Source organism: Fragaria vesca, linkage group LG6 (genome assembly GCF_000184155.1).
Source record: "Fragaria vesca subsp. vesca linkage group LG6, FraVesHawaii_1.0, whole genome shotgun sequence".
Lineage (NCBI taxonomy): Eukaryota > Viridiplantae > Streptophyta > Magnoliopsida > Rosales > Rosaceae > Fragaria > Fragaria vesca.
The window spans coordinates 26,797,079-26,865,949 of NC_020496.1; the positions used below are offsets into that span (position 1 = coordinate 26,797,079).

The following is a 68,871-nucleotide window of genomic DNA, read 5'->3' on the forward strand; positions in this document are numbered from 1 at the left end:
ACAAAAGATTCATTTTCTATCTTGCAATAGTGCAGCATATTATTAATTTAAAGTGTATCTGTGACTCCCTCTCTACTATAAAAGGACTCTGAAAAAAACCATCAAGCTACAAGAATTCAGATTTGAAAGTACATTGTGTTCAGCATTGTGATCAATTTTACTTAATCACATACCCATATGGAACAAGAGAGAAACTTGCTGGACATGTAAATCTTAACACTACAAGGAGACATGAATCTTTGATTCTCCCTTTTCAACATGTGTAAAATACTAAAATGGCAAAAGAGACAAAGGGAAATCATCAATTGGGACCTAACAATGAGACCCATCACTCAATCTGAGACCATGATTAGCAATGTTGAGAGATCAAGGTCCAGTAATTTTCAGCTGGGGATAGTAAATCGCAAACCCAGAAGTTATAACAGTAACAAATTCAAAACAAAGATGGAAAAGCAGACAAAACCCAAAGGAAATGAAGCGGTGAAAATAAAAAGAAAAAGGTTACCTGGAGATGGGGCTGCAAAAGGAGCCATGAGAAGGAGGAGATTGGGTTGGAGTTGCAGGAACCATTGAAAAGCCGTAATGTTGTTTTCCTCTTTCAGCTTTTTCCTGAGTTTAACTTTAAAGCTTAAACTCTTTTCTCACTTTCTCTGTTTCAGAGCTGTGTTTTTGGTTTTAAGAAGGGTTTTAGGATTTGCACGAAACACGAGAAGGCGTGTAAACTTTGGCTATTTCCTGTTCTGCCCTTCCCGCCAAATGTTCTATCCTTGTCGGCTTGCTTTCAGTCCAGTCCAGTCCGCAGTTATGAGCTCACTCCTACCTGTAACCAGTCTCCCAGTCCCAGCTCACATTGCCTTTTTGTTCCCTTATATTTTATGTTATTATTTCACATTTACAGAGACACCAACTAAGAAGTAAGAACTAAAACCACCAGAACAGGCTTGTAGGGATGGTCTCTGATCAGAACCGGCAACTTCAGGTCCTTGCTAGTCTGGTTAACCGGTTTTCGCAGTTCGGTTTGTGATTGAAACCGAAAGATAGCTTGATGCATATTCATAATTTCCTGAAAGAGAGACTTTTGAGTCCTGAGAATGTTGTTTGTTTCAAACAGACTTCCAAGACTAAAGGGTTTCATATCATAGCCATGTGAATATAGAGCAAAAGGGATTGCTGGACTTCCAAGACTAGATGATCTTCACCCCTAAGATTTGTTTCTTTTGTGCTCACGTTCCATGTAGGAAATATTCCATTACGTTGTGTTGAATTAAGTAATTGCAATTTTCACGGAAATTTTAAAGTTATGGGAATTACAATTCTATGAATTTAAATTCCACTTATTAAGAATTTTATTGTTTAAATTTTATACCGTAGAATTTTAAAATAACAAAAATTAGTATTCCTGATAATTCCCCTGCATCCACACACCATTACAGTTGTACTTTATTGCATTTCTTCTGTAAATCAAGTTATCGACAACCCGACAAGTCCTCTAGTTATATATCTATTGTGGACGAGAATCTCACCTAGATACTTGTACTGCTCGTATTGAAGATTTGAAGCTACAAACATGTTGGCATCAGGTTTATGGTAAGCTACAGTCATGCCAATCTAATCTGTTGATTACATTATAACTTAAGGTCCTGGTTTGCAAGTTGGACATATTAGCCAAGTCACAGAAAACCTTCGGGTTAATTGCATGAGTTGAGGTTGAGAATGGAGCTTCAGTTGTTTGGACATTTTTACTGGTAAGCTATGCAACTAATGCAAGGTTCTGATGATAAGTTGGCATTGGAGAAGTTAACTTGGATTGTTCCTTTCGTCTAACTTGATCGTGCTATCTTGTGTTATCCTTTCCGCTCATCTAACTTGTATCCTCAATTGTTTATACTTAATTCCTGCCATTGATTTCCTGGTTTAGTATATATGGCGTTTACCAGTTATTAGCAAAGAAAAAGAAGTGAGAATAATGATGTCTTTATATATCATCTAGGTCGCAGAACAAAACCATATGTTATGTAAAATTTTAAGATGTCGATTTTCTTTTCATTCAGGTCATGCTCAACTCTAGCACCAACATACATGTCATATTTCTTTCATCTTACTTCTCAAACTTTATCATACGGAAAGTAAAAAAGGATTGATTATTAACAATCCTTCCTCACATTATCATTATCCCCAGATCACAGCCTGAAACAGTAACAACCAATTCACATACAAACTAGAATTTCCAGAATTTTACAAGCGCATTCACAATCCTAACAGTCTCACTCTCATTCTCATAGAAGCAAAATTGCAGAGAGATTGAGAAGAGTGATACTCACAAGCGTGTGGTGGAGGAAATGGACACAGTGGCACCTAGAGCTTTTGGATTTCTTACCCCACCTGGTCTTGATGCATCAATAAAAGCATGGATGTCTCTAATTGTATGGTAAGTGTTGATGGGAGATACCATCCGAGTACCATCTGCCAACCTTAGCTGAATAGAGATCGATGGCAATGACTGATCAACGTACAGTTAAGCCCATTGATGGCAATGGAGCAGTTGTAACTCCGAGGTACTGCCACCTAAAGTACTTCCACACCCTGAGAAGCAGCCTGACCCCACTGCTTCACTGGTTCCTGCAAATAGGTTAAGCAACTAGACATCAGAAACAACGTATAGGATCAGATCAACAACAAACATACTACGAGAACATAGGATAGGACTAGCACACACAGGGTAGTCTCCATCGCGCTTCATAGGACTGACATGAAAAGTAGTCCTCCTACTAGCTGGTTCAAGCTCTTTTGGGCACTCAGTCTTCTTGAATATCTGCAATTTAATAACACAATCTCTATTAACAGAGAAAGAAAAACCAGAAAATAGAGATCAACAAAGTGCAACAAACAAGTGCAATAAAAGGCAAAAGAAGAGCAACTAATAATGGCATGTAAGCAAACCAACTTATATATACCGCTCTCACCTCTTATTACAACTTATTACAACGGCTCACCTTTTACCAAAATAATGAGGGCAAAACATGTTTAATTAGATTCTAGTCATTCCTAAGAGTTTCAGTCAAATCTGGGCCAATCATGTTTAACTAGAATACTCTCCTCTGCAAGGCCATATGGTACTTGACTTCCAATCTCTAGTAGTCAATATAAATTTAAGGATTCCAGAAAAATAAGTCACCATCTTCCTTCAGTCTTTTAGGTCCGTTTGTATAAAAAAAATTAAAAAAATAAAAACATTACGTGGTGTTTTAAAACTTGGGACATTCTCAATCTAGCATCTTCTATAACTTCCAAATCCTATGACATTTCAACAAAGAGACGACTCAAAGTAAAAAAATAAAAAATAAAACCAAGAAAAAAACAGAGAATTAGTTAGCTGACTGACAGAAGATCTGGATCCCAAGCCTTGAAACAGAAGCTGGTATACTCAAACAAAAAATGTATAGAGCTCTGAGAATAATTAAAAGGATCAGATGATTTAACGAGAACTTACTTCCGAGAAGGCTGCATTGCAGGATCATCCACCCTCTGCAGCGGACCATCTATGGTAAAGCCATCAACCACGACACAAGGCAAAACACTTACAAGCTTACAACATTATCAACTTAGCCAGGACCTAAAACTCATCATCAGCAAGTATTGAAGATGAGAATAGAGGCACCAGGAAATATGTGCAACAGATGCAAGTAACATATACAGAAATTCAACAGGATCAAACTGTCCGAAACAAGAATAAAACCAATCTGCAGAAGCAACAGCTAATAACTTAAACTACAATATACAAAATGCAATTGAAACTTTATTCAACAGAAACTTGGGCATCCTCAACCAAGGCATAAACAAATATACAATATTGCAGCACAGACGCTCCAAACTTTCTAACACCAAATCAGTTTTCATTCCAACATCACTAACATAAATTCATATGTGAATATGCAATGTTTAACTCCATTAACTCACTTATGGACTCTCAATCAACTTATCTGTTTCAAGTTGTTTGATAATATGATACTCAACCTTTTATACCCAATCCTTGACAATCAATTCGGAAACTAAACAACCAATGAACCAATATACAGTAGTAATACCACTAGAAATTGTGCATTTGATTGATCAGTGTTGCCTATTCATTTACATTTACATAATTCATAAGCTGGTGCTTTCATCCTGTCTGTATAGTAATATATGTTGAAATCCCAAGTAAAAACTGGTACCTTCAGAAAACTTGTCTATTCTACATTTTTCAAAAGATAGAACTTCAAATTGTTCATTTTTAACAAATACAGCTCTGCTTTCTAGGTCAACTCATCTGAGGTATTGCCGGTTGTTCCATCTACAGTTATTGTGACTGCTGTAAATTGAAATAGCAGAGGGTTAGGAGAGCCTAATCACAGTGAATAACTTCCAGAGATCTGACAAAAACACAAAAAACAAAAACAAAAAGCATTGCAAGTAGTAGTTTTTTCAGTTGTAATAGGAGGGAATATAAAAGTCAGAATACGGTAAATATGAGCAGAGTTTCCAGGTATAGACTCCAAGATACATAATAAGAGAATATTCCAAATTCCATATTCCAGACAAGACATAAATTGTGTAGCAAAATCAGTAACAGAAACCATGAAAATTTAATGAAATGTTGCTGAAAGAAAAACAGAATTATTTCTCTTTAAACTTGAACAAACATCACATGCAAATCCCCAGACTTGGAACAAACAGGAAATCATAATTTGGTACATGCTTAAGTGCATTTTGTTGCCCTATACTTGAATATGCAAATAATACTCAAACTTCACAAAAACTGGAAATTATATTTTGGCACATGCTTTAGTACATTTTGTCGAACTATACTTGGAGTCCAATAACCATACCGATCACAAATGTCATCAAAAGTAATTTAATTCCTGCCATAATGTAACAAATGGTTCCAAACTTCTACCGGCAAGATGCACAACTTAGGAAGTGTTCTATCTACTTATAAATTGCAACCAACCCAAAAAGTTCAATGCACGTAGTCACCAAATGTCAGTAAAAAAAGGGTAGAGAAACAGCAAGCATTTGAAAGCTAGACTAATACTTCATTGGACAGCTATTGTAATGTAAACTACAACGTATGAGAGACATGTAGTCCTTAAACATACAACAAAACAATGAGACATGGTACTCTGGAAGTTACAAAATCTCCACCAGAAGGAAGCATAGACCACTAAGGAGATGGTTAAGATGAATTTGAATACATATCTCCCTCTTACAAAAAAATAAAAAAATAAATCTAAGAACACAGATGAAAGATCTTGTTCTAGAAACTATGAGAAGACAATAATCCCTGAAAGAACTTGCTAAACAAAAAATGCATAACTTTTGTAATGCAAAGGAAGAGGTACATGCAGAGAACTGATATTCAATCCTAGGTTGTAATTCATAATCGGTGGTTGCAGGAAGCTGATTTGGAATCCCAGATAGGCTTATATGAATGAATTGAGTGAAAGATTAAATAAGTTCTATCTACATTGTCCGGGAGGTGTGAAAGTGAAAATATCCCTTACTCAACTACCTCTACTACTAACTCGACTACCTATACAACTGTCCAGAGTGTTTGCCTGAAATGATAAATAAAAAAATTAAAAGAAAACTTTAATCTTTGGATATGGAATCATTTTTAAAGTGAAGATGAGCAAAACAGAAAACTACAACATATCTGAAGCGTCAAGTTAAAGGTGGTGCCAATCCGTTGGTTTAGGCATATTTTACTTCCCTAACCTAAATAAATAAATAAACTTGAAACAAATTAACATAATTTGTAAAACTAACCTTAACAACAAAAGTCCTGTAAAGAACTTTTTCTTTCACTTCTCTGGAATTCGGTCCACGAAATGAACTATCAGATTGCAGGAGGAAACCGGAAAGAAAGAATGGATCCAATTTTCACCAAAATACACTAAATTAAAATCGATGAAGTTTGTTTTAGTAGAGGCGAAATTAGTTATTAGGCATGTTGATCAGTAAATGAAGAATCAAAAGCCACAACATTTTCAGCTAATGATTGGTAACTCAAAGGCTTATACTTTGTTGATCAAACTTTTTCAGCTAAAAACTTATATAAAACTTTTGATATCAGTTTTATACTACCATTAGGCAAGATACTGCTTCCATGTAAAGGCCATGATATAAACAAACAAACTAAAATATCAGTTTCAAATCAATTGTTTTCAAACCCGACTTACATCAAATAACTTGCAGGAAATTCACCATCTCCAACCACAAAAACATATGCACAGAGTTTGCTCTACTCCAAAGTTGCTCCAATTAGGTGCACACAGGTCCTGTGACATGGAAGAAATCACTCTGAGCAAATCAAATTTGTTCGCCGAAAGGTTAGTAGCTTGGAAGACTTGCCCGTGAGTGTGGCCTTCATCAAGGGGTAAAGCACAAAAGTTGTTCCTTCAAGTTCATTTCACTGCATTGTTAAATATTGCTAGTTAGAAGTAACCTTATCTAATACAGCTATTTGGAAGAGAGAGAGAGAGAGAGAGAGAGAGAGATGTACCTGTTCAGTATACAACAGTCTGGACAATCTAAGAATCTAACAGAATTGCAGAAAACCACAATGCCACCCAACCTTTTGTATCCATAGTGAAGATTCAACTAACAACACATACCATAACTTCAATAACATAATGAAAAACTGAATAGTCAAAGTTTATGCCAGACTGACTCAATGGACAGCCATACTTACTTTGATATATTGAATCTCATTGCAAAGAGCATCCACCACCTGTGGCCTGCCATGCAGAACTACTCGGCTCCTTTCTTAAAAGGATGACACGGTACAAAGGAAAAAACTATTGATGATCTGTTAATTTTGAACCATTGTACGTCATATTAACAGTTACAGATTAACCACCTGGCTAAACTTATAATATTGAGCTATGTCCAAAACAAAGTGGCTACTGTATATAGGACTGATTTGACATTCCAAACTATGAAACAAAAGCTTGTTACTGCTAATGATCTCTGATAAAGATATCACCTTTCCCTTAGTTGACAATTAAATTTCATATAGTCAGTTACACCATTTTGGCTCCAAAATGATTCATAAAGTATTCGAGATGAAAATCACCCAAAACACAAGTCGAATTGACACTTTGACAGAATGTAAATTCAAATTCAAAGTTATAGAAATGTAGAAAACCACAATGCTATCGAACCATTTGTATGATCTCCATAGTTAAGATATGAATAGGCAATGTCAATTCAACTAACACATACCATAACTTCAATAACAACACAATGAAAAACCGAACAATCAAAATTTATGCCAGACAGACTTCAAAGGACAGCCATATACTTGCTTTGATATATTGAATCTCACTGCAAAGAGCGTCCACTGCCTGTGGCCTGCTATGCATAACTACTCGGCTCCTTTCTTACTTCTCTTGGCTGTCTTGGGCTTTGCTTCTTCACTCTTCAACTTCACAGGCTCACTCTTCCTCTTCTCCTTCTTTCCAACAGCCTCTCCTCCTTTGCCAGACAGCTCGTCTCCTTTCTTCTTTGAAACATCTTTTTTCTTGTCTTTCGCAGACAACACATCATTCTTATGCTTCCCAACGACAACAGCATCATCCTTAACCTTAACTGACTTCTTCAATGGTTTCTCCACATTCGATGCAACGTCATCTTTCACCTTGACTGACTTCTTCAATGGTTTCTCCACATTCGATGCAATGTCATCTTTCGCCTTAACTGACTTCTTCAATGGTTTCTCCACATCCGATGCAACGTCATCTTTCGCCTTAACCGACTTTTTCAACTGTTTCTCAACATCTTCACCTTTCACCTTGCCCGACTTAGGATTAACCACCTTCCTCGTAGGCTTCTCAGAAATTTCCAAGTCTTCATGTACCAGCTTAGCTTTCTTGTCCTTCTGTTCCTTGGGCCTCTTAGACTCACCGACATCCTTCTCCTTGATCCTCTTTGACTTTCTCACCTCACCATCATTCTCACTAGCTTTACCATTAGACTCGTCCACAACCTTCTCCTTCTTCCTCTTCCCATTAACCTTGCCTTCCCCAACACCATCCTTCCCTGATTTCTCCTCAACAACCACCTCGCCAGCATTGCTATCCAAATACCTCACTTCATGAATCATCCCCTTCTTCTTCCCCACCTTCTCCTTCTTCAGTTCCTTACTCTCCGCCTTCCCAACCTCCTTCACTTCCCCCACAGCCTTCTCACTCCCCTCAACCTTCACCGCCTCATCCGGCACAGTCTGATACACCGGCAGCGCAATCGACTCCAACAGCTTCAAATGCAAAGACCTCACCCCGCCCCAATTCCCCGGCACAATCTCCACAACCCCTTGTATCGCCGCAACCGCATTCTCCACAATCTCCTCCTCACTCATCGAAGTCCTCGCCACCCTCACCACACAACAAGTCCCGGTACTCAAAAACAACATCGCCGAGCCGCAAATCCTCTCAATCTGCTCCTTCCAATTCTTCTTGAGCAAGTCCACCGGCACCGGAATCCTCTTCTTCTTGAAGAAATGCTTCCCCAGCAGGCGCGGCAGCAGCGGCACGATCTGCTTGTCCGCCAGAAACATATCATACGAGTTCATAAGCTTCCTTTTCGACTCGAAAGCCTTGTAATCCGATTTCAGCTTGGTATACTTCAATATCTTGACCACGGGGAGATTCTCGGCCTTGATCTTGGCCTGGATTTGGGGCTTGGTGAGCTTGGACTTGGGGCGGTCGTCGTAGATGAGGCAGAACTCGGTGAGGGGGGAGTGGAGGGGAGTCGGGAGTGGGACCTTGTAGGCGTTCACGCGGCCCTTGGGTGGGATTTTCTTGAGGGTCACGACCAGGTAGAGGAGCTCGTCGGACTCCAGGAGATCGGGTTTTTGGGACTCCGACTTGGTGGCTCGCCATTTCAGAAGGGCGTGCACGGCGTTTCGGGCGGTTTCGGTGGTTACCTTGGTGGTGGAGGAGGAAGGAGGTGGGGTGAGTGCGGCGGCCATGGAGGCGGAGGAAGAGGTAGAGAGAGAGAGATGGAGGGTAGGGTTTAAGCGCAGAGAGAGAAAGAGATGTTAGAAGAGAGGAGGGGTTTAGGGTTTTCTGGAGGGGATGATTAGGATTTGGGGCTTCTTTATTTGGGCCTGGATGGTTGGTTGTTTGGTTTGGGCCAGGAGCACCATTTTGCAAATCAAAAAACACCAAAGTAAACTCGTGTTAAACTCGATTCAGTGTGTGGAAAAACCTCCTTCTGGAAGGTTACTACTTTCGATAGATGGCTTATTAATGTCTACAATCAATGCCCAACAATTTGATTAGCACTATCGGCAGTTGTTAGACATCACAAGATCAATTCTGATGTTTTTTTTGTACCCACCCGGAAAATAGACGGGGTGTGTTAATAACATCAACTAAAAAAATGTGAAGTTGAAGGAACTGTTTATCTTCATAGAATACAGAATGACGTAAATATAAATTTTGTTTGACCAAATTCCTAGTTAAAGAAAACATATAAAATGAACTAAAGGTTCACAAGAAATGTCAATGGTCTTGTTCCAAAAACAAAAACCGTTTCCTTTTTATGCTTTACCAAAAGAACTCACTCACTCCCACATACACAATTTTACCGTTATGAAATGATGAGGCTCTTGGTTGTAGCATTAAGCTCTTTACACCACAATCCCGCCCCTTTTAACTTCCAAAGGGCCCGTCCCCCATAACCCTTCTCTGCAATGTCACGTTTAGCATTTCCCTCCCTTACCGTTTCAATTTCAAAAACGTAAACAAAGTGAATTCCACTAGTCACAACTCATGTAGCAGTGTGAGACAGACTTAAATTTCGAAACCGAAAACCACCTTCTTTACTCCACCCACCATTCTTGTTCTTCTTCTTCTTCTTCATTGTTATTAAAGCTCATAATTCATAACAACCAGTCAAGAGTAATGCCTTCACGTCCAAAGAAAAAACCATCAAAGAAGAAGCTCAAGCATTCCGCAGCACAACTCATCATCCACCACTCGCTACCTACCATTCAAATCCATGTCCCAGGTAATTGCGTATTTCATTTATCTAATTTTTCTTAGATTCTAATTCGTTGTCACCTCGCTTAGTTGGCAAATAGGGTTGCACTCGTTTGACTTATCTGCGATCCATCTGTCTAAAAGCTTCCTTTTCTTTTCTTAATCAGAAAGGTTTGTGGAAACTAATTCAGACGTGAAGTTTTGTTGTGAGGAAGAATTAAGTGGTTGTGAGACTGCTTCTGTGACTTGTCAAGACCATTCTTGCCATCCAAACTTAGTAGCTGAAGAGGGACAAGAGAGGAGTAAGTTTTCTGCAGATCATCATCACCAAATGGCGGATTCATCAAACGGAAACGGAAAGTTAGAGGAGAGTGAGAAAGTTCAAGAGGGTGAAGTGGTTGAATCTGTAAGGGATATAGCTATTGATGACTACTCGGTAGAGCATGCGAAAAAGACACATGAAGAGCCGGCTGAAGCTGCTGAGGAGAGTCCTGAAGTTGTGGAATCAGGAGATGTAGTGGAAGAGAAAGAAGACGAGGTTGTTCCAGTCTCGATTGTGGAGAAGGAAACTTCTGTTGTTGAACCAGAAGTGAAGGAAGAAAAGGAGGAGGAGCAATATGTGCCATCTGTGGCTGAGACAGATGGACCTTCTCCTGTTGTAGAAGATGATGTGTCAGAGGAGATTGAGGAGAAGACTAAAACAGATTTGGTCTCTAACGGGGTTGAGGAATCAACATTGCCGTCTTTGAGTGAGGTGACAACAAATGTGGTGTCGAAAGGAATTGAAGAAACTGAAGTGCCTTGTTCAGAGGAGAAGGAAGAGGAGGAAGTTGTTACAGCTGCAAAGGGAATTGAAGAAGTAAAATTGCCAGTTATTGAAGAGATTAGTACTGGGGAGTCATCAGGTGCTGATTACAAGGCAACTAGTGAAAGTGTTGATGATGAGACATTGAAACCGTCGCCTGAGGTTCCAGTTCCTCCTCCAGTTGAATCAACTGATGCTGGAGAAGGGTATGGCAAGCGTGAGATACCTGAAACTGCAGAAAAGCCGGTAATGTTATTCAAGAAAAAAACACTGTTCTTTGTATTGCAAGTATCATTTTTAATTTGTTGGCCTGCTAACATTCATATTTGTTCTGGTTTCAGTCTATTGTATCTGTGACAAGAGCCCCCCTTCAACCAACTTCATGGAGGAGTTGTTGCGGCCTTTTTGAAGTTCTGCACCGATCTGATAGATGATTCAAGGTAATCACCCGGAATTTAATACATGTTCCTTAGAAATTTACACTAATTTACAAATAAAAGTCCGGCAACTTCTGTTTGAATCTAATAACTAAGCACTTCATCGCCCTAACAGAATTCAGATTTATGATATATACCTTACCTGTTTGCTTGGTTTATGGTTAACATTACTTAGTTTGTTATTAAGTGAATCATTAGCTATTTAGGTTAGTGTCTGAAATCAATGGCTTATACTGGAAAATTTTAAATGCTAATTAAGGACTTGTAGATGAAAAGTCCCTTTACTGATATTAATAGGAAGAACAAGACACATTCAATGTGATTTTCATAGGTAGTTATGGATTCCCTTTAACACGAAAACGAAACTGAGGGAACTGTTAGAACTCAGAAGGGTAGCTCCTAACGAAAAGCTGCCTTCTAAATTGCCTTTACCAATCTATCAAGATCAACTTTAAGGATTGGGAGCAGAGATCATTTTCGCTTTTGGTCGATTAGTCGACATATAAACTTTTACTTAAGTTTGGGTGAACTGACCAAATCAAAGTCTGCAATGTGCTGTAACGTGCTGTCATAACACACTTTCTGGTTCTGTATTGGAATAATGCTCACCATGGCTTCAAAGTTGGCTTAGCAGTTACTCCAGCATCATATATATGAATGGGTCCATATAACTCACTGTCACACCATTCTCATACAGATCATCATGCACATAGTGATAACCAGCCTGTTTCTGTAAATCTGACCTGATTTTTTGCTTTTATTCTAATGGTGCAGCTGATGAGTGGAACTGAACTATGGATGATGAAGCTCGCAGAGCTAAGTTTATATAGGGAGTTGGGGATTCAGAGTTTCGCATATTTGGTTTTGCGTGTGGAGTGAAATTTTACTTATACCGGTGGTCTTTCTTTTCCATATCTTGCGTTTTGCTTGAGAAACATTCTTTCTTGGGTAGTTTTTCTCTCTTACTTTGATGATTGCATGTACGTAAGAGGGTTTTTTTCTTCTATATTTGTGCTGAATAGTTAAAACTCCCTTTGGTTTGTTGGTACATATTGTACCGGATAGTTTATTGGCAAATGTATACACTATTGGATAGTTTATTAACTTTTACTGGATTTCAATATCATTCTAGAATAACTTTGCTGGTGCATAAGAATAACATATACAAAAGAATAACTTTGCTGGTGCATAAGAATAACTTTACCAGTGCAGACTGTTTCATTGTTACTTTGTTAGTGGAGTAGAAGAAGAATACAAGACTGATTGATCGCAATAAGTCTTATCAAATTTGAAGAAAGTATGTGCATGAGATTCTAATACGCGATCAAAACTAATATACAGTAATACACACAAGACAGTCAATCAACTTGATGCAGAAAGAACAATGTGAGTAATAAAATGACAGCCAATCAACTTAATGCAGACAGAACAATGTGAGTAATAAAATGGATGCAACTGGATAAGGGATTTATATCATCTACCTTGGGGAGTATTGAGGTTTGCATCTAAAACATGATACCATTTACCCGAGTAAGTCCGCTATGACACAACTAAAGGATGTTCAACAGCAATGAACAAAGTGCAACCAGGTTCCCTTGTGCAAATCCACGGTATGCACTAAGATGGTGTAACTAATCCTTCAATCAAATTTTTACCTTATGAGGGATGAACCCCAATATAACCTTCAGACAAGTGGTCGAGTACAACACGAAATGGGAAGAAGGGCACTCCATTACAACCAAATGTAAGCAAAGCTTGTAACTGATGGAGTACTGAACCAGTGTTACTAAACCCCTACCAGATGGCCTTAACTGCCCAACAAGTCAATCTAACCAACTTCAACGGAAGAGGTACAAGATATCAAATCCAAAAATGTGATTCAACCAAGTTAAAGTAATATGTTATAGGTCAAGCAATTCAAAGTGGACTGTACCATACAGTCATAACAAATATCATAGAGATGACAGACACAATAATCCTTCAAAATATATATTTATGTAATTTGTCCACAACCATAGCATGTCAACTGAACAAGAAAGCTTCAAAAATTAGAGCTAACAAGACATTGATAGGCTAGTAAAAAAACAAAGCCAAAAAAAAGCCTCCAGTACTTCTGACAAAATTGTAACATGCTCTTAAGCAATAAGCCCTAACCTTGAGCTTTCTCCCCGCTCAGCATTTTTTCTCAATTGCTGCATAGTATAATCACCTCCGCCTTCCATACAGCACAAAGACAACAGCGGCCACAGCAAAAATGGCTCCAGCAGACCCTGCAACCACAGGCAAGCTCAATCCCTTCGATCCTGTCTCATTTCCACCTTCCAAAATCTCCTTCATTTCATTCACAGTCCCATTAATGACCCCAACAGTCTTCTCCTTCGCTTCACTAATAACCCTTCCAGCCTCCACCATATCCTTCTGCAGTTGTCCCATCTTCAATTCCATAGCCTTAGACTTATCCTCAGATTCCCTCAACGCTAACTCAACCTTGCTCTTTTCCTCCATCGACTTCTGCAACTCAACACCATGCTTCCCAATCACTGATTCCAACTCCTCAATTTTCCTTTTGAGCAGACTGACTTCACCATCTTTCGCTTCAAGCCTCTCTCTCATCTCCTCCTCCGCCCTAACCCTCTTACTCTTCTCCTCAGTTTCCTTCACTTCCAGAACCCCAACATTCCTCTCCAATTCCCTAACCCTCTTCTCACACTCAGATTTCCCTTTCTTCAGAGTCTCAATCTCCTTCTCCAAGCTATCAATTTTCTCCCCCTTCTCTACCAACACTCGCTTCACCTCCGCAAGCTCAGTATTCGCCTCCTTGCCTTCCGCCATAGCAGTGATCAAATCCTGTTGAAGCCTTGCCACCTCGGTCTCAAGCTCCATGGCTCGATTCGCAACAGTCTCCAGCACATTCTTCCCCTCATCATTCCGCTCCACCTCCAACTCCATCTCCCTGAGCTTCTGCTTCATCTCCTTCTCGCCGCTCTTCAAAACCTCAATCTCCTTACTCAGTTGGCCAATCTTCTCCTTAGTCTCCCTATTCTCTCGCTCCAGTTCCCCTTTCTCCCACTCCAACGAACTCACCTTCCGGCTCAGCGATGCCGTCTGAGTAGCGTCATAAAAATCATCGACGCCATCGGCACCGTCGCCGCCAACGTTGACGTCATCGACGATCTCCACCGGCTTATCCTCCGCCATTTCCTAACCCTAGCAACGCGCGCGCACACAAACACAAAACCTAATCAAAATCCGAAATCCGAAACCAAAACGAAAATCCTAGTTCAAATTCCAAGCAAACCTCAACTAAAAGCAAAATTTCCTTCAGAAATTCACAACCGCAAGTAAAAGAAAGCAGAGAAGAGTAAGCGAGAGAAAACCTGAGAGTAAATTCGCAACCGGAAACCGGCGATCGGCGATCGGAGCTTGCAGTGAAATACGGATTCTGCGAAATGAGAATGAAGGAAGTTCTAGGGTTTCTGATTCCGACGCAGTCCTATTATCCTTTTCTACGATTTTGGAGAAACCAGAAACGGACGGTTAAGACGTGAGGGGTTTTGGGAGTGCGGAGCACGTGCTAAAAGGCGTGAGGGGCCCGCAACTTCCTTTTCTGGGTTCTTTCTGATGTTTGTGGGTAGTAGCGTAATTTTGACTTGGTAATACTGTATTTTGCATTGTGCGCACCGTTTCGAACCGTTGTTCGGGTGATTGGAGCTTTTCACGAGTTTGAATGAAACGAGTATGGTGAAGAGTAGGAGCTCTAAAATTTTGATCTGATTATGTAATTCATACTCAATATATGTGTTAATCTGACATTAACTTCATATTAATTTTTCATTTTGTTTTGGTTTGATTTTGATATTTTTGATCGAAGGAATATAAAATCTTGTATAAAAGAAAACATTTGCCTAATAAGAAGAGATACGATATGAATTGTTGATTATAATTTCTATCTCAGTTCTATAACAATATCATACATCATAACTAAGCATAATGGTCATAAATAAGCTTACGATTTTACTAAATTAGGAGTTTCTAAACATGACAACATAAAATCCACATATTTGCAACTAAACATACTCACCTTCCTCAACCGAAAAACTAAGACAACGCTGCCCAACCACAACTTCATCATTCCTCCCGAAAGTGTGCCTCAGTTAGATACTCATTAGATGTGTGTCAATGTTCGGTGAAAAGGGTGCTCATAAACGCGCCTCATATAGAACCTCATTATCTTGAATAATGATAGGTCAATCACCACCTATTGAGGAATTACATGCATATATCCAATCTTATATGACAGCTTATTGGTTGTAGTTCTAACATATCATAGAATTTCATTAAATGACGTGTTTGTTCCACATTAGCTGTCACATAAGGTGGTATACCATACACGTACATATACATGGTATCTAAACCAAAACAGAACCTCTTTGGTTTTGGTCTTGAGCTTTTTGTACATATTTTGCTTTATAAACAATGCATATGTTATGTTTCACTGCTGGGAATCGTGGTCTTCGAATCCGGTACCTGTTATGCATTACATGGAAGTTTATTTTGCTTCAATAACGAGTGTCTTTTAAAATGAAATTGAGTACGTGTTCAGTGTTCACCGATCGAGAAGAAGATCGTATTCCTTCAAGACGAGAAATTAAGAAATCACAGTAAACAACATGGAGGTTAAGAAAGCATACTTGAGCTAACCTTCTTGGCATCCTGAGCTGTTCGTATTTGCATGCTATATGCGAGTCTATATGACAAAAGCATACTCGGAAGTGATAGTAGAGACTAGAGAATGGCAGGCATCTTGGCATGGATAATATATCAGATGTGAAAGCTTATTCTACAGTCCCTCATCCTCGTGTAGTCTAATTTTCCTCCGTTGATTATATGCTGATGTTGCTTATCCATCTTTCTTCTAAGTCAGTCATTTTCTCTTGCAGTACTAAGTGCATTTATGTCTTCTCCTCATGCTTTGTTTCTTTCTAATACATGGACTTGTTGTGTCGAGGTTTGATTAAGAAAAATCTGATTATTTATGATGCATAAAGATGTCTATTTCATCCTTTTCTGATTGTAATTTTCTACTTTCAGATAATGATTGGATGGCTGGAAGTGTAAACATACTGCTAGTTGATAAGAAATCTTCTGCTTAGAAAGTGTATAACATTATACCAGCTCCCAAAAGCCACATAACGACATCCAGCCCCAAGTCCATGTATGAAGACGAGCAAAGACTCCAGTAGAGCAATCTTCTAGCCTATTAGTCTATCATCGTGCAAAAATGATGGGAAAACTGCAAGCAAGTTTTGGAATGCGCTAGAAAAAACCTTCAGTTCCAGTACTTGAGCGTGAATGAAATCATCTTGGACATCCAATCTTAATGTACGGCCAGGATTATCCTTAGAACATCCTTCTCTTCTAATGCTAAAGCCTTAAAGGTACCTTTTCACCCCTCAACCCTACACCATCGGCCGAGTCTAGCAATGCAAGGTTGAGGTGGCCGATCGAAGGCAGTCCGGGAGCAAGGAAGAAGGGTTAGGGTTTTCATCATGTTCTTTTAGTTCTCTTTTGGTACAAGATTACAAGGACTGAAGGATACAACAACAATGTTGGACAAAAAACCAAGCTCGGGCCTAATTTCACTTCTCCCACATCCCATGTGTTGGTTGAAATATATGATGAAGTAAAGAGAGTATCTAATATTGGAAATAAGTTTGAAATTTACAGCCTCTTTGCCAGAGTTAAACAGGTATCCAAGGCCAACATTTGTCTGGGCTTCTTATCAGTTTTCGGTATATAGCCTTAATACCATGAATGTTCCATGAGGACCACCTGCCATGGCAGTGCTGTGCTTTTCTGTTAGACAACATCACTTTTCCTTTGTTTCTTCTACAACATCTATCTCTCTCACACCACTTTGAGTCCCCTCTCTGCTCACTCTCTCTCTCTCTCTCTCTCTCTCTCTCTCTCTCTCTCTCTCTCTCTCTCTCTCTCTCTCTCTCTCTCTCTCTCTCTCTCTTCTAGTGCCCAAAACCTTACACAGCTCTTTGCAATGTACCCCAGTACATGCACCCAACTCTCTCCTCAGTGCTACCCAACTAACCCATAAAGTTCGTTTCGACACTCGACACATATCAAGTGGTTTCCGAACCCTTTCTCATTTGGATCTTGTATTGGACACACTCACATTGTGTTTTTGAAATGGATGGGATTTTGGATTGCTGGACTAGATTGCATTAGTATTGTCCTTGTGTGTTTGGTATAATATGGTATTAGACTATTCTTCACTCTAATCGCAATAGACAAATCTATATAGGAACATTTTCAATTTCATGGTTTGGATTTTATCAAACGTTTGCCAACACCCAAATGACAAATCCCACTTTCTTAGCTTGACAAGATTGAAGGATCACAGAAGGGTGTTTAGGAGCTAATAAGAATTACCCAAGAATTTGATATGCATCACTGAATAAAACACATGCAGTCACACTTGGAGACACCCAAAATGCATGCAACCTAAGACTGGCAAAATACAATGGAAGATTATCATTGTCTAATCACAGCTCACAGGCCTTGAGATAATCAATCAGAATAATTCTGAGACAGGGTCCTTTTCATGACCTGAAAAATTGAATAGGCACATAATTATGTGATGAATATATGATGCAGCTCATTCATCCAACATCCCAACAGTCTTAAATCCCTACACCATAAAATCAAAAGGCAGTGATTACATTAATTTTCTTTAGTACTAGCTAGAGAACATTGATCTTTAATTTCCTATTCATTAGCTCATTACAAATATCAAAAGAGGAAAAACAAAAATTAACATCATGAGAAGAAGAAGAAGAAGGTACCCATTAACCCACTACTTACCCAACAAAGAAAAATTTAACATTGAAGAAGAAAAAAGATGGATTCTTTGGTCTCTCATAATGAAACCAGTTAAGAACCTCCCTAGCTCCCTCCTTACTCAAGCTCCAAACTTCTTCTTCTCCTTCTCCAACCCCTCAAAAAAGCTTGCAAGGGCTTTCATGGCTTTGAGCTGAACCTGCAAGGTCATAATGTACCCAGCAGTCTCTTCAAATAGCTTGTCCACACCAAGTGACTCACCTCCTGGCACAATCCTCTGCAATGCCTCTATCTTCCTCTCCACCTCCTCCCTATCATCAGCAGCAGCAGCCTCCTCCTCACCACCATGAGCCTTTACATCTTTTGCGCTTTCCTGAGAAGCAGCACTGTTCTTCATGCACTGACTCTCTCTTCTTGCTTTGATTCTTCTGCTGCTGCTTGAATTTGCTGTGTGGGATTCATGCACTGCATTACTGCCCATGTGGGTTTTTCTTTGCTTTCTCTTCAATGTGGGTTTGGGTATCTGGGTCTGGGATGTATTCTCGATCTCCATGGATGTGTAATCTGGAAAAGAGAATTGAAGGAGGAGAATAGAATTGAAGGGGGTTATGACTTTGGGAATGAAATGAAGGGTGTGAGAGTGAGGAAGTGAGTATGAGGTTGGCGTTAAATTATTGTTGAGCTCTAGAAATGTCAATGCCAACGAAGCATGGCCCGCTTAGTTTTGGCTTCCCAAGCCCTGGTTTGGGATTTGGACTCTAGCGCTGTGCATCACAAGTCTACTCAGGCGCGTCGTCACTCTTCCTTTGCTCTATCATGATTAACACTAACAACAAAAAGAAATTAACCTAAACTAAAAGAAAGAAAATTAACCTCTTTTTTTTCGACGAGGAAAAAATTAACCCAGGTACTCTTTCTACTCATAAATTCAATCTTTAAAATAATAACAGTGTATTTTCAAACGCATATGCGCACCTATATTGTTTTTATTACAACAATAGAATTACACGGATCATTCAACTAATTACTTAAAATACATTGAAACAATTATTATTGACCAATCAGACTAATTAAATATGTTATCCATAAAATCTATACCCACAAAACTATAACGAACACAATGAATGATTCTTAGAATCGTCATCACAATCATAAAAGTCAACGCACACAAATATCAATTATAACTGATGAGCGTAATCTTCACATGTGATGACAAAAACTTTAATACAAAAAAACAAAAGACTGAAAAATTGAAATAGGATGTATATGATTAAAGCAAATTAAAAATTATATCAAAGTTGTAATGCAAAAGCAATGGACTCGAATCACTCGATTACTCAAACATAACTAAGGAATTCAGGGATTCATAAAAAAAAATTAAAAATAAAAACCAAAGGAATTCAGGGTTAGTAATATTTACCCCAAAGTAAAAAAAGAAAAGAGAAAAAGGAAGGGGTGGGGAGCAGGGAGACGCGCAGGGGAGGGCGAGTGAGGGGGAGTCAGGTGTGGATAGGTTTTACATAGAGGAAACGGGGCTGGGACCCACGGTACAAAACAAAAGGCAAAGAGAGAGAGCACATGTGATCACATGATTTTCTTGAACCTAACACCCCCATGTGCTCCTCCTTCTTCCTGTGATCTACATCGCTTCCCTTCGCATGCTCGCCACGTGTCCCCCCCTGGGGACCCCACCCCTTGAGCCCCTCAAATACCCCCTAATCCCGTTTCGTTCTTCTCACTATTATCACCTTCTCTATTCATTAAGAAAATACAAAGCCAGCTCTCCCCCGCTGCGGTTAAGTACGGACCGCCCTGTTCTCAAGTCACCGAGCTCGTCCGCTGAACAGTTTGATTTTGACGTCATATCTTTTTACTTTGTTAGAGCGTTTTCTTTTACTTTGACTGAACGGTGCTGGATCATGTTTGAGCGCTTTCTTTTACTATGTTACTAAATAAATAGTATATGAAAATATGATCCTAATTAGCGTAAATTAGGGTATGAAATTTCACACTTGAAGATCTTTTAACAAATTCATTACGATTTCTCTTTAAAATGAATCAAGAATCAAAATGCTTCTACTGTAGACCAGCTTGCTTCTTTTGGATTTTCGTCTTCGTCCCCGTTAACATGGTTTTACTATCTTCTCCTCTCAATGTCTCTAGCGTTCTATTTGCGGAGCATATTCTACACAGCAAAGTGCATTTGCACCGTTAATGTACAAGTCCTCAAATCATTGTATGCGAATATCTAATGAAAATTAGAAATCTTAAATTCATTTTTTTCATTTTCATTTTTGATCAGATAAAATTTAGCGTTCATAATAATAATACCTCTTATTCGACTTTAAATCCTTATCTCATGTGTTGGAATAACTTAAAACTGTTTTTTTAGGTTTCAATTTTGTTAATGGTATTACATGCATGATAATGGTATTACATGTGTTCATAATGACCGAATTAAAATATTACATATTAATTAGTTACTCGGTTCACTTACATATACTACGTTAGTTGTTTCACACAAAAAAAATATATATATATATATTTATATATATAACTTATAGTTTAACACTGAAATGTAGCTATTCTATTGGAGGCAGCGATGTTAGTGATATTTAAGGACCGCAGAATAATTACTCGAAGTGAAGCGGCGGGTGAGGTGGTGTAAATGGAGGAGTGGTGGTGGTGTTTCCAAGGAGGAAACCAGCGGAGGTTGATTGTGATCTGATTTGGATCATCATCATCATCATCGGGATTGATAGTGTTAAGATTTGGTTTTGTTGGGCATATGGGGCTCCATGTGATCAGACCCCCTTGTTTCTTCTCTGCTGTCACATTCCCACACTACAGCCTGTGTTTCTTTCTTCTTTTTTATTGCTGGAAAATATTCTATTTCATAAAATCCTACCTCAAAACTCAAAGCAATTCTTGGATCACAATCAGTCACAATCGGATTCTGGAGCTTTAAGTTTTTTATTGTTTACTCCCTCCTTTTTTTGTCTTCTAAAATAAATTAGGGGGAGGAGGAGCCGTACTCCATCCAAGTACAATGTTTGCAGCTCAAGCTGTGACCTAATCTCAGATCCAAAAAGATTGTGTTCTAGTATGTGATGTACTTAATTAAAACAGTTTTGATAACAACAGCAAAGACATCCTAAACAGAAAGACATCATCTTCGACATAATTTGGTATGACACATGGACTTTATGTAACCATATGTGCATTGAACGTATAAAGTAAATGTGTCGTCACTTAAGTTAAGATGGGTAAGTTGTCGAATCAATTAAAGTCGCATGTGTCGATATGCATGAGACTGATGAGAGCAATCACCTTCATCTTGGAATAATTCAACCAAGTACGCAAAAATCCTATTACAAAAACCAAAATGCACCGCAATTGGTCGAACACTTTATCTCGATGTTTAGTTAACAAATTAACAAAGCTTATGCATGAGAAGGAAATCATGAAGAGATACTGGATATGGATTATGAAGAGTAAATGAGGATGAAATGAGTGTGCTGAGCAGAAGAAAGAGGGAAGCATGTGGTGTGAAGAAAGGGCCCCTTATGATGGGTGCTCATTGGGACAAGGCATACGTGCAAAGAGGGTCCATATGTACAGCAAAGTAGGGGGAGTATTGAATAATGACATGGCATGGAACATTGTGCACCCCATTCCTCCCCTTAATAATTATAATCACAAGAGGCAAGTGATCATCGATCTCGAACTGGATTGTGGCATTGAGGCATCATGGACATGCTTGCTTGCTTCTGCAGCAGCTGCTGCTGTGCTGTGCAAAGTGTTGTTAATTCCTAGTGTGTTCGAGTCAGAGAGAAAACTGTTGCTGGATGCCCATGGCTGCCAACTCATTTACTTCCCCCCACCTTTTCTCCATCACCAACTGTACATATGCATGTCCATCCCTGCTGTTCTTTCAACTTGGCTTAGTACTGAGGGCATCTCCCAACAGTTTACATGATGAGATGTTTTAGATACTTCTTGCTATTTGGTGCCCTAAAATCCGTTTTTTGGGACTTGGATTTGGTAGGGTTTTAGCAAATAGCTAAATAGATACCACAAAACTATTTAAACTTTCAACTATGAACGAGTCTTGTTATCATTGAGGATGTTCTCCATGAAGATAGTTGTCGTGCTTCTAATGTGGCCGGAGTATATGTGCTATGTTCCTCCACGGCCTGTTATTGATGTTTCTAATTGATTTCTTTGACAAAATTCAAATAAATTCATTCTTCGCGGTATATTTAGTTTTTTTTTTTAAATTCCACATGATCCAAGAAGCATGGGTCTCTGAGATGAGATCAATCTCTACTCTTGAGCATTCATTTCCATACTATGCATGCATCTCCCAACAAACAACCTAAGAGTCGAGCTTCCTGTTGGGGAACAAAGAGAAACACCAAACAAGATATACTGATATTATCTCCCCAAAACATTATTCAAAGCACAGCAGAGCCACCCATAATGCCTCGCCTGCACTCTGCTTTGAGTCTTATGACTTCTGCTATGTGTCTTGAGACTTCTGTTTTCATTATGTTTACAGTTCAAATCCAGTTATACATCAAATCACGTAAATTAGGTTGGTGTTCCATTGGCAGCCGAAGATTAGATCCGCTTGTATATGCAATCACTAGATTGAAGTAAGAAACAAGAGGCTAACCAACTTCTGTTCGAAGTCTGAAGTAAGAGGACAGAAATGATGAGTGCTGACAGAAACATATTAATTTCTGATTCCCCCAGTTTCCCACACTTTACTCCTCATAACTGATCCATTTACTTCCTTCACAGGACAACAGTGCAAATTTAAGCTCTTTTTCCTTCAACGCACCTCGTTCTACATGATTAGAAGCCTCGAGGATAGAGAGCCAACTGTTATGATATTGTTGCGGACAGAGGTACAGTTCACATAGTTGCATTTCATTTGAATTACGGGGGAAGAGTTTCATTTTTGAATTTGAATGTATAACTTCACTTGACATGGTCTCTTGTGGCAACATAAATGTACTTGTATCCAACACAACAAAAGAAAAGCTGCGGCTCTTTCAAAGTAAAGCACTCCATCACCTGCTTTGAACCTCCCTTAGAGTGCTTATCCGTCCTGTTTCCTACGCATGAACTGGCTCCATCTTCTTCCTCGTGATTTACTGCACCATTAGGGCAACATTTCTACAATTGATCTCCCAACTCTGTCTAAATGCTTCCCTAGTACATCCTTGACATGCCAAACTGAACAGTTCCAACCTTGCGGTGAGCAGCTGCTGTAGCAGCAGCAGAACCAATCCCACCATATGGAGCCTTTGACTGCAAGAAGTTTGTGTCAATAGCAATTCGGTCATCATGTTCCACCTTATTGACCCCCACCCTTGTCATAAAAAATGGGTTTGTGTCGATGTTGATTGCTACATCTGGTGCTACTTTTGATGCCATGCCACACTGTACCGCTTGCTTGGTTTGCGAGGAGAAGTCTCTATTCATTTCCACTGCAGACCTTTCTTGACTTCCACTACCGGGTTTCCGATAACAATAAGAAGGAGGAACAGCCTGAGGGGGCAGTACTGTATTTCTAACAAGCGTCCTTCGGTCATAAGCATCTTTGACGATGTTTCCATTATCATAAGGTACAACAGGCCCAACAACTCTACCTGGTTTAGCTGAAGAAGTAAAACCAAATCCAGTTAAAACTATATCGAAGCACAAGTAAATCAAAACGGCTACAGATTCTTCAAAGAAAGCTATTGAGTACCTAAAGGAATTCTTTGTGGTGCTTGCATGGTTCTTGACAGATTTACATGTATTCCCTCTGTATCCCTTGAATTCTTGTATACCTCGTCAGCTTGTTTCGGATCTTTCACGTATGCATAATTTTGTTGTTCCTTCGGGGGAACAGTATTTGAATGTACAATTGTAGACCTGTCAACATTTAATGGATTATGAACTTGTCATTACAGCCCTCAACAGTCTAATAATGTGGTACCATCCTAGAATTGCTAAAAGTGCTGGAGGGACAGACTTATTAGGCTAATTAGTCAACCCTCACACTACCTAATAAGGAGATGTCCCTGAAAATGGGGTACTGATTGATCAAAAAGCAGGGCAGTAAAAGACCATCATGTGATGGAACCCTCAAACTAAAACTTAAAAAGAAAAAACATAATAAAAAAAAATGTACTTTGGCTAATTATACTATTTCAGGCCAGCCTTGTACTATCACAGTGGTTACTATGTGTACTTGACATACATAACTTGGTTAGAAGCTTGTCAACAGGTGAAGATATGAACCAAAGAACAATATTTTACCTAGGAAGGGATGCATGCTTTCGTTCAAGTGGAATAACCGGGGCACTTTTACCACTATTTTCCTCAAGATGTGCAAACTGCTTCCGGAATTGATCAACAGCACTGCATACAAATACACACAAATTCAGAAATGAGGTAGGAAAAAGGACCTTAATTAATATGTACAACAATGTGTATCAAAGATACTATGGCTGCTTGAACCTTGGATAGAGAAAATTAGTCCGTTCGGTTCCATTTATGTAATCTTTAAGCAATTGAGGATGGTACTCCAATATTTCGCGGAAAATTAGCTCCCGTATATCCTCCTTTGTGACCCTTCGCCTCTCAAATTCAAATTCCATCTTCGTAATTGGCTGGCACGAGGGTTCCCTCTCAATTTTCGAGAGTCCCTTAAAATAAGGATCAGCCAGTGCCTGGTGAAAGAACCAAATACCATATTAACAAGATGATCAAATTATCTACATACATGTACTGACTAAAGTATCTACATTTAAGTACCGACTCAATTAATCACACATAATTTGCCAGAAAATAGCACGGAAATGCACATAGCAGAAAACACAAAAGGATGATGGATACTTTGATATGATATGACCAACCTCTTCAGCAGTCGGTCGGTCCTTTGGATCAAAGGCAAGCAATCTTTGCAAAAGTCGTAATGCTAAGGGATCAGCATTTGGAAATTTCTGTGCAAACGACACAGGTTGCTTTTTCCTCATACTTGTTAGGTATCTCCTTGCCTTGTCATTTCGAACCTGGACACCAAAGTAGATTGATGTTGTTATAACCATATCTAAAGGATAAACTTGAAAAGAAAGACATAAAGGAGCGATAGAAAGCATAGTATCAAGAAAGTGAAGTTTTCTATACCCTAGATATAGTATCCAATGAGGGCGTGCCAAGCAGATCAGTCATCAAATCTAGCTGGTGAACAACATTCTTTCCAGGGAAGAGGGGCTTCCCAGTTAATACTTCAGCAAAGATGCAGCCTATACTCCATATATCAATTGCAGGTGTATACTGCATTTGTATGGTTTCAGAAAATAAGTAGGAAAGAAGAGATACTTCACAACTACTCAATATTTAGATCTTTGTAGAAAGTAATTTAAAAGTGGAATAACAACGTACTGATTTCCTTTTCACTCTTCATCTCAATATGAGAGGAAATAAAAGACTCGGTCATCTTTCTTTAACAGAAAAGGATATTATCACCATATCAGCTTGTCAAAACCATAGTAAATACAAGCTGATTTTCAAAAGTAATGGTTCAGAGAGAAGGTGAAGTAGTTAAAGGGAAAAGGAATTTGATGATTGCAACGATACACGTAGTTACAGGGAAAAGGAATATGATGATGGCAAAGATACACGTAATTACTAGATTTAAATCAAGCAACCTGTGAACATAGAGAAAACGTAGGAAACTCTATGTGAAGTTCTACCTTAGAGAAAAATGATCCGCAAAGCTCTGGAGCTCTATACCACCTAGTTGCAACATAGTCCTGTAAACGCCCCGTTAAAGGTGAACAAGTATTAGCATCTACACAGATATTAAAAATATGTTACCACATACTAATGATACCATATAAACATAGTTTATGAAAAAAAAAATAGACTAAACATCCTGAATTGATTACCGTCCAAAATATTGTTGTAGGCGTATCATTAAACGCAACTCTCGCTAACCCAAAATCACAAATTTTTAGCTTGCAATTTGCATTTGCCAATATGTTCTTCGGTTTCAGATCACGATGGTAGACATTCGCTGCACCAAGTAGCTAAGTATTAGTGCCCACAATCAATGATATCCCATAAAATTAAAGAATAAAAAATGCAAGAGAGGAGAAAAGGAAGGGAAGATATAAGAGAGATTTACAAACACAAGGTACAATAACAATGAAAAAGATAAGTTAAATGCAGCACAGAGGCAATCAACCACTAGAAATACTGAGAGCACAAAACCTATCTACTTGAAACCACAAAGAAATTAGCGAGCATCAATTACCAGTGTGAATATACTTCAATGCACGAAGTAGTTGATAAAGAAAGAACTGATAGTGCTCTCGCGTCAGGTCATCATTAGCTTTGATAACTTGATGAAGATCTGATTCCATGAGCTCAAAAACAACATAAATATCTTTGAAGTCTCTTCTAGAAGGTGGGAGCATAATATGTTTAATTTCAACAATGTCAGGATGTCGCAACAGCCTGAGAAGCTTTATTTCGCGAAGAATACGAGCAGCATCAGATATATGTTCAAATATATCGTGTATTTTTTTTATTGCCACCTTTTCATGTGTATGAGTGTCTATTGCTGAGCAAACAACGCCATAGCTTCCTTTTCCAATAACTTCCTGAATTTTGTATCGATTGGCATCACCATAATCAGAGAAAAACTCCATCTCTGTTGAATTCTGTAGCATTGATTCCCAGATCAGTATACAGTAATAGTTGATGCACAAAGAATAATACAACTTATATATCCTAAAATAGCATGCAATCAATGATCCATAAATTTATTAAATTCCTAATTTTGTTAGTTTGACCGTGCATTCCAGAAAACCAAGGTCCATGTTATTAATCAGATACTTTGAACAATAATTCTCAAAAGTCCTTGAAGTCAACTCTAAACAGATAGAAATAGAATCAAAATGAAAAAGGTAAAAGACCACAAACGTCCAATTCCTAGAACTAATCCTGATTTTGGAATTGGGGACTCCAATACCAGCTCATCCATTCTTTGTTGAACAAACTAAAAGAAATATATGTCTAATAAAACAAGGGCGAAAATCAAGACCAGAGAGAATTGTCACTTTACTAGACACCAATCTGAGTCATACCAACAGAGAGAGACAGAAAGAAAGAGAGGAGGGATCAATGTAATTGGCATATAATGAGCTGATAAAAAAAAAGGCATCATTAAATTCCAGGAATAACAACCATTCCAGAATAAGAATGGGAACCCGTTATCAATTATGACTGTTACATACATATCCAACAGTACCTTTTGTTTTACTTCCTTATCGGAAGGTAAGTTGAAATCTAATAGGAAATTCATAAAAACCAGAAGATGCGTCACTTGATCAGCAAAGCAGAGAGTTTAGAAAATTAAAACTTCAATGATCTACCGTTTTAGTGCTCAATGATCAAAAAGATCAAAACTTTCCCAGGAAAAACAAACAGCTATGAATCCAATTATGCAAATTTCACTCATAAAATGAATCATGAGACGTTTCAATGATCAAAACACAATTAGAAAGAAAAAGCAACACTGGGATCACATACTAAATCAAGAGACAATCAAAACCAACCACTAAAAAACTCACCTTTTTGCTGTGATCCTGCTGCATTATTGTACCCACAACTCAAAATCTCGAAAAGACTGAGCCAAAAAACCTCACACCCAGTTGAGATCAAGCAGAGCAAAACCAAACGCAGTAGTCAATTCTCACAAAAAAAACTTAGCCACATTTGCCCCACCTACCTCTGCTTCTTATCAAAAGCACAGAATCCCAGCTTATTCTCAAACCCAAATCCCTGACCCAGCATGGAACCCAGAAAACCAAATCCCTCATGCACTTCAAGACCTCCAATTCCAACTCCAAACCCAAAATCCCAATCACTGAACAATAATAACTAGACCACCCACCAACTACCACCATAAATTAGCATCCAGCGCATAAAGCTTAAACATTTCGCAACACAACACAATTCAAACCAACACCCTCTTCCTAATCCCACTTGGGTTTCCCAAGAAACAATGACAAGAACAAGAAGCAGAAGCAGAGATGGAAGCAACAGTGTTTGTATGTATGTATGCTCTGCAAGATCTGATTTTTACACCGACAAATTGGTAAGAGAGAGAAGTCTGAGGACTCAGAGAGAGAGAGAGAGGAGAGAGAGGAATAAATCTAGGCGAAGCAAAGCTAAAAATGGATGGTGTGGTATGCTTTCGTAATCGTATATTTGTTTTGCAAGAGAGAAAGCGTATAGATACGGATAAGGATAGAGACGAAGGGCAGTCAAAATTAATTACGAGTTAAATGTGAGGGTGGTTTCGGATCACAGAGTTTCGGTGCCAGAATAACAGATTCTTCTTTTGCGATTCCACTTGTTCTAGTCCATAGGATTTTATGCTCTTCTAGCCTAGCTTCTAGCCCTGCTTCAGTTTTTCACAGCTCCAAGAGGTGACTCGATGTGTCGTTCTATTCAAATGTTGGTTTACTTAAAAATTGTTGTCTAATACTCGAAACTTAAATTAACTTGATAAAAAAACAAGTTACTACAATAAACATAATTCTAGTGTTCGATAAATTGGTGAGGTGCTATGGTGATTAACGAGCACTTTATGATTAACAAGTGCATACATGGCCGGATTTGCGAGGTGGTGGGAGGGGAGGTTGGTGGTTCAAGGGAGTAGGTGTACAGAGTGCCCCATAGAGAAACTTAATTTGATTTTTGTTTTAATTGGATTGACCATCATGATGACATTATCATGAAATAAGTAGGCGAATGCGATTGGATCTCATTGTTGATTTTTCATGACATTTTTAGAGAATAAGAACGTGATTATGCAATTAGGATCCAATTAAATTATATCTTAACATATTTAGCCATGCATCACACATTAATGTAAGAAACATGACTGAGATTAGACTTGTCATTTCAAGAAAAAAGGTCCCAAAAATATCTAATGAATTAACTCGGTGATTATGAGATTTTTTTTCCTTGATGGCCAAACTAATATGATGAATTAATAGTCCATTTCACTTATTAGATTAGGGAATTGACACGAATTTTAATTCCATGTGCTAAGTTTTGGATTACATGGTTATAGGACCCCCACCTAAATTATTGGTCTAATTACCATAATCATATTCACACATGATATCACATAATATGCACATATATCTATCTGCAACCCATGTATATATTTTCCGATTTATCAACTATACATGCTACATATTTTATGATGAGTTTGCTAGACCACCGACAGATCTTGTATTTTATGTTATAGTTTTTCGTTTTGATATTTATGTTATAGTTGCTTGTGTATCATGGAGCAATAAATAGAAACTCATGTGTCATGTGTTTAAAAATTATATTTCCTTAATTACGATGTGTTTAACCGGTATTTAGTTCACTCAATGTATTTTGTTTTTATAGTTGAAAGTGTCTCAAATTAAACTACTTCCTCGTATAATTATTATTTTACAAGGACCCAAAAAGTAACAATATATAGATTAGAGTAACCTTGATATATAATTAGACAATCACATTTCCAATCGGTCTCGATCGATTCTTAAATACGTAATCTAATTTCATCTACATTTGCATATGTGTATGTATTGAGGGGTGGTGTATATAAACAACATCGGCATGCAATATATGTGCAGCTTAATTATATTCAGCCTTATATTGAGCACCCTGATATTGTGTATATTAATTTTAGGTGTTGTAGGTACGTAGAAACTTGAAAGCAAACACCATACCTTCCAACATAGACGTTTCATCCAACCAAACTATAGAGAAAACCCCCCAAAAATTAGAGCCAAACATAAGTTTGACATATGAGTGACTAAAAAAAGTGATGCTGGATCATAACACCCAATGAAGCCCTTAAGTTGTACTTGATTTGCAAAGTTGGAATTATAAACTAAGCATAACGAGAAAGATATAGTATTTGTAGAACAAAGGACAAAAGTATTGTATAATTGGCTCCAAGGGTCGCCACCGAAAAACTTCAACGCTTGAATCTTTGATCACTTCAACGTTCAAATCATCATATTGATCGAAGTGGCCGGGCGTGGAGGCCGACCACAAAAGTTGGCAGGGCCGGGGGGCAGTAGCATCAATCTTTCTTCTTTACTAAAATGTGCGACAAGTAAGCATCCATTAATCATATTAACAAACAAAACACAACATTTCTCTTCATTTTCTTATCCCCCAAAGCAAAAGAAAAGTATTTTGTCTCAATCTTTTTATCTCCTGCCCTCACTTTTCCTCATGGATGTTTGGTGGTCTCTATCATATATAGTAGATTTCTAAATTTCCTAAAAGTCAGTTGCCCTAGTTTTATTTCCTTGAATAGTGGTTTATATAACAGAAGACAACATATGTGTAGCTGAAAGATGCATTAGAATACAAGGGGATGGGATATTATAAAAGTACGAAGTGCTATTCTCCAATAGCTTGCCGTGGTATCTCCACATGACACTGATTTAAGAAAGATGATTTGCTACGAAAGTTAAAGGATCCACGGATTAACAAATAGATCTAGTCTCCTACTTGCTTTCACAATCACGCATGAAATTGTATAAAAGGAGCTAGGTTGAAGAGAGAAGATCGAATCTTCCCCCCACCATTTTTTTTATTAAGTGGTCGTTTTCTTTCAATCATTTTGATAATTTAATCGTTTCATAATCCACTAGAAAGCTTCTAATCTTAATTACGTGTGTTATTACCTGGTAGCTAGGCTTGTAAAATACTGTTGTATGTACGTAGAAATAATGGGTCATATAATTGTGCGTTATCTAGTGTAAGCGCATGGTAATGGATCTACTATATCATGAGGCGGTATGTGGTTATCTCTCAAAATCTCACACTTTCATATATAGACAGTGCGTTTCAATAACAGTAAGCACTTCCTTTCAACTCAAATTTGGGATAAGTTGAAAAGATTTACTTTGGACGATAAAAGAGATTTGTGGAATTGTTATATATTTTAATTGAAGACTAACATATATAGTTCGTGTCTCTTACATACTATAGAGAATTAGAGATCGATAATCATCTCTATATTATTTCGGGACTTCTTCTAGATAGATAAAGATCGATAATAATCATCTCGATCACTTATACACTTATAGCTTGAATTGAAATACACACACACACATAAGATTTCATTGAAGTAATTTTTCGTACAAATATCGATCTATCGAGCAATTGCAATGTCATGTATATAATATTATTCGATCGAGACAAGAAAAAATGTAAAAGGGGAATCAGAGGAGCAAAAGATTAATTCACACAAAGTTTACTGAATAACACAAATTCAAAAATAATAACTGATTAAGAAGAACAATTGGCATGAACATTCTTTCATCCAAATGGCCAATTGGCGCCACCAACAATTATAATATGTGCGTGTAGTTTTAGCTAGCTAATTAAACAAGGGTGATAATTAATGAATCAAGTGAAAAATGCCTTTCATCTTGTGCTCGATCAACAAGATCCACAAAACCGTCGAGGACGTGGCGTATGTTCATACACTCACACCGGCCAAACCTCAACATAAAGCAAAACCCATCAACACGCACTAGTATAAAAAGCACCTAAAGGCAACGGTTCTATCTCAAGTACACTACTCCATCGGTTCATCCAACTTTTATCTCTGAGAGAGAGAGATCGAAAGCAGAAAGAAAGAAGAAAAACCTATAATCACTACCTGGAAAACCTAACTTGCAAGCAAGCTGCAGCAAGCTTTCCCCGGCAAAGAGATCGATGAACATTAACGTATATATAAATAAAGAATTTGGAACATGTATATATGAATATGATGGCACCCGGTATACATATAAATACATGCATCATGACATGACTGGTATCTACCACATAGCTTATAACCCTAATTTTAACGGGGGAGGGAAGCTGGAGGAAGACGACGACCTGCCAACCCATGCAGATGTTTGCACGCCGACAAAGCAACCGCAACCCTAAATGCTCGCATGTGAGGTCATCCGTCCATCCTCCTCACGTGCGCCACGCGTCCCTCCAAAGTCAAACATGGAGGTATTTCATTATTTTACCCCCCGACGTCCTCTACGTAACAAAATACGCCTACGTATGCCCGTATCCGTATACGTTTGTCAAGTACAACTCCCCCCGGCCGTGGCCACTTGAGCTTTCCTTCATCAGGGGCCGTCAGAAAAAAGGTGCGTGGGCCCCTGTCTTATTAGTTCACTGCTGATCTGTTGTGGGTCCCCGGCTTCTGTCGGTCGCACGATTGCTGGAGAGAGAGATAGACAGAGAGGGAGAGAGAGAGAGAGAGTGGAACTGAATCAGAGTGGTTTGGTGATGCCAACTCAAAGCCCAGAAATGGCCACACACTCTTGCTATGTGGCTGCTTCTGCCATTCATCAACCCCAAGTGTTAGTTTTTGGGGCAGACCAAGCCAAGTTAGCCAACCCCCCACCTCATGACCTCACGGTCTTTAACTCTTTTTGCTATCTCTGTTCCGAGTATTTGGGGTCGGAATAATGTCAACGGCGTTTTCATTGTTCGGTAATGAATAGGTGTTCTTGATCGAGTTTTCTGTTCAAGGTCTTGATGACATTGCAGAATAGTACGTACGTCAAGTGTAACGTTAAATGAGAAAGAAAACATTACTGTTACCATGTGTCTCTTTAGATATTTTTGTTTAATAATTGCACATTAGAATTTAATTATGTCAAGCAGAGTGAGAGTAGGAGTTACATCAAATTGGTATCGTGATATAAGAGGTTAGTAGCAAATATGGATGACTAGACTACTAGAGGGCCCAAATAAGCAGCATTATTTGACAACTTAACCAGCTGATTATTACTTGTATTATACTCTTGCTTAGCTCGTTTTTCATGTGTTTTGGATGCCAATAATTGTTATTTAGATTTGTCAACTCAATTGAGAAAACTAAAATAAAAATGGGGTTTGACGAAATGAGATCAGAAGATGGGCTTCAATTAATTGGAGGGTGGATCTTCAACTCCAAAAATGGTGCATTAGGTCTAGCCCAATATGGCATAACTTCATGATCTCCATCATGCATCATAATCTCTTTTACAATCACCCCATTACACGACCTGAAGAGAACCATAATTTTTGAAAGGATCAATCAATCCCTGGGAAAAAAATTCAGAGTAATAATTATGTAATAAGAAGAAAAAATAGACGTAGAATGTCCCAATGTCGGAGAAAAAACCCTAGAGATGTAAAGGGAGCGTTTTGTTTGTCTAGGGTCGCTTCCTTTTGTCGTTGTCGGACGAGCCATTGTCGGCCCCCTTGTGGGTCTAGAATAAGTCGGACAACACCATTGACAACTTGGATAGATCAAGGAGTTCTCCAGGGGTCAGGTTACGTTGTGAAGGAAGAAGGGACTGCGACGGGGTTTGTGTCTTGGGCGATTCCTTAATTACTGGCCTGGTTGGCGGAATGAAGGGGTGGCGCTCGTTCGACAGCTGATCACGTGGGTCTTGGCATGGCCGGAGCGCAGTAAGCTGCAGGACCGGTCCATCATATTCGGAGGCCTTGTGCGACAATGGTGAATGTGGCGTTTAGCTGCACCTGATAAAAGAGAATCAATACACCAATTCTTCCACGACAATATCAACACGTATTAGTGGATCGATGTACGAGGATGGTATCACTGTTTAGCTTGGTATCATTGTAACTGTGTAAGAGGATGTACATACTTTCCTAGCTTGAAAACTATAACATAGAGGAACAAACTAAACCAACAATATTGAGACCCCTTCTTTTTTGAAAGAATTAGAATAACTCCATTAGACATAAAGCCAATCAACGATCGTAGAACGATCAATACCTGAATAATTCGAAGATTACTCACACACAAAGTAAAGTACTTAATACAAACTACGAATTGAAAAACAATTATCAAAACTACGTCTAAAAAAGTGGACATAAAATACTAGAAAGCTTAAAGCAAAATAACCTTCCTCACCCCAAACATAGTTACTCTCTCAACGAACAGAGGCCTAAGACCCATTGGTGTATCTTTTACCGTGAAGCAAAAATAGAGACTATGATAGGGTTTGGAAGGGATCTTTCCTAGTCGCACTAGGAAATCAGACTTCCTCATATTTAGATGCAGCTTCCTTCTCCTCCATCATCGCTCCCGGTGCCATGGAGTCGAACATGTTTGTCAAGCTATTGTTCTTGTTTTTTTTTTTTTTAGATACAACTCTTCTTCTTGTTTTTGCTACCACGTGGTCGACCCCGATCTTTTCCTTGGAGATTTCCTGGTCCTTGCAATGTCGAGGTTACCATAAACAACAATTGAAAACCCTAATGCCCCTAATTTATTAGGGTTTAAGGGTAGAGGAACCATAACCAAAGGGTGACGCACACGCTTGCCTTCTGCCTCATCTTCATCCTCCCTTCTACGCCTAACTCCTGTGATTTTTGTAGGAGAAGGGAAAGCATGGACTTCTCTGATGGTGATCATCCTCTTATCTTTTGGGATACGAGGCATAGTTGCATTAGGAACTGAGAGGGAGATGGGTGCGTTGCCACGAAACACCATCAAAGGAGGAGCAATAGGTGGATTCACCAGTAGGAGCGCAACTGGTGAAGGAGGTTCATGATTGATCGTAAAGCAGTCTCTGCAAAGCCCAAGTAATTGGTCATACCTGAATTTCACCGTGAGCACATCCTCAAGGGAAACCCTAATTCGTCTTTTCGGATGCACCAAATCATTGAGAGGGAGGGTGAGACACACCCTGATTTGTCCGCTGTTAATACCTTGCTGATCAACTTGAAGCACCGGGACGATAGTCTTGCCAACCAGACACGCGGTTGCCGCTGTTGTGAGCGTTGTTGGTAGATCCTGTATTTTCACCCAAATCCACACAAAATCAAGAGGTACAACCATTATAACAAAATAACCATCAAAATCATTCCAGAGAATCATAGATCTTTGGTAGCCTCATGGTCCTCATTTCTTAACCCGAGTCACGTCTCTTTCATTGGTGAAGGTGAAGAGAAAACAATCTTATCTAGCCAGAACCTCCACCGGAGTCGAGAGGCGCCGTATGGATCTCACTCCACTCCTGAAGGAGTCGAAAGTTACTACTCTAGCAGTATTAAGTTTGCCTATAAGATAGAATCTTGGAGCCACGAAACCGTTTTTAGGACATCGGAGATTACCGAGGTCGACAAGTTCCTCTTAGTTGCTAAGAGATAGTTTTAAGTAGAGGTAGACATAGAAGCTGTCATGGTGGAGCGACGCTTTCAAACCCTAACCCTAATATTGAGAGAGAGAGAGAGAGAGAGACAGAGAGAGTTTTGTGAAGCCGCTGTATTTTTGTCCTGTATACGGTAATTGGATATTGAGACCCCTTTTAAGTTATGATTAAGACAAACAGATCATTTTCAATAGACAAGTAGAACCGACATAATCTAAACTTTTTCTATCAAATGATTCAAATATGTAAAGAAACTTAAATCACATAGATTCATCAATTTGATCATATCTAGAAATCAAGAATGACAAAGAACACTATAGAAGAGATTTGAAGATTTGATTCATTGATTCAAGAATGGATCATTGATTCATTGAATTAAAGATTTGAAGAACAAAAGAGAAAAACATTAAATAGGTAAGATTACTTTCAAAATCGTTTAGTTTTATTTTTATTTGTTAGAATATGAAAGAGCTAAAGAAGAGGAAAATTAAAAAACAAATCGAGAAAAAAAAAAGAGAGTAAAGGAGACTCGAACTTAGGCCAAGGGTGTAAGACCATCTCCAATCGTCAAGGTGTAAAACTGACCATGGTCCCTTAACATGTACTGTTCATCCAAATAGTACGGTGTATAATTTTTCTAGCTCCAATCATTTAAGGTCTAAATTATAGATTCTAATATATTTTATCATCAGCTTGTCATCCATGGTCTAAACGATGGTCTATATTTCGACAAACTTATAGTATTTAGCCCTCCATTAATATTTGTTTAGTAGACCCAATCAATGATTGGAGATGGATTTAGGACATCTAAAGGTCCCCATTTAGACTATACACCTTTGATTTAAGAAGCCAAGCTTTAACCAACCAACCTAAAGAATTTCACAACATAACATAATTTCCTCACTCATCTCTACTACTATAAAGCCAGACACTTAAAAATTTTTACCAAATTATGAACTTCCATATAATTATCTTTAATGAACCAACTAACACAAATAAAAACAAGGGTGTTATTATAAAAGTAAAATTAAAATTAGAATCAAAATAAATAAAATAAATAATAATCATAAAAACTTACAGTGTTGGTAGGGTCGCGTGGTTGTAATTTCCTCACTCATCTCTACTACTATAAATCCAGGCCCTCAAAAGCTTCACTAAACTGTAAATTTCTATAATTACTCTTAATGAACCAACTAACACAAATAAAAATAAGGGTTGTTATAGTAAAAACAAAAAAATTAAATAAATAAATAATCATAAAAACTACCGGTTGATAGGACGAATAATTGTATAATACAGTAAACCTATTTAGCAGTTCATGCTTATCTTTAGGTGATTGTGATTGTGATTGTGATTCCATACAAATATGCACATGTAAAAGACTTGTTACTAATTACTAATTACGGAGGGAGAAAATAAATTAAAGGACTAGCAGTTTAAAACAATTGCACTCTAAAGGAAATTCATCATTCTCCCAAAAAAAAAGAAAAAAAAAGGAATATTCATAAAAAAGATGGAAAGCGCTGGACTACGCCTAAGTTTCGTACGCCAGTGTGGACCCAGGACAGGTGGCTCCATATCATTCATCGGATTCAAAATCTAAGAGCATATACGTAAATCTCTCTATATATTCCGTTAGCGGTAAAAAAAATTTCGTTATAGTAAACGTTTAAAGACCTTAATATCAAATTCCGATGGCTTTCACCGCTACCAAAGAAATAGTTGAGAGATCCTAAAAACCAATTACAAAAGCTTGCCATCTTCATCTACCTTCACGCCGAAAGCTTCTTCTGCGAGTCTGGTTTCTCCTACCTCCACCACCGCTGTCTCAACCACCTTGTCTCGTCGCCGTCGAGTATAGGATCCCCGGAAAGGTCTCTCTCTGAACATGTCAAGGCTGGAAGCGGAGTCAATTTCGGGGGTTGGAGGTTGGCTCGTCGACGAAGATGATGATTGGGTCCACACGCGGCAGAGGGCCGGAACTCGATTGATGTCGCCAGAGAGGCTGTCGGTCCCATTACTTCCGACGAAGCTATGAGATCAGAGGAAGCCAGGAAGGAATAACTGAAAGAGTTTGATCAACAGATTAAGTATTACTTTATTGTGGAAAGTGATCGGGTATTACTAATTAGGAGGTCGATCACGTCTTCCTCTTTTTTATTCACTCTTGCTGTTTCTGAGGCTCTTTCTGAAGATTTGCAGAATATATGTGAAGTGGAGTGCAATACATACCGGTCACCAAAACGTGTATGAGCGTTAGCCTTATGAGGGGATGAAGATTAGAAGCAGATTAACTTGTCATGGAAACAGTTGGTTGTTGGTGGTGATTGTATTATCGGAATGAAGAAGAGAATGTTAAATAATCAAACTGCTGAGGCTCGAAGAAGATGAACCAATTACTATATTTTTGTTCTTCAGTGGGCTTGGTGAAAACTGAATTATCAAGTTACATTGTTGCCCCTCTGTTTAAACGGACATGTTGGCGTACGTGAATGACCGGCGTTACGCAGCTTTTGCCAAAAAAGATAGACCTACTCAAAGTCCAGTCCGAGTCTGAGTGGGTTGGGCCACAAGCCCTTATCCTCGCGGCCGTTGCGGGTCCGGGCAAACTCGACCCATGTTTTACAACCACGCGTCGCGAAAGCATTGGATCCGGTTATTCCTTGGGGGCTTTTATATCCCACATTGAAAAACAGTGAAACCCAACCCCCTAACACGTCAGCAAACCCCACCGCAATAAAGTTATCTCAATAATCCCCTGGAACTACCACCGGACAAAACCCCCTCTAAATCCCCCACCCTACCTTTCCGTCGAATCCTCTCCCGCCACGTAGAACTCCAAAACAGAGAACCCAATGGTAATTCCGTAATTTCACCCGGTGCGTCATATCTCAAAGACTCAAACTCTGCCTTCGTGTCAACGGACGCCAAACCAGATTCAAATCCAGCGGAATTTGTAGTTGGAGGAGAGAGAAAAATGAAATTGAGCTCTCTCTCTCTCTGTTATGGTGGGAGTGTCTGAGAAATTAAACTTTTAAAAAATAAAACAATTTAATTTCGTATATTGCTGCTACTGGTCCTTGCCTCCAATCATTTGCCCCATATTTTAATTTTTAATTTTGTTTTAATTTCCTTATGAATATTTTTTATTTTTATTTTTTGGTTTTGGGTTGGAAATTTGCTTACATTTGGGTGTGAGGTTTCTCGGCGAGAGAAGAGGAAGTAGAGGAGTAGAAGAAACAAATATCTCTGCTTCTACGAAACTCTCACACTGAGTCCACAATTCAGTTTTTTTGATCGATTGATCATGATAATGAAACCCAATTCCACTCTCTAACTGCTTATCTTTGTCTCTACTCGCTTCGTTTTCCCTCAAGGTACTTCTCTCCTTGTCTCCATAACTCTTCCCTTTTCTCTTGTTGTTGTTCTTGCTCAGGTAATTGAGGGTTTGGATTTCTGGGTTTGTTTTGGTTATTGGTGATTTGTGTTAAAGGTTTGGTCTTTGCATGTGATTGGATGATTCTGCATGTGGGTTTTCTTTTTGGTGGAATTGGTTTTGGTGTTGTGGGGAAAGTTGATTCATTTGAGGCTTTATTTGGGTTTGGGAGTTGGTAGGTGGACTGTAACATTGAGTTCTGGGTTACCCTTTTGCTGAATTTGAGTTCTGAGCCTTGTTGACTTGGTGCCTAGTTGGATTTTGTAGAGCTACTGGGTTGTGTTGTGGTGTTTCTTCAAGCTTAGCTGATCAATTACTAGACTTGTGTTGTGTGGTAGACCTCCTTAACCCAAGTGGCGTTTTGATTAGACGAATATCGCCAAGCTTCATGTAGTCTTTAGAGATCAAATGTACCTACCCGGGTTTGGTACTTTTGGCAAATTGTGTTGCATGTTTTGGTGCTGTATTTGACAATATTGATGGCTTTTCGAGGTTATACGAAGAGAGCGGTTGTGTCCTAAGTCACTAGTAGGACACAGTTTGGAGCTTTAGCTAATAGTCTTTGACTGTTGTGGGTTCTAGATCAGTTTTTTAAGCCTCTGAATGTAAAGAGCCTTGCATGATTGGGGTCAGTGACGCTGTTTACCTTGATATAGTCATCCAAACTGCATTAAGCAAGCACTTGAACTCCGAATGAATCAATTGATCCCATCCTTTTTTAACCTTTTCATTACTTTGCACCAGACTGACTGATGCATGATTTCATTTTTTTGGTTATGTTTGTCGATGCAATCCAATGTATCTCTAGTTACATGTTTCCTGAGACAATCATGCATTTGAGAGATTTTGGATAGCTGAACGTTCTCTTTTACTGTCCTTGTGTTTACAGAGAGTGATTCAATGGAGAAACATCTGGAAGATACTAAAATGGGTCGTTCTGAAGGTTTTCTTCTGTTTTCTTTAACTGATGGGAGCATTACAAGGCACACAGCCAATAAACATATGCTCTACACATAAATCTCCTTACACATGCATGATCTTTCTTTTGATGGTTTTTTTTTATTTTTTATAACTGTTTTGTAGGGGCCTTTAAGATTCCATCGGTCAATGTTCCTAGAAAATTAGAGAATACTGCATGGGGAATCTTTCGTACAGCTGAGGCTTATCATGCATCAAGTGATACTAGCTTGTTTTCAAGCTCATTGCCGGTCCTTCCACATGAAAAGTGTACGTCTCAGCTCTTTTATAAAGTAAGAGGTTATCTTTATCTGTAGAATGCTTATTGAGAGTTGAGACTCTATTTTCCTCAATATGCAGTGAATTTTACTGATTCGGGGCACTTGCGTCAGTCTGTTGATGATAGCTTGCCCAATCTAATTAAAGTTGAACAAGACATTGAGTTTAAAGATCCACTTGAAAATGCTGAATCAAATTCGTTCAGAATTACACTTCCTGATGATGAAGATGAGCTGTTAGCCGGCTTAACAGATGATTTTGATCTAAGTCGGTTGCCTAGTCATCTGGAGGAGATGGAAGACTATGATCTCTTTGGCAGTGGCGGCGGAATGGAATTGGATTTTGAATCGCAAGATAACCTTGGTATCAGTTTGTCAAAGCTAAGCATATCTGATGGGGTTAGTCCAAATGGTATTGGTCATTATGCTCTTCCAAATGGAGCGGGAACTGTGGCCGGAGAACATCCTTATGGGGAGCATCCGTCAAGAACCTTGTTCGTCAGAAATATCAATAGTAATGTTGAGGACTCCGAATTGAGATCTCTATTTGAGGTATTGTACAGTTGCTATTTGTCTAACATGTTAGTTGACTTGGTTACTTTCCTGGCTTGGTTTCTCTTTTGTCCTCGCTTTCTATGTGTTCAGTTTGGTGGGGGTGCTTGCTTGTTGGACAATTGAAACCATGAACCCACAGTGATAAATGATACTTTCATGAAATGTTATCCAATGAATTCTAGCTGCTTATTCAATGTCATAGGTCGTCCAAATTCCCTTAATAGAAATTAAGACTCCTGAAGCGTTCACGTAAAAAGGTCCATCAAAATACATTTGGAAGAGAATAAGAAGCATAGAACTTTTAATGTCATAGAGATGGCCTCTTCTCATTTTTGTCTAGACAATTGCAAGGTAGCATTCTGCCATAACTTGTTACGCAACTCATTTCACCTGGGGTACTTTGGAGTACTAATTTGTTTATTATAGCATTAAATTTCATCATTCGTGCTTGAGTTGATTAATATCAATATTCTACAAACTTATGGGTTCCTTCATTCAACTTGCTTTTGCAACTGTGAGAGTGACATTGGCAGCTTCCAGGTTTAGCATTTTGCAATGAAATCTTAGTGCTAAATGGTAAGGCTATGCCAGCATTGTTCTTCATGTTGTGAAGTTAAGTTCTGGTAGATATGCAACTCATTTCAATGGTGCAACTTGGAGTCTAGCTTGGTTGATTTTTCATATTTCCTATTTGGATACCTGATTTTCCCACACTTGCTAGGAATCTAAGGTCACTCATTTTATTCTTTCTTTTGAGAATCGGCTCATTTGTCTGTCAAAGTTTGTAATTGGTTATTGGTATTGCTCTTTTTAAGATGTTTTTAAGCTTTTTTTATGTACGACTGTTGTATATACAACTTTTCATCTTTATATTTATAATCTTATGCTTATTGAGTTATTGCGTTCCCCCTTTTTGTCAGCAATATGGAGATATCAGAACTTTATATACTGCCTGCAAGCACAGGGGATTTGTGATGATTTCATACTATGATATTCGATCTGCTCGCACTGCAATGCGTACATTACAGAACAAGCCCTTGAGACGAAGAAAACTTGACATTCATTTTTCAATTCCCAAGGTTTGAACAAATTGTCTGATATTATAGTTTGATTTTTAGTAGTGTTAAAATTAACATCTTCATAATTCATCTTTTCCCTTCTAAAATTTAGGATAACCCTTCAGAAAAGGATATCAACCAAGGAACTCTTGTAGTTTTCAATTTGGATGCATCAGTGTCAAATGATGACCTTCGACAGATATTTGGGGCTTATGGAGAAGTCAAGGAGGTATAAGTTCTTTATGAGTCTATAGTTAAAGAAGTCTCTGTCTCTGTCTCTCTCTCCACATTTTCTCTATAAAAATTATTTTTCCTCAATCAAAATGCAGATCCGAGAAACACCACACAAGAGACACCATAAATTCATAGAGTTTTATGATGTTAGAGCTGCGGAGGCAGCTTTAAGAGCACTAAATAGGAGTGACATAGCTGGGAAACGTATAAAGCTTGAACCCAGCCGCCCTGGTGGAGCTCGAAGAAAGTAAGTACTGGTTTTCTTGTGGTTTTTGAACCAATTTGACATGAGCTTATCCATTCGCATTATCTGCATATAACATTTGTCGAATGGCGCCTTTGTTGAATCTCGTTGATATAACATTTCTTGCTGTTTCAATTTTTCAAACAACAAATGAATTCATTGTACTTTCTATTATAGCTTGATGCAGCAACTAAGTCAAGAGCTTGACCAAGATGAAACTCGTAGTTTCCGACATCAAGTGGGTTCACCGATGACCAACTCTCCTCCAGGTAGGTCTCTCTTGTATTGACCTGATAATTTGGTTATTTCTGTGCTTCTCTTGAATTCCTGGCAACACTTATGTGAATGCATGGTTTGCTGTAAGCTAAGTCAGTAGCTTTGACACTATGCAGGTACCTGGGCACAAATTGGAAGCCCCATTGAACATAATCAGTTTGGTTTTAGCAAGTCCCCTGGTGTGGGAAGCCTGAGTCCTGTTGACAGCAACCATTTACCTGGGTTAGCTTCACTTCTTCCGACTCATGTTCCTAACTCCCCAAAGATTGCACCTATTGGTAAAGACCAAGGAAGGTTGAACCATACAAGTCAGATATTTAGTAACTCCACTTCAACGCCAGGAGCAACATATCAGCATTCTCATTCCTTTCCTGAGCAGAAGTTAAGCACTAGTCCAGGTCCTATCTCATATGGCGAGTCGAATTCAAATTCATCAGGTATTGGAACGTTGTCAGGTCCTCAGTTTCTCTGGGGAAGCCCAACTCCTTATTCCGAGCCCAAGTCTTCTGCCTGGCCAACATCATCTGTGGGACGTCCCTTTTCTTCTGGTGGACAGGGACAAGGTTTTCCATTCACTAGCAGGCAAAGCTCTTTCCTCAGTTCACATAACCATCATGTGGGATCTGCTCCATCTGGTGTTCCTCTGGATAGGCATTTTGGCTACTTCCCTGAATCACCTGAAACATCCCTCATGAATCCAGTGTTTGGGGGCATGGGTTTAAGCCGCAACAATGGTAATTACATGATGAACATGGGAGGTCGTGCAAATTTGAATGCTGGTGTCGGTCTTCCTGGAAACATTAGTGATAATGGCTCTCCTAGTTTTAGAATGATGTCGATGCCAAAGCATAGTCCTGTGTACCTTGGGAATGGTTCTTACACTGGACCTGCAACAACCATCAGTGAGCTATTTGCCGATCGTGGTAGGAGTCGGCGGGTTGAGAATAGTGGGCCTCAAGTTGATAGCAAAAAGCAGTATCAACTTGATTTAGACAAAATTCTCCGCGGGGAAGACAGTAGAACTACTTTAATGATCAAAAACATCCCAAATAAGTAAGAAACGATTTGTTGTCGTCCAGGGTTTAGCTGCTTGCATATGTTTTTGGTTATGTTGTGGTTTTTAGCACATTTATAAAGTTGCCTGTATTCTTTTCTCTTTCAGGTACACTTCTAAAATGCTGCTGGCTGCTATTGATGAAAATCACCAGGGTACATACGATTTTCTGTACTTGCCAATCGACTTTAAGGTGATTCATTCCACTGATGTTTGATTGTGAGTGCTCTATGATTTCCTCTTGCCGATGTAGTACTGATGGATTCCCTTGTCTTTGCAGAATAAGTGCAATGTGGGTTATGCCTTCATCAATATGGTGTCTCCTTCCCACATTGTTGCCTTTTATGAGGTTAATTCCATATTCCAATAATTTTGTTTGCTGCTGGTCTATCTGTTTTTCGTGCAGCTTATTCTTATGAAGAAAAGAAGAACTTAAAACAAATGTTTAATTTGGTTATCTAAAAATGCTTGAAAAATAGAGCTAAACATTTATAACTTTACCCAGTACTTATACCATAAAAATTGGAGCAGGCATTTAATGGCAAGAAGTGGGAGAAGTTTAACAGTGAAAAGGTTGCTTCGCTGGCTTATGCACGTATCCAGGGTAAAGCTGCCCTTGTGACTCATTTTCAGAATTCAAGCCTCATGAATGAGGACAAGCGTTGCCGGCCTATCCTCTTCCACTCAGAGGGCCAAGAGACTGGTGACGAGGTAGTATGAGCCATCTGTGTTTTATGGATACTGATATTGGCCTTTGTGCCCCAATTGTCAAATATGATCTTACTATGGATTGCACCATGGCTTTTTTCCCCTTGTGTTTGAAATCCTGATTGGTAATGTAGCTTAGCTTCGTAAAGTTGTTTAGTGTCATTAGGAGCTTCTCTGCCTTGAAGTTCTCTTGTAGTTCCATGTTTTATTTTACTGAATCCATGTTTTTGTGAATCATCAGGAAACATACCTCTCCAGAAATCTGAACATATGCATACGGCAGCCAGATGGCTCTTATGTGGGTGACTCATTGGACAGTCCAAAGGGGAATCTGGATGAGAATCCAGATAACGAATAACAATGGATGCCTGAGGGAGGATTGGGCTGCTAACTTCTGCACAGTTAACTGTACAAAGTAGAGAAGACTTCGGGGTGTGGGGTATGTAATAACTTATGGCTAGCGTCTGCTTTTGAGTGCTGGATACTTCTGATATTTCTAGAGAAGGTATCAAGGGAAAGCGGCAGAGAGCATTTTGTTCATTTGTAGAGTACAAATTGTTATTCAACCACGGGAGTAGAATAAGGTGAAGCATATTGCTGAATTGTGTAGTCCTCTGCGGCCATATGCATTACTCAACTGTGTGCAGAATCTCCCCTGGCTTCTTTTCTTCTTTTTAATTTTATGTTATGGGTCTTTTTCATCCCATTTGCAAATACAATCGCATGTGTATATGGTCAAATGCCCTGTTGGATATTAGGGCTCAGGGCTGTTTCAAAAAGGGAAAAAAAGAAAAAGAAAAAAAAAGGGTTGTATAGATGGGAGACAGTCATCTTGTTCATATTGTATCTGGTCTTGTCATGTACTGAAGAAAAAAGTCGTATTAATATATGGCTGGCTGTACAGAAGTTTACTCTCTTTCTTGCTTACCTTTGTTCCTGTGTTTTCTTTGTTTAATGATGTGCATTGTATATCGCTTTTTTTTTTTTACATGTTGCTGATACACTGGCAAAATAATACTATAACAACCTTTTTCTTCACAATTCTTGCATTAGCATATAACAAATTCATAACATACTACTTGGTTTGAGGCAGCAGATAAATTAGTGTTTGATCATTACCCATTCAGTGAACGTGTTGCAGTCTGCTGCCTGTAGGTGATGAATCTGGGTTTGCAAACCCTTCTTCAGATCATGTTAGGGAAGATAGTATGAGGACCCTTCTCACGTATTCACCACCTTGTTTGTTTCTTAGGACATGGTGAATCTACAATTCTACATCCAAATAGTTCTGTTGGTTATTTGGAAGAATCGGAATGATAGGCAGCATCCAAATGAAGCTTCCCTGGTAGCTATGTGTTGGCTCAATTGAGTTTGCTAAAACAAGTACATATGAACATATCCCAAAGGGTACAACGAAGGGGCTGGGAGGGCTCTAACAGCTGGCTGGTTGAAGTGCAATTGTGAAGGCTCTTTTCTGCCTTCAACAAATAGAAGGGGGATGGGAGTTGTGATTCGTGATAATGGTGGCGCATTTCAGGCAGCTGCAATGAAGCAACTTGATCAAGTGGTTTCTCCTTTCCACGCTGAACTCAGACACTAAAACTTGACAAGGTAGAATTCAAAACAGATTGCTTTTACTTGTGAATCGAAACAAGAAGCTACAGATTACTCTAATTTGGGTTTCATACTTGAAGAAGTGAAAGAGGTGATGGCCGGATTCTAATGCAGGGCTCATTTGGATGTTATGTTGATGTTTGTGGGTCGAGTGGCAAACACAGCAGCTGACTCTCTTGATGTGTTTGCTCTTAGTAAATAGTAATAGGTGTATTCTTTCTTGGGAGGGTTATGTGCCTCCGCAAGTGAGTTACCTCCATCACTCAACATTGTACTCGCTAGTTTTGCATCTTAATAATATCTATTGTCGTCTTCTTTATCAAAAAGAGAAAAGTGGTCATGAGAGGGCATTCTAATTACATGATCAGCTACGCTCTTAGAGATGCTAATATGGTAGAACATAGAATAGCTAGCAAGTCTGTGTTGGTGATAGCCAAAGATGGTCAGTAACCATTCCCAAATTTATAAGGGATGCCATTCTAAACAATTGTGCTCGTTAAGTTTCAATGGAAGTTAAATAGATTATTGTGTTTCGAACATATTACACAGCGCAGAACGATAACATGACAAGTTCTAAAGTTATAGGGGATTTCAGACAGCAAAAGCCTCATTTCAGTCAGGTTATTAGCAACTCTAAATAGCCTTCACACTCTTCCAGCAAGTTGATCTGAAATAGCCTTCTTATGTTGCAGGTCTTCCCCTAATATCGTCATGCTGTCATAAGATGCACATTACCTAACTAGTGTTTTCCGTCTATTGTAGAGCATCAGCAATGGATCCTGCTAGACTTAAGATCTCAAAGGGTGCTTTATTTTTAACGGCTGTGACAGTAAGCGGGCAGGAATCTGTGATCCAAAAATAGGCAAACGGATTCTCCAACTCTCCTAAAATTAAAAACAAACGACAAGGTTGATCACAGAAATTCAAACAAAAGTTATATAAAAGATATTAAGCAAGTACATACCATTCTTGTGAGTGAAACGCTCCCATGAGCGCTTAGGAAAAACTCCATGGGTGACATAAGCACTAACCTTGGCTGCACCATGAGCTGCCAAAACTTTCTGTGCAACAAAAACAATACAGAAGGACGTTTTAAGGCAAATTTGAACTTCAACAAGCCTAGTTTTAACTTCTAGAAACATGACATATTGAAATGCTTTTTAGGATTTTGATCTACACTTAACATATAAGGATATGGGATCTGAGTCATCAGACAGTAAAATTCCAACTGAAGAATGATTTTTATTTTATATATTTCACATTTATATATATAAATAAATATGTATTTATATCAGTCGGGATCAGAGGCTGTGTGGACGTCCCTCCGTTCGCCACCGGCGAGGGCGCGCCTCCAGCAATGTCCCCGACCACTTTCCCTCCCCGGCGAGTCCGCCGAATACCATTTTTCCGGCCAGATCACCCAAAACTTCAAACAAAGTCAATCTGGCCGGAAAACTGGAATTTGGCGGACTCGCCGGGGATGGAAAGTGGTCGGGGCTGGGGTGGAGGCGCGCCCTCGCCGTACGGAGGGACGTCCGCACTTTAAGGGCTGTGCAGACGTCCTCTTTAGAACGGCTCCGTATATATATATATATACACAGAGAGGATAAGAAGCGGATGTCCGCACTCGGCTTAAAATGCGGACGTCCGTTCGTTCTCCACCCTCCGGCGCTGACAACGGCGCGCCTCCACCCCAAAACACTCCAACAGCGTCCCCGACCACTTTCCCTCCCCGGCGAGTCCGTTCTTTTCCAGTTTCCGGCGAGATTGATCTTGTTTGAAGTTTTGGGTGATCTCGTCGGAAAACTAGAAAAAAACGGACTCGCCGGGGAGAGAAAGTGGTCGGGGACGCTGCTGGAGTCTTCTGGGGTGGAGGCGCGCCGTCGCCGACGCCAGACGGTGGAGAACAGACAGACGTCCGCATTTAAGCCCGGTGCGGACGTCCGCTTCACATCCGGGCTGTGTATATATATATATATATATATCTACATTTGTAACACACCAAATGAGTCATGACCTCATACATGGCCTTCAAGACTCAATGTATATCCTCTTATTTATAATGTCCAATATCTTACATTAAATAAAAGTTGGCTAAGTGCACCTCAGATATTAGGATGCAATAGGCATATAATGGTAATTATAATGCGCTGCTATTCCTATCCATGTATCTCATATTCACCATGTTAAATATTAATGCATAATGTTGTGACTTGCTTCCATCACTACCTAAAGAATTTGCATCGGTGCAAGAGTACTTACTACTAAGGTACACATGAGTCAACTGCAAAGTAAAGAATTACGTTGGAACTTCATGTAAAATAAAAATTAATAATAACATATTCTTTTTAATCTTCTACTTTCTCAACAAAAACAAAAAAACCAAAAATCAAAGACTTGTAAATTGTAATGAAAGTCAACAGTTGGATAAACTTTGCCTCACCATGCATAAGGGTCCAAAATCTAGGGCATTCCATAAGAAACCTCAATTAGATCAAGAATTCTAACTACAGCATATCATTAACAGACTCATACTCTAACTGGGGAATTGCAATCTGTTTTTTGGCAAGATAATAACACTCATGAAAGAAAATAAACTATCTGCAATAAAATCCCAAACAAGGAAAAATGTTGGTAAGTCATACCTGGCACTCAATTAAGGTGCCTCCAGATTGCACCAGGTCATCAACAATGACTACATGAAACCCTGCAGGATTTCCCTCTTTGATTCGAACTATCCTCTTATCGCCTTCACGAACCTTGTTACACACAACCTGCCATTATACAGCACCCAATTCACAAAGTTGAGATTTGGAAGAGATAAAAGATTCAATTCCCTCTTTAAGCAAAATATCAAACTAACCATGGGAAAATGATCCAACTGCTTGTGGAATCGCTTCCAAGCTCCATCATCAGGAAATGCAACAACTATCTGGAATGCAACTATAATTAGAAGGGAAAACATAACTACAGAAATACAGACAAGACATGGAAATTGAGGAAAAAAAACAAAAATCATTCCAACTTGAAATGCTACATTGTGAGACATATGAAAGATGATGCTGCACCCCTACCTTATCAGAGTCAGGAAGCTGGTGGAGGCGTTCCTTTAACAAAGGGATTCCAGTCTCAAACAAAGGCAAAACATGATCCCCAAAGTAAAATCTCTCCTGCACAAAAATAAAAATTAAGTAATTAAAACATTGTACACCCACCAAGTGTAATTATAAGCACATTCTACAGTTTCAGTTATTAAAACAAAGTACAAACCCAACAAACTGTAATGACAAACAACAACTTACAGTCTGTCCTATGTGCTAATATAAAAAATAGAGAAATGAGAATAGCAAGTGTAATTCAACTGCAAAAGAGCAGAGGAAAGTTAATGTACAAATTGGGGTGTGGTAACTAGTTACAGCCAAATGCTGACCTACAAGTTATTGTTCTATAGACATACATTATTGCTGACCTTTAACTAGTTACTACTGCTTAAACAAATGTACCTGTAAAATGAAATTTCAGCCCACTGTAAAGGGATTTGTGTGTTGGACACAAACATTGAAATACGTTTCATGAGCTCATTCATGATGAGATGGGAAAGAAACAGCAAGCTGGAATGAAAGATGAGGTTCTCTATGACTAAAATGCAACCGAAAGTTTTTCTTACAAACTCAGATTGGTATCAATAAATGAAATTTCAGAAAACAGGAATTTCATGAGCTTGGGTTGTATGGATGATTGACTGCATTCGGTTATTCTACAGTTCTACTACAATACCCCCTAGTCTAGATAGAATGGTAGATATGTATTGTCTGTAAATGGGTAACTACAAATTTAAACTTCTCCATGCTCATGCACAAATCTTGCAACAAATAAAAAAAAATGGTATTAAGTCTTTAATCAGAACAAGAGAAATACCAGAAACGAAACAAACCTGCAAAGCATGTATGTCATAAATGACTAAACTGGTTGGGCCACCTTTTGATATGGGAATGTTTGACAACATTCTCGCCATGGTAAATGCAGTTGCAACATCCCCTTCTTCTTCCATTCGTTCAAAGGAACCAGTTGGGAAGAAAGGCAACACTAAAGAGAAGGATGCAACAAACAGCTTGGGGAGTGCATATATTACAGACAGCTGCTCAAAGATAACACCTTGGGAGCTGAAGGACGCAAGAAAGGCAACATGTTGGCCTCGAAGGTCTTGTGCATTGTTGATGAAAATGTTTGGAAACCCATCGTCAAAGTTCCTGTACAAATACGATTCAGTCATATAATCAGAATCCCGCTTATCTTACACATAATGAATTCAAGTCTCCTATAACTCAACTGATATCTGTACGTGCGACATTGCATCACATAGATCATCTATTTACATATTTACATATGAAGTTCTCGTATGACATAACGCATTACATTATTCATTATATATAGCAATGGATTCAAATGCAAAAAATTATGTAAAACTCAAGTGGTTTAGTCCAATTTCCAAGTAACTACTAGAATGAATCCTGAACTCAATTTTTACTCTTTCCCAAAGTCTCAACCTTTCAATTCTTATTACCCACTTCCACTAATCATTTTCAACTTCAAGTTCCCCCCTTTGTCAATTTCCCAAACTCTTAGCTTCACAAAAGATTAAAAAAAAAAAAGAGCTTTGGTCTTTGGGTTTTTCTATCTGTTTCCATTCATTCTTTCACTGCATGCAGTAAAAAACCAACAAATGAAAAAGCGTAAAAAGTACTCAATTCTTCCTTCTCAAAAAGTGAGCTGAAAGAAGAAGCACCCATCTCAATTCACGATCATATGAAACAGAGCAAGGGAAAGATTAAAGCTTTACAAAGCAAACATATGAGAAAGAGAGAAAGGACCTCCATTTGATGGTCTGGAGAGTAATGAGGTCCGACTGAGAAGCGACCTGCCGAGCAAGGTCTTCGCATTCGGCGCAGTAGAACAAGTAGACTTGCTTCTTCGGTGACTTGTCCATAGCCATCGTCGGGACTCTCACAAGGAAGAGAGGGTATGCTTTTAGTTGCAACTTGGAAAACACTGTGGCTACTCGGGTTAGTTGACTCCACCCATGCGCAACCCTAACCCGACTTTTTTTTTTAATTTCAAACCCGACTATATAGGAGGAGGAGTTCTTTTAGGTCTTTTTCTGGCCATGTCCATGGGACCTGCTTCTAGCAACTAAAAGATGAGTAAGTTTTTTTTTTTATTTATTTATTATTTTTTATTAAAGAAAATTTAATTCAATAAACTGTAATTACAAAACAATCCCAACACTCAACAAAAGATTACAATTACGAGCAAATAACTCTACCCTCAAACTACTTGTCCTCAGTCCGAAGAGGAGAGACTGACATGTCAATAGATCTAATAAAAACCGAATTAGACAGCCGCCTGAGTTAACTTGACCAACATAGGTAGGAATTACTGAGACAAGATCTGACCACAACAAAATACCATTGGGTGGGTCATCCTAGGATCTCCCGGCATGTTCAACACATGCTGATAATATGTGCGGTCAAAGACCGGCTGAAATCTGGGTTCTTGTAACAACGAACCAGCTACCCGAATTCAAGTACCTATAAAAAACCATGACATTTATCCAACAAACTCGATAGAGTAAGGACTTATTTGAGATCTGAAAACCAGACCCAAAAACTAACTCAAATAAAACTAAAGTACTAAAAACAGAAAATAAAATAAGGCTAGCCTAGGATGGGCCTAACAATTGAGCCTAGGCCCAACCTGAAACCCTAATCCAAGGAATTGAGACAACCACCACCGCCGACCAAGTCTTGCCTTCTCCATTTCGCCTAATGCGTCGAACCACCGTCCTCCAAGTACGGCCGTCATCCTCATGCCAGAACCCGCACCACGTCCTTTCCTGAATCCAGTGCCTGCAAACCAGATCACACCACCACGAAGCCGTCCTAGATGAGAAGTTCACTATGTTATCATTTCTTAGTATTTCTTTTATCTATTTTCTATCTGAATTGATTGTGTTATTTTTAGTTTTTTTGGTTGACTCTAGCACATCGATTTTTATTCAATTCAAGTTAGAATGTCACAAATACATACGTTTCATTACCATTTCTACATTCAAATTTTTGATGTGGTATGCTAGTATAGCACCACCAGTTAGACAACCATCGCCGACTCATTTCATGCAAGCCTTTAAACTTTGAGTACATACATGATATGCATGCTCGATGTGGTATGCTATAATCTAGCACCACCAATTATACAAGCATCGCTCACTCGTTTCATGCAAGCTTTGAGAACATACATGATATGCGCACTTGATGTGGTATGCTAGTAGCCTAGCACCACCAGTTGGACAACCATCGCTCACCCGTTTCATGCAAGCCTTTAAACTTTGAATACATACATGATATGCACGCGAGCACACACACCGACACAAACACAAAAACATAAAAGTGCATAATTTCCTGCAAAATAAGTAATAGAAAAGTAAAGAAAAACATCGCTTAAGAATTTTTTTTCGAAGTGTTCTCTAGCCTACGTGCCTGGAAGGAAACGTTGGTTATTTATCCTTGCTCGGCGGCGAGCCTTGTGCCCTCGTCGGATAACACTTGTTGACCCACGTGGGTCTAGATAGTGTCGGCTCTTATATTGAGTTCTCGATGACAGGGGTGCGATGAGGAAATGGAGACCATGGTTACTGTTGTTTTGGTTTGTCCTTCGATGGCCAATCGGTAACGGAACACATTTAACTAGGGATGACTACAATTGTTGGTTAGGTTGTCGTTATGGTGGCGGCTTGCTTGCTTCCATGGTGTGATGGGGAAAGTAGAAGATGATGGTGGTGGTCCGGCGTCTCTAACGCATTGCAGGTGAGGGTCCGATGGCGGTGGCAGTGGAGGATTTTGCCATCTACGATAGTGGCTATGGGATCCTAGGGTTTTTTTAGGTTGGGCTATTTGTTTTGTCCCAGTTTTTTATTTTCCTAGTTTATGTTTGTTGACAAATAATGCTCTCTTTTTGGAGGATGTAGTGAGCCTATGTGTTTCTTGTTTGTTTAGTCGTCATATGATTTTGTTTGAATATGGCTAGTATTGATGTACAACATGCATAAGGGTATTAGGCAGATATACTGGTTGGGTTAAATCTTGTAACTTTTTTTTGATCAAGGTGTAGTAGTCTACGTAAGGAGTCTTTGTTAGGAGTTATGGTTACATGTATAATCGACATACTACTTGATCGAGCATCAATTGTATTGGAGAATCTTCAGGTCCCTTAGCTTGACTGAGTGAGGTAAGAACCTAAATGCAAGTGCCCTTACTCGTGCAAGTGAAGGTTTTCTAACCGTGAACTGAATAGGTTAGATTGTTTGTTAACCATTATTGACATGTACGTGTACTTATTTGGAATGGAGAAAGTAATGAATTAGACAATTGGAATGGAGAAGAACAAAATGGGTATGGGATATATTAATGATTCCTAAACTCATGTTTCTCTATTTGTTATCGAGTCAAGCAGGGTTATTCATGAATCAATTCCTGGTAATGAAGTGGGAAATACACCACTGACCACTCCACTCATTCTGATTCTTTCAAACACATGAAGACATTTGCCCAGAACCATTTTAAGCGCATGTATATGCATGTCTATCGATCATTTCATTTCCTCCCTGCCGCGCGCTCTGCGTCATGCGTCTTTCTACACGAACCGAGTTGAAAGATGAGGACCATATGTTAACATCTATCTATCTGTTCGGTCTGTTTGGTTGACCTAAATTCTTGGGATGCATAATTCCCCATCAAGCTCTCCATCAGTAGTATTAATGGCGGCAAAGTCCAGATTCCCTGTGTGACGGCCACGTGTAAGATATTTTCTGTTGGTTGACCTACATATATTATAACATTACAAATTCTCAGAGAAATCAATTCCCAACTGTCTCCTCCCTCACATTACTCAGGAGAATATTAAAAGCTAGCACACCCGATGGTCGATGGAGCTCCACATATCAGCTAGCATGCTTTAGTATGAAGTGTGTTCCTCGTTACTACTGGAGTGGTGGGTGACGAGCTAGTCCTGTACTTCATATCAGCATCATCGATCGGGGGTGGCATAATATTTATGTTTTGAGATGAATCAAGTACATGGAATATCACCATTAGGCTTTAATTACCTAAACCATATATGCATGTAGAGCATGTACATTTTGTTTGAAAGCTAATCAATTAAGCTTCTGGAGATGTGCTATTCAAGCATCTAGTATGGAACACCCAATATCCAATATTGACTGATGTATTTGATTGTTCATGTCTTCCTGAAATTAGAAACAAAAACATAAGAAAAACACGTACAGGAATGTCACGCATATTGTAACTTGTAATAATATTCTTCTTCTTCTTCTTCTTCTTCTTCTTCAAGACTTAACTCGATGGTAATCAAACATATATACCAAATGATTTAGACCACACCAACCTGTGTATCCAAACTGCATGATATTAATTTGTTAACTTGCAGTATACATGAGTAACTTGTAATATATAATAATGCAGGCCATAAGCAAAAACCACAATAAAGAACATATAAATAACGTAGCAGTGACTTTTCAAAAAAAAATTGTGACAGTTAATGTCATGCATAGTGCATTTCAGACTAAGTTTCTTGATAACTTGATATATGCAGGTTCATTAACATGTGGTGGTGCATACTCACGCAACAAACACAATTGAACCTTTTTACAGGAATTAATAGCCAATACTACCCGATTGAGAAAGCATAGGTTGTAATTAAGCAGTACGGAAAATGAAAAATAATGGAGGAAAAAGAAAGATACACATATAAAATTGATTTACTTTATTTTACAAGGAATGTTCTAAGATACAAATGACTAAATAACCTTTACCAACCACCAAATCAAAATTGTATTATCTTAACATACCAAAAACCAAAACAAGGAAAACGTTCATAGATTTTATGACAAAGTCATGCATATTGCAATCTCCGATTAACAAAACTCTCTTTTCCTGTTGTCGTAAAAATAAGTTGTTATGGATAGTTTTCATCGATTCTGATATCGACTCACGATAAGTTTTTATTTTTATTTTTCATGATCAATAGTAATTTCTTAGTAGATTAGAGTAACCCTAATGGATATCCAACCCTAATTCATCATGTCAATTAGTTTATCTTTCCTACATTAAATTTGTATTTGTTTATTACTATAAGAAAGTCAAAGCTAAAGCTGTTGCAAATTACTAAAGCTAAACGGTATTTGACTTTTCTACTATCCTTCAAATGGTTAAAAAAAGTCAATAAATCAGATGGTATATGGGTTATCTAACTGAATCACGGATTGGTCCTCCTGGACTAATTTAGGTGCGAAAATGAAAACCCATTGGTGAAGTTCTTGCCTAGTTTGTCTTTGTCACACCCTCCCTTTTGGATAACCAAGAATTACCCTCATCAATATTCATCATCCTTAAAAACCTTCTCACATTCCAATGCGTGCCATTGAAATTTGCAGATGGAGAAGAAAAAATGCACATTAAGGCGCTCACCAATAATCCAACCTACCTGTGTGTTTTATAAGAAAAAACCATTATGATATGAAAGAGATGAAGCTAGCTTGCAGAGGTGATCCATTCAGAAGAGAAAAGAGAAAGAAAACAGAAAAGGGATTAGAAAACTGTTGAGGTGGCAATTAATGCCAACTGTGTGGCTTAACCAAATTGCCCTAGTCAAAATCTTCGATGGGATTCCTATAAATACCTTCTGGATTCTTTCCTCTTCTTCACAGAACCAGGTCTCTCCTCTTCTTCTTCTTCTTCTCTCGTCTCTGTCGTTTCTTAATTTGTGATCACCATGGTCCTCCCAATAGTACTTCTGAAGCTCGCAGACTGGGTTTGGTACCAGCTGTTAGCAAATTCATGTCGCAGAGCAGCAAGGAAAGTCAGAAACTATAAGCCCCCCCAACCTCAACCTCCTTCTTTCCCTAGTATTGCCAAGTGTGAGATAACTGGTAGAAAGTCCCAGACACTTGTTTGTGACATTTTCGGAGGGCTTTTGAGATCAGACTCTGTGTTTCCTTACTTCATGTTGGTTGCTTTTGAAGGTGGTAGCATTATTAGAGCCTTTCTGTTGTTGCTGTCATGCTCTTTTTTGTGGGTTTTGGACTATGAACTCCAATTAAGGGTCATGATTTTCATAACCTTTTGCGGGCTCAAGATTAAGCAAATGGAGAGTGTTGGAAGGGCTGTGTTGCCCAAGTTTTATCTTGAAAATCTTAATCTTCACGCCTATGAGGCTTTGGCTTCAACTGGGTCTAAGGTGATTTTCACTAGTGTCCCTAGAGTCATGGTGGAAGGGTTCCTCAAGGAGTATTTGGAGGTTGATGATGTTAAGGGAACTGAGCTGCTCACTTCTGGGCATTACTTCACTGGTTTGTTGTCTAAATCTGGTCTGCTTATGAAGCACAGAGCTCTGAAGGAACATTTTGGTGATAGAAAACCAGATATTGGACTCGGAACTTCAAGCCACCATGATAATCTCTTCATCTCTCTTTGCAAGGTATACACATACAACTTTTACTTAATAGATCAAATAAGATTATTTTCCATTTTTCAGGAAAAGAGAAAAGAGAGATTGATTTCGAATAACTGTTTAGCAACTAGACCTAACCGGCTTAAACCCCATAAGTTTTTAGTTAGGTGATCTTTCTCATCAGCTTAACTAGAGTATATACACATGTATGTACGAAACTTTCTTTATAAGTAAATAACGACCCAACAGAAAAAAATGGGTCAGGCTTCTTTCATATTTCTTCAAGTTTTTTCTGTTGCACAAATATATTCTGACAGGTCCATTCATTTCTGTGGGGAAATAATTTAATATAATCATTTATATATTTCCATTAATTATACATGAATATATCATAGTTAATGTGTCCTCACCAAATATCTGTCATGCATGTTACATATTTTTAATCTAGAACATGCTTATATTATGCCAATTAATTATTTAACATGTTATTGATATAAATTAGTTAACTAATTATCTGTGTGATTAACTGACTGTTACAGGAAGCTTATGTAGTGAACAGGGATGACAGCAAGAGCAATTCAAGTAGTTCATCAGTGTTGCCAAGGCACAGATACCCCAAGCCCTTAATATTCCATGATGGAAGGCTAGCTTTCTTACCTAGTCCATTAGCAACTCTCTCAATGTTCTTGTGGATACCAATTGGAATAGTCATAGCCATATTCAGAATCTCAGTGGGTATCTTCCTTCCCTACAAACTTGCACTCTTCTTAGCCACCTGCACTGGTCTGAATCTATCTGTCAAGGGTTTAGACACTTCAACAAAATCAGACCATGAAAATAGAGGAGTCCTCTATGTATGTACCCACAGAACACTTCTAGACCCAGTTTTCCTCAGCACATCTCTTGCCAAGCCCTTGACCGCTGTCACATACAGCCTAAGCAAAATGTCGGAGGTCATAGCCCCGATTAGGACAGTGAGGTTAACAAGAGACAGGAAGAAAGATGGAGAAACCATGAACAAGTTGCTTAGTGAAGGTGACTTGGTGGTGTGTCCTGAGGGTACAACATGTAGAGAGCCCTATCTGTTGAGGTTTAGTTCACTGTTTGCTGAATTGGCTGATGAGATTGTGCCTGTGGCTGTCAACACGAAGGTGAGTATGTTCTATGGGACTACAGCCAGCGGGCTCAAATGTCTGGATCCTATTTTCTTCTTGATGAACCCGAGACCTGTGTATTATGTTGAAATATTAGGCAAGTTACCAAAAGAGCTGACTTGTGCTGGTGGAAAATCGAGCTGTGAAGTTGCGAATTATATACAGAGGAAGCTGGGTGATGCTTTGGGGTTTGAGTGTACCACTCTTACAAGGAAGGACAAGTATTTGATGCTGGCTGGGAATGAAGGAATAGTCAGTGATAGTAAGAGGAAGAATTAGCTAGGGAACCATTTGTAAGTGTTTATCAATATAACTGACTATATTTCTTTTTCTTTTGTTTTTTAATTAAGGCTAGGATACCATATATATACACGTATATGGTAATTTTTTGTTAGATCCCACTAGTGGTTGTGATCGGAAATGTATCTATTTTACTATATATAATTATGTATCCTTATTATTCAGTTGCTAAAATGATACACATTCTTTCCTTGTTCTGATATTTTTTTTTAAAAGGGTGAATAGATTCCATTGATCGAAAAGATCATGCACGAACTCTCTCACTCAAATCTTGTTCTGATATTTATTCTTATGCATGCATGAATATGACATGAAGCAAACCATGTCATCAAGTCTTGGTGAAGAAATTAACTTTACCAAACTATATATCAAGCTATGCATTGAAAGGAAATAAATATTCAATTTTCATTCTGTTTTCATGCCCCAACTGCTTAACCTGCAAAATTATAACTAATTAAGCTTGTGTTTTCAGTGAATTATGATCTTGAATCGGTCCAGGTATAGGCAGTTGGAAGTATCAAACTCTATTTGTTTCTTTATTTGGTTCTCCGTGAATATGCTAAGAAAGTTTGCAGTCTGTTTAGAAACTATTGTGGATGAACGACCTGTCTTTCTTCTTCATCATATTTTTTTTTTCCTGTTTTCGGTCGTTTACGAGATCGAGGACTAGCTATTCATTTATTACTGTATTCATTACATGCATATATATACAGAAATAGAGATAGACTCAGAGCCCCCGAGCCTCCTTGTCATGCATATATTATTGTATGGTGTTGGACTCCTGGTTGTCGAAGGTTGAGATTTGGATCTGTTTCTTGAAATGAATGATATTATAAATGCAAAGTCATAAATAATTTGAACTCTTTGCGGCAAAGAAAGTTTGAGTATTGATCCTTCGATCCACTAGATTTAACATGGATAATTTACAAGGTTCACCAGTAACATCGCCACGTACATTTCTTAGTCGATATGACATTAGGTGCATGTTTGGATATGTACATTGTAGTAGTGAAGACTCCTACTATTATTATTATTATTTGAGAGATTTTTTTTTTATTTTAAAAACTTTTTATTAAATAACTCACACACTCTACATATGTCAATGATTTGAACTCATGACCTCAAAGTTGTTAGTTAACATCTTAACCAACCAGATCACGGCTCACTGACATTATTATTTAAGAGATTCTCTTCACGAGTTTTATACTACAAATTAATTTAGGCATCATGTTTTCATCATTATTGTATTCAACGGTTTCATTAACTAAGGGATTAGGACAACCATATCAGTCCTATTCCAAAAAGAAAAAGAAAAAAAGAGTAAGAATTGGTTGCGGCACTCTTACCTAGCTATACTACTTCCTTATAGAAGAACTTGAAAAACAATGAGAACTCTAGTCAATTAGATGGCCATCTAGCTATTCTCTCAGATTAAGAGTCGAATCACAATGGTTAAACATCATTAGAAGAGACTGAGAAAGAGAAAGGAACAAGAGACTCAATGCGACTGAACCAAGCTCGAGGAGCTTATTCAAGTCCATATATACAAAACAAAGGCCTTCGATTCCTTGGTTTGTAGACTCGATTGGCATTGTGAATTTGTGATACCATATTGTATAAAACAAACCTTTTGTGCAAATAGGACACAGAGCAAACCAAAACACGACCTTATCTACTTGATCGACGCATTGTATCATATCCATGTGATTCCACCATAATCCACACCACAATTTTTTGTCTGTGTGCAAGATAGAAAGCACAGTATATTCATGCAACAATTACAATAGAAAACCTGAATCTAAAACCATCAACTCTCAATAACTGGCCTTGGAAAAATTATATTCACCACATATATTTTGTAATGGCATGCCAAGTGCATCATTCACCGTCCCATCATGCCACTTATACTTCATAGCTCTATTCAGCCGTTGAATGAAGCCCTTGCTGTACCCTTCATAATACCGCAACAAAGTTGCCAAGGCTACAGGGTCCTTGTCCTCCCACCAAGCGTAACCCTCACCTGCCGGTATATTTCGGACGGAAAAATCACTTTTCAGGCCACCAAACCCTTCCGCAGCCATCCTTACGTACTCCACCATGCCTTCCACAAGCTCCGGCGGAGCACCGGACCCTCTGCCATCCCAAAGCCACACACGCGCCATGCCACGTCGTATCGCCGACACTAATGCACGGTCGACGTTGGCCTCTTCCATAACCGAAGGGCTTATGTTCACCACAAAGTTACGGTCGTTTTCCACCACGGCTTTTGTTAGGTTCACGCTGACGAGCCTTACAACGACACTGTTTACTTGCTTCTTGGGGATGTCGTCGTCGCTAGGGTAAAGAAGGTGTTCGATGAAGTCGCTGGCGTGGAGGACGATGCGGGTGACTTTGTCGTTGGCGACGTAGAAGAGGTGGAAGCGCTGGCCGGCGAGGGAGTCACGAGCGACATTGTTGAGGACGGTGATGTCAAACCCTTTAGAAGCTTCATGGTTCGCCCAGAATGAGAGGATTCCGACCAAGATGACGGAAATGAAACGTATGAGAATTCCGACGTTTGATGTGGAATCATCAGAAGTTGTGTCATGGTTTGTTTTGATTGGTTTTCTGTCGATGAGGGGTTGGAAGATGGATTGATGGTCCTCTATAGCCACCATAGCTGAAGGACATGAAATTATAGGAGGAAATGAGCAAGTGGTCGATGGATATGAAACCAAGAAGATTGAAGCATTATATGAGATGAAAGCAAAACGAGTGGTTTCTAAATGGTTAGGCCCAGATATCATGTGCTATCATTGCTTTTGTATAATGATTGAAAGGAGCAACATCACTACCATATGTAACTTATGTTTCTTATCAAAAAAACATCACTAGCGTATGGAATTATTGCTTAATTTTGTTTTAGCTTTTGTTTTCTGGCTAGATTTCACATTGTGCAGTACGCATTTTGTAGTTTTGCCAAAGTTCGATCGATCACTTTGTTTTAAGGATAATTTGAAGCTTAGACTATAGTTGCAATCAAATGTTAATCTTGTTTTATGTTTAGTTTCCAAGTTTAGGCTACAATCAAATGTTGATGTAAGGGCATATGTTGCATGTAGTGTCAACTCAACAATATATTTAGAGTTTTAGACGCCCATCTTCTGCAGAAACCCAGACCCAAACCCAACAGAGAAATGCCCAAGCCCAAATTTTACTTCTACCATACATATAATTGGTCAATTGGGACATTGAGAGAGGATACTAGTCAAACTACACACAATTATGTCACAGCACATTAATAAGTTCCTGTCAAAATTTTCTATTCCCAGTAATTACAACATTTCCTTAGGTTTGGCAGCTGCTAAATTGCTACCTCTACAAGAACCATCACACTCCCACCTTGCTTTATCTCCTTTTCTAAGGTCTCTCACCAATCTCATCAATAAGAAACTCATTGATATATCCATTCCATGAGGTATCTCATTGTAACAAGACACTAGTATGTAAATATGTACCTCCCCATATATATACTACATTCTATCCCCCAAATTTGTAGTTTGGGAAGTCCACTTGAGCCTTTTTAAGCGATTAGAACCACCATCAGAGACATCATGGTGAACAAGTTTCGCAGGCTATGCAAATTTGCAGCAGCAGCTGCTGAGGAGGTAGAAGGACCAGAAGGTACTGCACCGAAAACCGTTGAGCCACTTGAATTTGTTGTGTTCAAAACCGATGAACTTGTGCTGCACCATTGCAGATATACAAATAAGAAAGTTGATCTTTCTCACTAGATAGGTGGTGGGAGAACTTAAGTAAGCAGAGTTGGGAGGGTTACCTTGTGGATGGATATTGACATGTCCCAGTACCTAAACAGATTGTTGGAATCAAGAAAAATAAAGGGGTGAGAACAAAGGAATTGACATTAAGTTGCATTAAAGCATTAGGTAATGCTCTTTGGTCAGAGTCAGATTTCTAGCATTTTTTTGTGTTTCAAAATTGTTCATCGAACTATATTTCTTACAAGGATGTACTTCCTTAATGGTTCTCGCAACATAACATGTCAAGCGGTCTAACATAACACTATACTGTCTCGTAAAAGAAAATTAAAAAATGCCAAAAACTAAAGGTGGTGTCTTACTTGGATCAGTACTGGTGATGACAGCAGTGCCACCAAAATTGCAGCTATTTGGAACTGGATTCTTCTGATAAAAGTTATTGAATGCAAAAGAAGCATGGTCTCGGACAGTGTTCGGGTTGTAACAACTTCGACCAAGCTGAATCTCTGAACAATCAGTGCCACCATAGCCACAAGCATAATCCAAGGCAACTTGTAATGCCATTTGTGATGCACTTGGGCTAGCAACACACCAACTTGCAGAAGTAGAAGATGTTGTGGTACTATAAGAGGGAATTGTAGTAACTGGTGAGGTTGAGTCTGGTGTGGAAGTGGGGTTCATAATTGGAGTTGATGAAGTGGGATTGGTGGGAGTTATTGTAGGAACTGTGGTTATTGGAGTTGTGATGTCTTTCTGGGTTGTGGAAATTGAAGTAGTAACATGTAGCTGTTTGTCTTCTTGGCTTTGTTCTATGATTCTCACCTTCAGACCTGTACTAGAAATGACAACTAAAGGTAATCTTTATTTGTTCTGTTCAGTCATTTCAGTGACTTTTGAACATGGCAACAGTGGCACCAAATCTGTATTGTTCCCATTTTCAAAAACAACATCATACCCTATAAAATAGTTTCAAACCAGAAAGCCAGAAAGTTGAGCTTCTGCTATATGGGTACCAAAAACAGCTCAACAATTTATCCCTAACAGTAATCACGCAATCAAAGTTTTCTTCTTGAACTTTTGAGGAAGACAATAGAACTATAAAGATTAGTCAAACATACATAGAAGCAAAAGCTAAGGGAGAAGATTCAAATGAACATCAAAACATCATCATTGATAATTTGAAAAACTAGTACTCTAACCCTGCTTCTGAAAACAGAAAGGAAGAGGGAGAAACCGAAATTTGGAGGATAAATAGTCATCTTAAGGAATATAATGATTCAAAATGAAATTTGTCATGCAGGCAAAAAATACGTTTACCTTAATTCTTAAAACTAGAAGAAAAATATAAGAGAAAGAATTATGCTTGCAATGATTTGATATGAAACTTCATTCGTGTTCATTTAAGAATCCAGAACAATTTCTTCTGAGCAAGAAAATTGCATATTCATTAGTCAAATCAACTCAAAAACTAGATTCTCAAAGAACACATAGCTAGATTCTTATTGGTAGCCGAAAGTTGATGTGAAGTGGATTATTAAGGAATAAAAATTCATTGTCAAAGACAGAAAGAAACAAGGGAAAAGATAAAGAAGCTAATAGGATTATTGCCACATTCTATTATTTAACAAAAGAAAATGAGAGATGCTGTCACATTGGATATGAAAGAAAATCCAAATATAACTGTAAAGAAGCAATACCAAGTTCAAATCAAGACAAAGGAATTCACCTGAACAGAAGAAATGACCCAATAGGATCAGGAATACTATCAAACCATAGTTAAACCTTCCACCAATCATCATCACCAACCTCTGTTTCTTCTCTTTGATGCCTCCTGCTTCTTCTTCTTCTTTGATGCCTCCTGCTTCTTCTTCTTCTTCTTGTTCTGCTTCTTCTGGTTTTTGGGTAGAGGTGATCAATCTAGCCAGTCCTACTTTCCTCTGGTTTGAAAGAAAGAAAGAGAAGGAGATATATATTGAACTGGAGAAGTATGAAGGATGTTGTTGAAAAGAAGGGGTTTTTGTACCTCTTTGTCTATTCTCATGTACTTAAAATATAGATATATATGTTTTAAAGGAAGTGCAACCCAGAGAGAGAGAGGGAGAGGGAGAGAGATGGGTTGTTAGTGCAATGTAGGGGGAGGTGCAAGCAAAGGGAGGGTGCAAAAAGGAGGGAAAAGTGAGGGGAAGGGAAGAAGGTTGAAGAAAAAGGTAAAGAGAGAGAGAAATGTTTGGATTTTAGGTTTGATCTGTGGGCTGGTTAGTGATGGTTGTAATGATGGTGGTGATGTGTTCATTTTGCCTTTCTCTGTTTTCTCTCACACTCCTTTATGTTGTTTGATACCAATGAATCTGGTAGCCATATTCCATTTTCCAATTACCTTAGTTTTGGTGGGAGAGATTAGAGCCTTCCAAATTGTTTTTTGATCACATGATTAACTTGCCAGTTTCTATAAGTTAATCCATGGCTACTTTAATGGTCTATGAATCAAATTACCTAATACAAAACCAATACTCACATAATGGACAATGTTATTCACACAATCAATTTGTCATTCTATACACTTTCGTTGCGAGTTTTTGTTCAAGTTATTACATATAAATCTCAAAATGATGGATTTGATAATAGCAATTTGTCAAAGTAAATCTGTATTTGGGTGCCCAAATTCTTGTCTAGATGCCCTGCAGATTATTGAAAGAGACAACATTTCTTTAGTAAAGTCTGTCTCTTCTTCCTATTGGGTTCTGTTTGTGGTTGGGATGATTTTGTTTCAAGGCTTTGTAGTGTGACTACCTACTGGATAAGCAACAAGCATGAACATTTTTCTTTCTTGCTGCTTTTTTTCTTTTTCTTTCTTTCTTAATTATGCAGCAACTTCAGTCTGTCATTGTTGAATCAATTTTAAGATATCCTAATTTCGAAGGAAAAATTTACATCACTAAACCAAATAATCGTGAACTCTTATTAGAGTACGTAGTTTCTTTATTCTATTTTCGAGTATTTTAACTTGTCAAATCTTCATTTAAACATGGTTCTAGACCCTGCAGTCAGTTGGTAGCTTACATGTAGGGAAAGCAACCACATTTCGTTTCATGTGTTAGCTTACAAGCCAACCTCCTCCTCTACTCGTATGTGACAACTTGCCCACACTCTTAATTAGCATCTATGCTTATTCTTTCATTGCCATTTTGATTATTGATTAGTGTTTGTATTCTGGATCTGTATCTGTATCTAGAGTACCATATTTTGAATTTTGAACAAAGTAAACTGAATTGGTAGAAATGAACCTTAAAGTGGAGTGGCTAGAATCCTATCCTAAGCATGCACTTTTGACCAATTGAAGTCCAATTATACCTACTGTGTATAATCTATTAACGCTAGTCTCTGCTTTATGCTTTGGTTCTAAAGAAAGGCAGTTCTTGATTGTTACTCCCATAATCCCTCCCAGTAGTATTTAATGGGAATGTTTTTGATTGAGACTATAGAGTATAAAATTATTGGGAGGCTAAGATTCAGCCTTCTCCCTTCTTTGCAGCCATCATAAACATCTTCATTGAAAAACATTATACTACCGCACCTAAGTTTATTTTTGAAACATCTTAGACTCTGCACATATCTGTAGCTTTTAGTTAGTGACACTGAGCAGTTTGGAACAGATTTAACAAGTTTTTAATACAATCTATACATCATGAACTTTTATCAGGTTACGCCGGCTCAAAAAATTGAGGGCTTACTGCGATTCAAATACAAAACACAATTTTTGGTTTTGCTTAGTGTGACACAATCTCATTCCAAACTTCCATCGTTTTTTTTTTTTTTTGATGAGATTCCAAACTTCCATCGTTGACACTAGCTAATGATCACCGAAATCTTGAATTTTTCATCAATTATATAGACAAAATCGATATGATCCAAAGTATACATTTCCATATAGTTTTTGTGTATTTTCACCGACGAAATATTGTTGGCAAAGATTAGATACTTTTGAAATGCAACCATGTTTCCCTTCTGTTTTCACACTCTTCTGCAAGTTTCATATGAAAGGGGTTAGAGATAGAAGACTCAGATAACAGAAAACAAGAGCCACAAGAAATGACACCATGTTGTTGCTCATTCACTTCATCAACCTCAATATCCAAATTCATCTCAGACAAACCACACCTCTTCATGCTAGAAAACCAATGCACCAACATGAAAGACCTCCAGAAAATCCATGCCCACCTTATCAAAACTGGCCTAGCCAATGACACTGTTGCCGCCAGCCGTGTCTTGGCCTTTTGTGCCTCCCCAGCCGGAGACATCAACTATGCCTACATGGTTTTCAGACATATCCACAACCCAAACCTCTTCATCTGGAACACCATCATTAGAGGTTTCTCTAACAGCTCAAACCCTGAAGCTGCCATCTCTCTTTTCATCGACATGTTGGTCACTTCAACTGTCCAGCCACAAAGGTTGACTTACCCTTCAGTTTTCAAGGCTTATGCTCAACTCGGGCTTGCCCATGATGGAGCTCAGCTTCATGGGAGAGTTGTGAAGTTGGGTCTTGAAAGTGACCAGTTTGTAAGGAACACCATCATACATATGTACTCAAACTGTGGCCTTTTGAGTGAAGCAAGAAGAGTGTTTGATGAAGACTTGGAGTTTGACATTGTGGCTTGGAATTCTATGATAATGGGCCTTTCTAAATGTGGTGAAGTCGGTGAATCTAGAAGGCTGTTTGATAAAATGCCTCAAAGGAATTCGATTTCATGGAATTCGATGATTGGTGGATCTGTTAGGAATGGAATGTACACAGAAGCATTGGATCTTTTTGGTGAAATGCAGAAGCAGAAGATTAAGCCTAGTGAGTTTACAATGGTGAGCCTGTTGAATGCTTCAGCTCAATTAGGAGCAATTAGACAAGGGGAGTGGATTCATGAATATATAAGGAAAAATCATATTCAGCTCAATCCCATTGTTGTAACAGCTATCATTAATATGTACTCCAAATGTGGAAGCATTGAAAAAGCTGTACATGTGTTTGAGGCAGCTCCTAGAACAGGGTTATCTTGTTGGAACTCCATCATTATGGGGTTAGCCACTAATGGTTGTGAAGAAGAAGCAATTGAGCTATTCTCAAGGCTCAAATCTTCGAGTTTTGTACCTGATGATGTCAGTTTTCTTGGTGTTCTAACCGCATGCAGTCACTCGGGGATGGTGGAGAAAGCAAGGAAGTACTTTTCAGTAATGAGAGAAACATATAGGATTGCACCATCCATTAAGCACTATAGTTGCATGGTGGATGTGTTAGGCAGAGCTGGACTTCTTGAAGAAGCTGAGAAGCTCATAGATGGTATGCCATTAAAAGCAGACGCGATCATTTGGGGTTCGTTGCTCTCATCTTGTAGGAAGCACAGAGACATTGAGATGGCTAAGCGGGCTGCAAAGCATGTGATTGAGTTGGATCCAAGTGATTGTTGTGGTTATGTGTTAATGTCAAATGTTTATGCTGCCTCTAGTCAATTTGAGGAAGCAATGCGTGAAAGGCTTTCAATGAAAGGGCAGAAGATTGAGAAAGAACCGGGATGTAGTTTGATCGAAGTAGATGGAGAGGTTCATGAGTTTATAGCTGGTGGAAGGCTGCATCAGAAAGCCCCAGAGATTTATTCACTACTGAATGGATTGGGGTTTATGTTGGAAAGAAATGCAACAGATTATGCTGAACTTGCTGCCTATCAGATTATGGAAAAATCAAATTATTAGAAGCCATTCTTGTCCTCCTTACATGATGTATATACTTAATTAGGTTACATTGAAAACCCAACATTTAAAGGGTATGTGATGAAGATACAAACTCTTGTTAAAATTACATGTAAAAATACATATGAAGTAATGCCAGATACTAATGGTGACATGTTGCTGCAATGAGTGCATTCATGTTTTATGTCTTTGACATATTTCGGCCAGATGCCCAGGAGTAAACCTCAGGAGGCACATTACCATTAGTGAGCAGATTTGGTGGAAGTCCATAAAAATCTGACATATCCAGGTGGTGGTGACGACCGTTTTGGTATTGTTGGTTCTGTAAAGCTGCAGCTACTTCATCTTCATCCAGTGGAAGACGATCAAATGTTGCATTCATGAACGAGGCAGCCATGATCACAACAGGCCCTGAAGCAATAAGTGCACCTACCACGCCCCCACCTACAACCTGCCCCTGAGCCCCAGCCAAGTAGATGGTTAGACCTGTAATCCCAGGAGGGGCAGGAGGAGGCAAGATTGATCCGAGCAATGACAGAATCTCAAAACGGCCATGGAGGGTCACAATGGCTCCGGAGGAAGCTGGTTGTCGCAGTGTGACATTGGTTACACAACCACTTCCACTCAGTATGCAAATGCCTCTTTGTTTCCTTCTTGCAAAGTTGGTTAAACTTTCACTCACATCACAGCCTGAACTCACTTCCATAGCATGTGCACGAAGTGCATTAGCACTGTCGCGGGTGACAATGATAGGCGGCTTTGGCTTGTTTTTAGAACCCGCTGGCCTGCCACGGGGTCGCCTGATTGTCTCCCCCTCAGATGCTGAAGAAACTGGTTGCACTGGCTTTGGTATTTTTGGTGCCATAAGTAATGCATCAATGCTAGGCCTGTGGTGATTATTACCTTTATCTGCATCTTGGGTTCGGTCGATGGAAATTTTAGACACAACATTAGGTCCTGTAAGATCTGCACCTCCTGCCATTTTCTGATACACGCAATAAGAACCAGAGAATCACCATGAGCTGCATCAAGAACGCGAGTATATATAGCACCATCTGTGGCAATAGTTTTATCAGCAAACCAGAAAGAATGAACCAGGATTAGGAGATGTTTAAGTGATACCAACCTTATAATTATCACTAGTTTTATCAAACTCCAATGTCACAATCACTGCCTAACTCCAAACCAACTTCTCCTTCATGTCAATTGCCTTCACCAACAGAGTCAGATATAGCATGTATTGTACTTAAATCATTCACAAATCTTACAGGTCAGTAAATTTTAACCTACACTACCAACATTTACCCTCATGCAATTTTAGCTGAGGGATCATGTTCAGGGGCTTTTAAGTGCAGCACAACACATTGAAGATAGACGGCCTTTCACTAGAAAAAATTAAAATTGGCAAGCTGTCCCATTGATTCAAAAATTTTGCCCCAACACAGTTTCGTAGAATACAACATTAGGGCAGAAGGCACAAAACAATAACTTCTCCGTTCAGAGTATGTACAATTGGACAACTAGCCAGAACCACCGTGATTCTGAACTATAGCAACACCCCTACTTTGCCAACTCCAAACTCACTACACC

General features: G+C 38.8%; 12 protein-coding genes across 12 annotated transcripts; 4 read left to right on the plus strand and 8 right to left on the minus strand.

Moving 5' to 3' along the window:
* Window positions 1-7,249: 7,249 nt before the first annotated feature.
* LOC101313827 lies at window positions 7,250-9,010 on the minus strand. The gene is made up of 2 exons (XM_004305781.1): window positions 7,721-9,010; window positions 7,250-7,666 (listed from the first exon to the last, which is right to left on the minus strand). The coding sequence occupies exons 1-2, from the start codon at window positions 9,008-9,010 to the stop codon at window positions 7,406-7,408; spliced, it is 1,551 nt and encodes a 516-aa protein (XP_004305829.1). The 3' UTR covers window positions 7,250-7,405.
* A 933-nt stretch (window positions 9,011-9,943) lies between these two features.
* LOC101305574 lies at window positions 9,944-12,397 on the plus strand. The gene is made up of 4 exons (XM_004303816.1): window positions 9,944-10,053; window positions 10,193-11,076; window positions 11,172-11,270; window positions 12,042-12,397. Exons 1-3 carry the CDS (start codon window positions 9,948-9,950, stop codon window positions 11,262-11,264), a joined length of 1,083 nt encoding a protein of 360 aa, XP_004303864.1. The 5' UTR covers window positions 9,944-9,947; the 3' UTR covers window positions 11,265-11,270; window positions 12,042-12,397.
* Window positions 12,398-13,195: 798 nt separating this feature from the next.
* On the minus strand, window positions 13,196-14,777 carry LOC101305863. Its single transcript, XM_004303817.1, has 2 exons — window positions 14,645-14,777; window positions 13,196-14,474 (listed from the first exon to the last, which is right to left on the minus strand). Exon 2 carries the CDS (start codon window positions 14,463-14,465, stop codon window positions 13,473-13,475), a length of 993 nt encoding a protein of 330 aa, XP_004303865.1. The 5' UTR covers window positions 14,466-14,474; window positions 14,645-14,777; the 3' UTR covers window positions 13,196-13,472.
* Window positions 14,778-18,081: 3,304 nt separating this feature from the next.
* On the minus strand, window positions 18,082-18,672 carry LOC101314114. The gene has a single exon (XM_004305782.1). It carries the CDS (start codon window positions 18,670-18,672, stop codon window positions 18,241-18,243), a length of 432 nt encoding a protein of 143 aa, XP_004305830.1. The 3' UTR covers window positions 18,082-18,240.
* A 3,860-nt stretch (window positions 18,673-22,532) lies between these two features.
* On the minus strand, window positions 22,533-28,330 carry LOC101306152 (mitogen-activated protein kinase 10-like). The gene is made up of 10 exons (XM_004303818.1): window positions 27,758-28,330; window positions 26,437-26,845; window positions 26,069-26,196; window positions 25,874-25,933; window positions 25,305-25,454; window positions 25,034-25,189; window positions 24,636-24,847; window positions 24,435-24,536; window positions 23,881-24,047; window positions 22,533-23,788 (listed from the first exon to the last, which is right to left on the minus strand). Exons 1-10 carry the CDS (start codon window positions 27,779-27,781, stop codon window positions 23,340-23,342), a joined length of 1,857 nt encoding a protein of 618 aa, XP_004303866.1. The 5' UTR covers window positions 27,782-28,330; the 3' UTR covers window positions 22,533-23,339.
* Window positions 28,331-38,609: 10,279 nt separating this feature from the next.
* Window positions 38,610-45,096, plus strand: LOC101306445 (protein MEI2-like 2-like). The gene is made up of 13 exons (XM_004303819.1): window positions 38,610-38,769; window positions 39,718-39,771; window positions 39,912-40,055; window positions 40,146-40,615; window positions 41,539-41,697; window positions 41,789-41,905; window positions 42,006-42,157; window positions 42,332-42,423; window positions 42,547-43,483; window positions 43,593-43,677; window positions 43,765-43,833; window positions 44,016-44,195; window positions 44,434-45,096. The coding sequence occupies exons 2-13, from the start codon at window positions 39,729-39,731 to the stop codon at window positions 44,548-44,550; spliced, it is 2,565 nt and encodes an 854-aa protein (XP_004303867.1). The 5' UTR covers window positions 38,610-38,769; window positions 39,718-39,728; the 3' UTR covers window positions 44,551-45,096.
* A 996-nt stretch (window positions 45,097-46,092) lies between these two features.
* Window positions 46,093-50,935, minus strand: LOC101306736 (ribose-phosphate pyrophosphokinase 4-like). The gene is made up of 7 exons (XM_004303820.1): window positions 50,678-50,935; window positions 49,741-50,056; window positions 48,881-48,976; window positions 48,670-48,738; window positions 48,452-48,580; window positions 46,771-46,867; window positions 46,093-46,690 (listed from the first exon to the last, which is right to left on the minus strand). Exons 1-7 carry the CDS (start codon window positions 50,797-50,799, stop codon window positions 46,560-46,562), a joined length of 960 nt encoding a protein of 319 aa, XP_004303868.1. The 5' UTR covers window positions 50,800-50,935; the 3' UTR covers window positions 46,093-46,559.
* Window positions 50,936-55,652: 4,717 nt separating this feature from the next.
* Window positions 55,653-57,763, plus strand: LOC101307029 (glycerol-3-phosphate acyltransferase 1-like). The gene is made up of 2 exons (XM_004303821.1): window positions 55,653-56,357; window positions 56,870-57,763. Exons 1-2 carry the CDS (start codon window positions 55,653-55,655, stop codon window positions 57,761-57,763), a joined length of 1,599 nt encoding a protein of 532 aa, XP_004303869.1.
* A 1,835-nt stretch (window positions 57,764-59,598) lies between these two features.
* On the minus strand, window positions 59,599-60,441 carry LOC101314400. The gene has a single exon (XM_004305783.1). It carries the CDS (start codon window positions 60,439-60,441, stop codon window positions 59,599-59,601), a length of 843 nt encoding a protein of 280 aa, XP_004305831.1.
* Window positions 60,442-61,032: 591 nt separating this feature from the next.
* On the minus strand, window positions 61,033-63,663 carry LOC101307318 (glucan endo-1,3-beta-glucosidase 2-like). Its single transcript, XM_004303822.1, has 4 exons — window positions 63,269-63,663; window positions 61,905-62,372; window positions 61,602-61,632; window positions 61,033-61,509 (listed from the first exon to the last, which is right to left on the minus strand). The coding sequence occupies exons 1-4, from the start codon at window positions 63,339-63,341 to the stop codon at window positions 61,347-61,349; spliced, it is 735 nt and encodes a 244-aa protein (XP_004303870.1). The 5' UTR covers window positions 63,342-63,663; the 3' UTR covers window positions 61,033-61,346.
* Window positions 63,664-65,631: 1,968 nt separating this feature from the next.
* Window positions 65,632-67,284, plus strand: LOC101314687 (pentatricopeptide repeat-containing protein At2g42920, chloroplastic-like). The gene has a single exon (XM_004305784.1). It carries the CDS (start codon window positions 65,632-65,634, stop codon window positions 67,282-67,284), a length of 1,653 nt encoding a protein of 550 aa, XP_004305832.1.
* A 178-nt stretch (window positions 67,285-67,462) lies between these two features.
* Window positions 67,463-68,719, minus strand: LOC101314977 (putative DNA-binding protein ESCAROLA-like). The gene is made up of 2 exons (XM_004305785.1): window positions 68,408-68,719; window positions 67,463-68,336 (listed from the first exon to the last, which is right to left on the minus strand). Exon 2 carries the CDS (start codon window positions 68,261-68,263, stop codon window positions 67,463-67,465), a length of 801 nt encoding a protein of 266 aa, XP_004305833.1. The 5' UTR covers window positions 68,264-68,336; window positions 68,408-68,719.
* Window positions 68,720-68,871: the final 152 nt, after the last annotated feature.

Bases quoted from the DNA above. Each gene is read 5' to 3' on its own strand.
- LOC101313827 (XM_004305781.1), bottom strand. From the start codon at position 9,010: ATGGCCGCCGCACTCACCCCACCTCCTTCCTCCTCCACCACCAAGGTA. The intron at 7,667-7,720 runs ATTGCATCGAAT...GTGAAAGATGAC, and splicing joins CAGTTAAGGCGAAAGATGAC to GTTGCATCGAATGTGGAGAA.
- LOC101305574 (XM_004303816.1), top strand. From the start codon at position 9,948: ATGCCTTCACGTCCAAAGAAAAAACCATCAAAGAAGAAGCTCAAGCAT. The intron at 10,054-10,192 runs GTAATTGCGTAT...TTTCTTAATCAG, and splicing joins CATTCAAATCCATGTCCCAG to AAAGGTTTGTGGAAACTAAT. The intron at 11,077-11,171 runs GTAATGTTATTC...TTCTGGTTTCAG, and splicing joins CTGAAACTGCAGAAAAGCCG to TCTATTGTATCTGTGACAAG.
- LOC101305863 (XM_004303817.1), bottom strand. From the start codon at position 14,465: ATGGCGGAGGATAAGCCGGTGGAGATCGTCGATGACGTCAACGTTGGC.
- LOC101314114 (XM_004305782.1), bottom strand. From the start codon at position 18,672: ATGGAGATCGAGAATACATCCCAGACCCAGATACCCAAACCCACATTG.
- LOC101306152 (XM_004303818.1), bottom strand. From the start codon at position 27,781: ATGCAGCAGGATCACAGCAAAAAG. The intron at 25,934-26,068 runs GTAATCAATTCA...GGGCGTTTACAG, and splicing joins CTACAACAATATTTTGGACG to GACTATGTTGCAACTAGGTG. The intron at 23,789-23,880 runs GTACTCAATAGC...TTACTTCTTCAG, and splicing joins ACCACAAAGAATTCCTTTAG to CTAAACCAGGTAGAGTTGTT.
- LOC101306445 (XM_004303819.1), top strand. From the start codon at position 39,729: ATGGAGAAACATCTGGAAGATACTAAAATGGGTCGTTCTGAAG. The intron at 40,056-40,145 runs GTACGTCTCAGC...CTCAATATGCAG, and splicing joins GGTCCTTCCACATGAAAAGT to TGAATTTTACTGATTCGGGG. The intron at 41,906-42,005 runs GTATAAGTTCTT...ATCAAAATGCAG, and splicing joins CTTATGGAGAAGTCAAGGAG to ATCCGAGAAACACCACACAA.
- LOC101306736 (XM_004303820.1), bottom strand. From the start codon at position 50,799: ATGGCTATGGACAAGTCACCGAAGAAGCAAGTCTACTTGTTCTACTGC. The intron at 50,057-50,677 runs GTCCTTTCTCTC...GTATTTGTACAG, and splicing joins CTCCAGACCATCAAATGGAG to GAACTTTGACGATGGGTTTC. The intron at 46,868-48,451 runs GTATGACTTACC...TTTGTTGCACAG, and splicing joins GCACCTTAATTGAGTGCCAG to AAAGTTTTGGCAGCTCATGG.
- LOC101307029 (XM_004303821.1), top strand. From the start codon at position 55,653: ATGGTCCTCCCAATAGTACTTCTGAAGCTCGCAGACTGGGTTTGGTAC. The intron at 56,358-56,869 runs GTATACACATAC...TGACTGTTACAG, and splicing joins TCTTCATCTCTCTTTGCAAG to GAAGCTTATGTAGTGAACAG.
- LOC101314400 (XM_004305783.1), bottom strand. From the start codon at position 60,441: ATGGTGGCTATAGAGGACCATCAATCCATCTTCCAACCCCTCATCGAC.
- LOC101307318 (XM_004303822.1), bottom strand. From the start codon at position 63,341: ATGATGATTGGTGGAAGGTTTAACTATGGTTTGATAGTATTCCTGATC. The intron at 62,373-63,268 runs GTGAATTCCTTT...TTTCTAGTACAG, and splicing joins GGGTCATTTCTTCTGTTCAG to GTCTGAAGGTGAGAATCATA. The intron at 61,510-61,601 runs GTAACCCTCCCA...GCAATGGTGCAG, and splicing joins TGTCAATATCCATCCACAAG to CACAAGTTCATCGGTTTTGA.
- LOC101314687 (XM_004305784.1), top strand. From the start codon at position 65,632: ATGACACCATGTTGTTGCTCATTCACTTCATCAACCTCAATATCCAAA.
- LOC101314977 (XM_004305785.1), bottom strand. From the start codon at position 68,263: ATGGCAGGAGGTGCAGATCTTACAGGACCTAATGTTGTGTCTAAAATT.